Source organism: Parus major, chromosome 6 (genome assembly GCF_001522545.3).
Source record: "Parus major isolate Abel chromosome 6, Parus_major1.1, whole genome shotgun sequence".
Taxonomy (NCBI): Eukaryota; Metazoa; Chordata; class Aves; order Passeriformes; family Paridae; genus Parus; species Parus major.
This window is the reverse complement of record NC_031775.1, coordinates 28,543,949-28,615,481: the sequence shown is the minus strand read 5'-3', so window position 1 is coordinate 28,615,481 and position 71,533 is coordinate 28,543,949. Positions and strand designations below refer to the sequence as shown.

General features: G+C 41.1%; 1 protein-coding gene across 3 annotated transcripts; it reads left to right on the top strand.

Moving 5' to 3' along the window:
- Positions 1 to 16,074: 16,074 nt before the first annotated feature.
- Positions 16,075 to 57,976, top strand: CACUL1 (CDK2 associated cullin domain 1). 3 transcript variants are annotated; one of them, XM_015633484.3, is made up of 9 exons: positions 16,077 to 16,440; positions 22,515 to 22,641; positions 25,707 to 25,809; positions 34,594 to 34,689; positions 39,075 to 39,177; positions 49,795 to 49,884; positions 51,701 to 51,839; positions 53,938 to 53,981; positions 54,486 to 57,976. In XM_015633484.3, exons 1-9 carry the CDS (start codon positions 16,182 to 16,184, stop codon positions 54,524 to 54,526), a joined length of 1,002 nt encoding a protein of 333 aa, XP_015488970.1. In that variant the 5' UTR covers positions 16,077 to 16,181; the 3' UTR covers positions 54,527 to 57,976. The 3 variants fall into 3 exon arrangements, with proteins under 3 accessions (XP_033371442.1, XP_033371441.1, XP_015488970.1); XM_033515550.1 differs by lacking the exon at positions 53,938 to 53,981 and having other exon boundaries at positions 16,076 to 16,440; XM_033515551.1 differs by lacking the exons at positions 34,594 to 34,689; positions 53,938 to 53,981 and having other exon boundaries at positions 16,075 to 16,440.
- The last annotated feature ends 13,557 nt before the right edge of the window (positions 57,977 to 71,533 follow it).

Here is a 71,533-nt window from a genome sequence, read left to right as displayed (position 1 = left end):
ATATTCCTGGCTCTCTGCTATCTCATCAGTATTGTCCTCCCTTGTTATGCAGAATCAAATTGTGTGCCTGCAGAATTTGATAAACTCGAGCACTTCCCACATCTGCAACAGGCTAACTTGATTACAACACTTTAATTCTTCTTGGTATCAATGAACTCCATGCACAGTAAGATTAATTATTGCTGTCACTTTGTCAGCTCTGTAATAAGAAAATATAGATTCTGAATGACAGATGCAAATTTGTTGGGAAGAGCCAGTTTGCCTCACCTGCTCCCCAGGGAGGGAGAAAACCTGCAAAAGGTGAGCTGACCTGGGAAGGGATGTGCAGGCTGGAGCTGGGATTATCACCTGCTCTTAGATGTGCCTGGTAGTATCTAAACCAATCCCTATCAGCCTACCAGAGCATCTCACAATTACATCTGCCCAGACAGCCTGATTTTATTTTCAAGTATGTGATGGTGAGGATGGAAACGAGGTGCTGCCAAATGTTTGTCTTCAGGAGACTGTGCTATGTATTTGCCTCTCTTTATAGTGATCTTCTCTGGTCAGAGTGGGTGTAAAATGCCACCAGATCAGAGCAGCAATGACTTCCACCTGCTCTGTGCTGCTATAAATGAGTACCCAGGAAAGCTGGACTGAAAAGCTGCCTGCTGCTGCAGAGGTGACAGACATTGCTGTTATTTTTGTTTTGTTATTGTGTGCTGCCACTCTCCTGCAGGAGCTATGTTGAGTTATAGATTGGTATTTAATACTCCATGTTCACACTGCTAGGAAGGACTTCAGTTCTCTTACTGAAAGGGTAATGCTGGAGCATCCAAAAGCTGCTCCAAGCAGTCCAGTGTGTGGAAGGCTCAGAATTAGGGAGTGGTGGCCACCTCTTTACTCTCCCAGCTTCATCCTTGGAAAAGGGAATGGAGCAGAGCTTGGAGTAGGGGAGAAGTTGTACTCATTCTATGGGGTGAGTTTGGTGAAGTGAATCTTCTGGGAGTACAGCTGGGAAAACACAGCCTGGTATTTCATGAGCTGAAGTGTGGTTTTCTGAATGGATCTGGGCTTTCTGGCTTAGTGCCTCCTTGTTTGCTGGGTCTGCTGCACCTGCACAGATTTGGACCAGATGATCATTGTAGGTCCCTTTCACCTGAAATGTTCTGTTCTGTTCCATATTAATGAAGCACTCAGGACCCTGTTTTATCTTGAAGCAACAGGGTGCTGCAGTCTTCCCTGCCCAATGACAGCAGCAGGAGAAATGATGCATTGTGCATAATTCCTGTTTCATTTCCTTAATACACACTGCATCTATCACTGTGGTGGCAGCTGGGCCATTAAGGACTACCCAAGAGCTGCCTCCAATATATCACATACATGAAAGGATGATATTATGAGGACTTTAATGTCATATGATGATCCCTGAAATTGTTTGTCAGACTCCTGTTTTGGATTGGTCTGAGGCTAAAGCCCTGCTGCTGATGGCTGTACCTGCCTTACAATGTAATTCACATTGTCCTTCTCTTCAGAGTTTACTACCTGAAGTCATGCATTTAGGGAAAGTGAATGATGATAAACTACAGGAATATATTTAACCTTAACTGTTATTAAATGATAGCTCTTCTCACTGCTTCAGCTGTCAGTGATCAAATAGATACTTGCTAATGACTTCTGCTTTTAAATTATGTGTTGAAACTTCTGAAATTCGTCAGAGGCAGTCATGCTAACATTTTTATAGCAGTAAAAAAGGACAGCTAGGGTTGGAGGAGGGGAATAGGCACTTGCAAGTCACTTAGCAGAACAACTCACTAAAACCCCACATTCCTGCCCAAGAACTGTGCCTTGGGCCATGAACCCCAGAGCTCAAGGAGGGGTTTTAGTGAGCTGTGCCATTAGAATGAGCAGGAAGGACTGTCCTGTCACAAGATCAGTGCCAGCCAGTGTAACCTGAGGTCAGCACAAGCAGTTCTTTCAGTTTACAAGGGCTTTTTTCTCTTCCTGTACCTATGCAGCCTTTGAGCAGGGCACAGGGACTGGGTCAGCAGTGTCTCTCTGCTGCCTTCACTTTGAAGACAAATTGTCTTGTGTGGGGGACAGGCAAGACTGAACTGGCAGCATTGCTCTGCTGGAGACACCAGGGCATTAGGTATGCTGAAGGACAGGGGTTAAAGCTTTCCTGGCATTCTTCAAATGCTTCATTGTATTTTGGCACTGATGACTCTCTTACAATCCAGTTTGTCTGCAAGCCCCAAAGCAAGTTGTCCATCCCTGGAGCTGGTATAGGAGAGCAGGAGATGCCTCTTCTGCTGGGAGCTGACAATCCTGTGCAGTTGAGACCCTTACACAGGGTTTTTTGAAAGCTCACAGCCCTCAGACATTACCTGAACTTTGGCCTCCCTCTTACTCATTCATAAACCAGGAGCTAACAAACACCACTTGCACATTATTTTTCCTGTGCTTTTATGGTTAGGTGGAAAGAAATGTCCTTCTGAGGGTGGTGTTTATTCAAAAAATAGCATAATATTTTTGTTTCAAATAATTTGAATTATGAAAATCTACAAGCTGCCCTGTCCTTTGCTAAAATTGACAGCAGCTGATTTTGCAATGGGAATGTCTATCAGATGTAAACCCAGTAGAGAAAACCCTCATCTCATTTCTCCAAAGCTACAGAAGACTCATTTTCACTTTTGATTCAGGCTGGATTTGAATAGGTGACCTGTCTGAATGGGAAGGACTTTTCCAGTTGCTTCAATTGCTCACTTTACAGTCATTTTGATCTTGCTTCCTTTGATGTGTTTCTACTGCTAACCTTTTTTTTAATGGCACATAATTCAGTGTTTTTCTCAAATGCCTTGCCTTTGCTGAGAAGCACCTTGATACAAATCAGCCATTGTTGTATTAGGGAGAGGTTCAAAGCTATGCTTGATACTGCAGGGCAAGCTAATGGCTCAAAACCAGAATCACTACAAAGTGTAGGTGTCTTTTCTTTTTCATCCTTTTTTTTCCCCTCTCTGCTCAAAAAAATGGCACAAAATGTATTCTCAGTAGTCAAGCGTGCAGGAGGGGGAGGAGGTATTTATCACAGCAGCTTGAGTGCTGGAAAGGGACCATTTCAAAAGGACAGAGGATAAAAAGCCATGAATCAATATTGCTATGCGCCTTCTGCTGCTGTTTATTTGAATCCATTTGTTTTGCTGACATATTTCCCATGTGGCTGGAAATGCTATTTCCTTTGATAGCATCAGCAATTGATGTGTTGCGTTTGCTGTACAGCGAGGTGCATCACAGGCAAAGGGATGTCACTCTGCCTCTGCTTTCAGAATAAAGGGCATGTTTCACCTTTATCTCCCAGCCCTGCCGCCCTGCCTGACGGGCTCTGGCTTCTTGCAGGGAATGAGCTGACAGACAGAGAACAAATTGCTGTTGACCAAGGGCACACCATTATTTTTGTTGCATGAGAGCTCTGGGATTCCGTGTGATACAAGTTCTCTTGCGATGAAGGTCTGGCAGGTCTGCTGCTGACACTGGGCACCAGGCAGTGGAGGGGAGATGATCACTGGAGAGAACTTCTGTGGTTTTAAAGCTGGAATGGACAACTGCATCAGAAGCCAGGGTGCTTTGCTGGGTGGTGATGCTTGTAAGAGCTTCCTTCATGGCCACATTTCCTCCTGTTCCTTCCTCCCTTCCTATTGAAACACACCCCTTAAACCTAATATAGCTTTCCATTTGCTGGTTGCAGTGGTGTAACAAATGGTGTATGTTTATTCAAAAGTTGTCTAAATCTATAAACTTAGAATGCAAAGAACTATAGAAGATGAAATATTTCACTAGGAACGGACTTGGTCACACTTTAAATAACATAGAATTAATTTACCAGTATCAGCTTTGGGCTGGTGTTTTAACAAACCCACAGCCCCTATGAGAACATGCAGACAGGTTTTGTTAAGCTGCAAACCAGTTTGATGTGTTGTGCAAAAGTAAGAGGAGAAAACTCCTATTTATCTGACTTCCTTTCAATGCATGTTCTGAGAAGATGACACTTCTGCTGAAAACTTCCCACTCAGGCAGTAGTAATTTTAATGAATGACATACCATTTTATGTCAAAAAGGCATCTTGGTCCCTGTCATCGTTACTGGTGTATGGAAAAAACAATTATATTCTCTTTCAAATTCAGCAAGGGAAGAGCAGCTTTGCAATGAATCACAGAACTATTTATGTTTGCAGGGTGCACAGTGGAGAGTGGAGTGGCAGTAGAAAACACTTTCTGTTTTGCCTGATTTCAGTGACCTAGAAAAAGTGGGTTTTTTTAGCCTCTCCATACTTATCAGAATATCCATTTTTCTTTTTTTTTTTGTTTTGTTTTGTTTTGTTCTCAAAGCCTGGCACCTGCAGGAGATGATTTCTGAGCTCTTTGAGCATTGGCTCAGTAAATGGGGAAGAGCACATCCTCTCTTTGTAAAAATGTGCAGTCTCCTATAGTTTTTCCTATTCAGGAGCTGCTCAAAGGGACATACCTTTCAAACATAATTCCTGCTATTCAAGAGGTGGTGCTGAACAAAGCTGAGGTTGGATACTGACCTCTTAAAGGGAATTCTTCCCTGTCCAACACAAAGCTGGTTGCAATCCAGCTCAGACTGGCTGCTGCTTCTGCTTTGTGAAAGATGAAGAAGCAGACACCAGCATAAAGGGACTTGAACTGCCATGAGCCATTTGCCATTTACCTGAGTCTTACTGTGCACATTCATGCAGGAATTGTGAATCTCTGTTTCCAGAGCAGTGAGGGTGTAGAAACACACAAATAACCTGGCACAGTGAGGTTCAGCTTCAGGAGACTTCTCCTGTTGTTCAGATTGTTCTTTTTTTATCCTGTCCAGCATCTGCTCAGTAAATTGTGCAGAGCAGAGATTTGCTGTCAGATTACTCCCTTCTCTGGTGCTTGGTACAGCAGAACCCTGGGACTGGGCATGTGTTTCCAAAAGTCTCCTACAACAGATGATAAATGGCCTGAGTGTTGTGGTCCCTTCTACCAGTGTTGTTCCTGCTGGGTCAGGCTAAATTCCACTAGGGCAGTGTGGAAAGTCAGAGAGACTTTCTGGCAAGTTGCAGAGAAGGAAGAGCTTGTTGTGCACAGCAGCCTGGGTACACTGGGATCTTGTAATAAGCTTTCCTGAAAGGAAGGATGGGCTGGATGGTAAACAAAAGCTCTACATCCTTCTCCTGGCTGCCCAGCACTGCCACCTGCCCAAAGTGCCTTTGCTTCGGATCTGTGCAGCCAAGTCTTACTTCTGGTAAAAGCAGAATAACGAGGGCAAGATGGAGAGGGAAAAAGGGCTTGTCATGCCTGAGCTTTATCTCCACAGAGCCAGCACGTGTAGGGCTTTCACACCCTGACCTGTGAACCAAGAAAAGTTCCAGGAGCTCCTTACTTATCTGAGCTAAATGTCCCAGTCTGCTTGCAATGCAGGCTGTTTGGGAAAAGAACACGGAAGCTTTCAGCATTTATTTAGGTGGAAATTTTGAATGTTTGAGTCTGAGGCAGCTTCTAATTTTATAAATTTATAAATCACCAGCTGACTTGGCATCCAACCCATAGGTTAGTAGCTTTAGTTCATTGCAGTGAGTTGAAGTTCTGCAAGCTTTTCAAGAGAGTTCACAAACACACCGAATTCTAAGCTCTGAGTTCTGTGGATGTAGCATTTCTTAGCAGTATCTGAAGCGTGTTCTCCTAAACCATATTTGACAGGTGAATGCAAGAGAGAAAATGTGGTTCCAGTGTGAATATTGAAAGCAGATGCAGCAAACTGAGTTCAGTGGCTCAGAAGGGGGTAGCTGCTGCAAAGCTTGACATAGAAGATAAATTATGAGGTGCTATTTCTGGCCTCCGGCAAAAAGGAAGGTGGGTGATGGAAGATTGACTTGAAAACAATCACTTTAAATGATTTTGGAATTGTATGAGCTGGAGATGTGCTGCGTTTCACTGATGAATGAGTTCAGAAGCTGACCTAATTCCCTTTATTATTGTCATATGGACTTTTCTTTCCCTGTTTCACTTACAGAAGAAACATTTAAAGAGAACTTAAAGTAATTTCTGTCTCTGAAAGTACCACATATGACAGGCTGTTTGTAACCTTTTATATTCAAGTTAGTTATTTAAGATTTCTAACTATTTAATTTGCTTTGTCTAATCCTGGTAGTTCCTCTACTGTGATTTATTTATTTTGTTTTTTGTGGGTTTTCTTTTGTTTGTTTTGTTTGTTTTTTTCCACATAGATGTTTACTTCTTCCATTAAGCAGCAGATAAATGCTCACCTATAATATGGTAATTCTCATTGTACCTCATCAGAGAATGCATGAAGGAAAAGTCTATGAATGGTGGTTAGATTCAGCTGAGATTTTTCTGTAACAGTAGAGTAGCCCCTTCTCTGCTTTTATTAATTATACACTGCAGCAGTGAGTTTTGCAGTGAAATTTCCACATGCCTTAAGCCACACTCATGAATACACACAAAGAGAAGTAATATTATTGTTCCCCATCCCTTTTATTTACTGTAAATAAAGCTTACTTTGTTTCTATTTCCTCCTGCACTTTTTTTCTATTCACTGTGTTGTTCTGTAGCACCTCCACAAAGATTTTGATCCTGCATGACATTTTCAGCTGATATATATCAAATAAATTGCAGCAATGAATTAAGCTATTTAAAAGCTTAGTCCCTCTGTTCTAGACTTAAGCATATGTCAGATGGTGGTGTTTGGAATTAGGAATGCTATAGTGGCTCTGCTGCCACTGTAATTCTGCCAGCAAAAGTTGTCCTGGTAAAGATTTATGACTTAGAAATTGTCTAACAGCAAAACAGAATGGTTTTGACCACATGAATATAAAAGAGCATTTTCCTTGAATTCTACCTGCTTTCACTTCAAGAGAGACATCTATGAAGCCCAGTGGATAGGTCTCTGATTTAAGAATAAAAACAGTGCTGGTGAATCAGTCTTGGAGCAGGGAAGGAGCAGTTTGCAAGAGGGTGTGGCAAGAGCAGAGAAACTGATCGACCTGAAGCATGAGCTGCTAATGCTACTTATTACCGTGGAAAAACCAAAAAAACAGGACAGGATTAAATATTTTTTGTAACATCAGAAGATGGCATTTAAAAGGTGCTTTAGTCCCAGACTCCTTAAAAAAAACCTTCTTCCTGTATTCTCGTTTCCTGACAAGTTCTACCCGTTCTACAAATGGTTGATAGAGGTAAAAGTGTGAATTTAAAACATGGCACGTATAAAAAACCTCATAGGAATGCTTTTACCTTTTTTTATCACTTTTCTGCTGATATGCTGACATGAACTCCACTTTTATTTTTTCTTTCATTCTGGCATGAAGTCAGAATTAGTCTTCAATAATGCTCATCTATGCTCTTGCTAGTTCATTGGTTCCTTCTATTATGCAGTGTTATATGTGTCATTTGCATCTAAATTCCTGCAGTCTGTGGTGTACCTGGGACAAATCTGCTATTAGAAATAGAAAAATTGAAGCATAATTTTGATGGTAAAAGGCTGTGGATTGATTTACTCCCCTACAGTTGTACTACAGCAGCTGGTCAGGGATCAAGAGCTCACTGTGGTGGGGGCTGTGGAAGAGAAAGGCGATGTCTGTCCTTCCCAGAGCTCACTATCAGACAATTAATGAATGGATATAGACAGGGAGGGAGGCAGAAGGACACATGAGCCACTCTGAGTCAGAGGGCTGCAGCAAACCCACAGTCTAACACTTAAGGATGTTATTGACGTAATGTCACAGGAGAATTATAAGGATAATGAGGATAGTTTCACAGATACTTATAGCTGCCTGGGAAAAAGCACAAAGGTGCCTAAGTGAGTGTTTTAACAAGTGGGAGATAAGGGCTTTTATCCTGAATGGATTAGAGGACAGAGTTGGTTTCCTGACACTTAATGAAAGACAAGAACTGGATCATAAAGAACCTTGAAAGTGAAGCTTCTCTTTGATGCAATGGGAGAAGAGGGTCCAGAAACCCAAGAGGGGTCTGAGATGGTTTAGTAACATGGGGGGTTTGATGGATAAGGGGGGAACATAACCACCTCTGTTGAGGAGAAGTGAAAAAAAAATAGGCCACTGTAACAGAGGGAAGAACCTGCTCGGGAGACCTGCACCTTCGGGGGATTAAGAGAGGGTGGGTGCCAAAATGCCACCTGCAGCAGTTTTCAAGAAAGCCCAGGCCAGGGCAGCAGCCAGGTGGGGTGATGGGACTGTGCCCAGGGAAAAGGAGGGAAGGAGATAAGGCTGTGAGTCTGGAGAGAGAGTTAAAGATGCCTTTGAGGTTTTTGATATGCTAAGGTTGTATTGCTGCCAGAAAGGAAGGGAGGAGAGAAAGTTAAGCCAGGGACACAAACACAGCATGGGCGGGGGAGGAGAGGCTGAAGGGAAGAAATAACTGAAGAAGTAGGAAGAAAATTAGAGAGTACTGAGCAAAGAAGCCAGACAAGACGAGATTGTGGGTGGTGAATGATGCCAGAGCTCTGGGCAGACTGAAGAGGATGAGGCTGAAGCGCTGATAGAAGAGTTTGATTAAGATAAGGTCGCTTGCTGTGCTAGGAAGAGCAGTAATCACCAGGGCTAGAGGCTGGTGTGCCTTTGATCCTTGAATAGCAACACATAAAAATCCCTTGCATTTGTTATTTCTGTGTTTAACTTTGTCTCCAAAACCTCTTGCATGTGTGTAATTCCTTTCACCCTAAAGTATTTTACAGAGGGGACATTAGTTTGGCCAGCAGAGATTTTGGAGTGAACCAGAGAAGGTGTCAGTTCTGGACAATGCAGAATGGAAACTGGGAAGCTGCAGCAGGTCCCACAGAATACATGGGTGGACCTTCCTTTGAGAGCATTAAATTGAAAGCAGATGAAAAAACCTCATTAAAAAAATTAAAAATGAAAAGTAATTATCTTTAAAACCTTCCCCACTGTGACAGCTTGGGGAAAAAGTTTTAATGGACCAGTATAGCCCTGGAAATAAAACTGTCTGATTTTAAACTGAAGGTATGATGAATTCATGCATTATCTTCCAGCAGGAGGAACTATGGGTGCTATTTTTCCATTTCCTGAGAAAATAAAAGTAACAAAGAAGTGGATATCCAGTATCTGATAAAAAACAAAGACTGGGCACCCACTCTTTTGTTGCTGCTCTTTTGATGGCAGCTTACGCCAGCCCAGATAAGTGCTGTGCAAATTATTTTCCAGAATGCCTTAGATGTGAAAGCCAGTGAAAGATGTGATGAAGAAAGCTTTCCTGCTATCTGATTAAACAGTCCTAGAAAGGCCTGTTTTGGAACTAGCGAGAGAACTGCTGCTTGACACCTAAAAACTGTGCAAAGCAGTAATCAATAGCAGGGCTTTGCATGGTAGGGCAGCAAAACATTGCTCTGTGAGGAAGGTGCTACTTGATCTCTCCTCCTTTATGTATGGTTTTCATTTGTGCAGAGATTCCTTCTCCCCACCCCAGGCTCCCTTCCCACATTTTCCCCTGAGAAATTCCATTGTGGCTATCAAAACTATATTCTAAACCTTCCAGTAATCTGCTGCTCACTACTGCTGAGGATGTATCACACCCACAGAGCCATTATTCAAGCAAATCCCTGACTTACATTCTTACTATTTCTCAGTTTTCCTGCATTATTGCTCAGAAAACGTCTGCTCCTCTGTGTTCAGCCCTGCAGATGTCTGGCTCCACCTCTAGGCCAATTACAGCTGGCTCTACAGGGTGAGAGCTGTTTATGCTCAGGTTTTTATTTTCATTTAGGAGAAATCAGACCAGAATGTTTTGTTACATAGATGGCTCTCAGTTACAGGCACATTTCTGTTGTTAAATTTACTTGCTTAAAGTCTAGGAGGAAGGAAAGTTTTCACTCTATTCACTTCTACAATGAAAAACTCCCAAATATTTCCTAAACTTCATACATAAATATGTTAATAATGTCCCTTTAAAAAAAAAGGTTTCTTACTACTAAGAGAATCCTATTGATATCAGGTAATATCAAAATATTTTTCAGTTTGTTTTTTTTCTTTTTAAATTACAAAAGTTCTCGTGCTTTTATGCCCAACACATCTTTATATTTGCATTCTCAGCTAAAAAATTGGAAAGGGAAACATGGGTTTAAGACTAAAGCTCAAAAGTCATGGGAGCTTTTCTGAAAATGTCACTTAATGCATATGCTATACCTTATTGTGTACCTTATTTTACTGGAATAAAAGTTTTTGTGGTCTCTCACATACTCTCTGAATACATTCTGAGAAAGAAATTAATGACAAAATAAACAAAATCTGCTCTGGGAAGTCTAGAGTTTGCTTTTTGCTTTTAGTCAAGAAGCACTTATTTGATAAATGGGTCGCTTTTATAGATCTTGCAAGAGATTGCACACCCGAGTGGAGGCAGAGGCTCAGAAGATGATTACTGGGAGATAATGGAGCAAGTAAGATGAGAAAACATGATGAAACAGCAGAAAATTTACATGCTGTTTTGCTTCTTCCTTTTGCATTAATAAAACTGAAGCTTTGGTGTTTATTTCCAAATACTGCCTGTTGCTGGATGTATCCACATGCTGGATGACCTTCCCATTCCTGTGGTCCCAGCTGTGGCAGCTAATGCCAGGCTGGGAATCAGCACTGGTGAAACAGCCTGGGCAGCTCCAGGTGCCAGGTTCTGTAAGAGACTGAGCACATTTTAAGAGAGTCCTTTCTGTTGCTTGCATTGGCCCAGTGTCATCCAGAGAAATGAGGCCCAAAAAACAGCCAAGATGAGGTTGCTACTGAATAGCAGGCAATATATTTTATTATCTAACATGAATGCCCTTTGATATTGCTTTATGGGGCAGAATAGTCTGGTCATGCCTGTAGTTAGAAGGATTAACCAGTATCACATGCCACAAATGAGCTTGCAGTGCAATTGCGCTTAAAGAATTGTGCTTTGTCTTGGTACAAGAGCAAAATATATGTCCTGTTTTATAGGGTGCAAACACCTCCCACCCTGCAGCCCTCAGGGCTGGGCTCAGGACACTGCTTCATGTGCCTGACTGATGTGACAGAGCATCCAGAGTGTGCTCAGGGTGGCTCTGGCCCAGGGAACACGGCTGGGCAGGGCTGTCTTGACTCCTGTTCCCATGGACCAAATACTGAGCTGTTCTCATATGCAGGAACTCGGTGACTGAGACCTTGAGATAATCCTGTTAAATAATTTATGAGGGAGGAACATGTCAGGACTCGGCAGAGAAAGGTGACAGGACATACACAGCATAGGGCAGGTATGGACTGAACCTTAAACTCTGAGCTTAAACAGAGCTTGTGGACAAAAAGGGGCACTGCTTTTATGGGAATCTAGGTGAGGCTGGTCTTGTTAATTATGGCAAATTAGTGCACTCAGGGCCCTCACACCAGGCACAGATGATGCAGGGAATAGGACCACTAGAGGGGAAACTGGAACAATTTCAGTACATGTACTCCTGTAGTCATTTTGCTCTTAATACCTTGTTGGTGAGAGCATTCAGACAGAGGGAGAGGGGTTGGTTTGAAAATACATTTCCATTTTAAACATTTTCACACTCAGTTCTGGGTCCTGTCCTCTTTGTAAGGCTGAGAAGTAGCAATACAGCCTTGCTGAAGGACAAAAGCAGAGACACACTTGAGCCTTATGTAAAACTATTCCATGCAGCCAAAGGGCAAATAATCAAGCTGAGGTTTTGCATATGCACCCAAAGGTGCCCGGAACAGACCATGGTGTGACTCTTTAGTTTGTTTCAGGAGAAAATGATCTGATTTGATTCTGTATTTTTGTTCTGCCCTGCAAAGCAGCCATGTGGGACAGTACAGGGATAGGGTAGACCTCCCTGGAGTACCCATGTTCAGCTTTGATCAGAGCTCACACCTACCCTGCTATTCCCTGGCTTTCCCTGGCTGTGTGCTTCTCTTCTCCACCAAAGGCACTCTGCTGGCACCTGGCAAGAGCATGTTCCTGCTCTGTTGGTGGGGATTAGCTGGAATTTCCTCTGTTCACAATAGAGCTTCTGCCTGTGGAAGATGGCAAGGATCATTTATTCCTCTTAAGGCAGGTGATTTCTGCTTGTGCTCTGACACCTTCTATTGAACTCAGAAATTGATAGTGATGGTAAAACATGTTAATAGCCTTTATTTCCCACAGAATTATCACATAAGCTGTGTTTTTCTGTTTATTTTCCTCCTTGGGCAGGGACCAACTGAGACAATGTGATATAATAAGACGAGCTGTATATAGGCACTGCTCACAAATTATATGTAGTCAAGAGACACTAAGGATGGTCTCTCCACCCCATAACTGGCACATTTTCAAGAGAACTTCACACTGATCAAACTTCACTGATTGCCCAAAGTGGGAGCTGCTATTGAAAGAGGTGTGTCACAAATTGCCAGTCTGCAACAGGACTATCAGTTCCCTGTGCCTGAGCAAATCATCAATTGTCAAAATATGTCCCAGAAATAACAAGCACCTAAACCTCCTGTTAGGTTTATCTGCTCTCTGCCAGCACTCAGCAAGGGGCTGTCTTATCAAGCATTGAAAGAACTCTGTTGCACACTCCTCCTGACACACTGCTATTTAAGGCTCTGCCTAGCATTAAGTTTTTCTTTCTTGTTGGCATTATTTTCTTTTTTTTATTTGGTTTTTAGAACTGGAGCTATAAATCTAAAAAGTATTTTACGTGCTGTGTTAGGGCTTGATTGAAATCCCATTGAAATCAATCAAAGCTTTCCTACTGACTGCAGTGGAATTGGTGCTTGGGAAATCAGGAAGAAATGTCCTTTAAAATAAAAATTGTATCCATGTCATATTTATTACCAATAGCAAGAAATACACCAAGATACGCATGTCTTTTCCCAACATGCCTCATATGTCTTTTAACTGCTACCTCTATACACCCAGCTGGGACACAGAGTGCAGAAACATCTCTTCTGGGCTACCTAATATTCTGCTTTATAAACACAAATTGATGAGAAAAACAAAATTCCCTTATCTGATTGATACAAATGTTCATATAAAATTGAAATTACACAAGAGGAAACATCCAACAGGTGTCTGCTTCTGAGAACCTGGAAGGAAAAGCTTCCTTGTAGAGTCATTTCTGCAGAGTTCTGTGTAGAAAATATTTCTTTAATGCCTCACACTTTCCATGGATGGGTACTGTTAGGAAAACTTGATCTTCCCTTTTAATTTGTAGCAAAGCTTGTGGCTGTGACCTGGTTATCAAAAGTTGTGAGCCAAAAAAAAAAAAAAAAAAGAGAAAGGAGAAAAAAAAAATATTATGAAGATGTAACAAACGCTTGCCATACTTGTCTGGGTAATTACATACAGATCCAGGAGACTGAAATGAAAGTGTGACATCTGCATGTTACTTTGTCATCGAAATTGCTGCAGTCTACTGATGAGCTAGTTACAATAGAGACAAGCCTTGAGTCTCCAGGGATGTTACAGAGACGTGAGGATCCTCAGGTCTTGTCAGAATTGCATTTTCATGTGGTATTCTCAGCTAACAGCGAAAATAATTATAGTTGTGGTATTTCAAAATGCAACTTTGCCAAGAAAGTATTTAAAGCCTGAGTCAAAATTTCACATGCTGACAAGGAAAAAAGGAAACGTTGCAGAGAAGTCTTCATGCAAAAACAAGTGCTGCTGCAGTGATGAACCATTTGATAGTGCCTTTATCAGCGTGCAGGCGTGTTTTGAATAGCGTGAGCCACGGATGACTGTTGCAGCTTGTAATTTGCCTTATGGGAGGCATGAAAGGGCTCCTTGTTTGATTGGTAAGATGAGCTGCCTCGTTGCACAAGGCAATGGAGGAGAAATGCTTGGTGAAGTATTTCCTAAGCTTTCTTGGATTCCTGCCACAGGGAAGTGCAGGGAGTGTAGTTACAGTGAATGGAAGGTTGTGAAAAGGAATTACAAGGGAATGTACCTTTAAAGATTGAGGCAAAACCCCCCCAACCACCAAAGCAAAGCAAAGCCCCAGCTGTTCAGTGAATTACAGAGATGGCAACAGAAATAGGTGTGGGCAGCAAGAGAGTATGAAAGAGAAAAGAAGACATTTTAGAACTGAAAATGACAAGCAGAAATTCTATAACTGAAAAATGCCAGGTTTGTCTTACTTTTCCACTGCTCCTAGATGTTAACATAAGCTCTTTTGAAATTAGTAAAACAAAGATAAAACTCTGCTGATAAGAGAAAGTTTCTGATTCCTCCTTAGGTCACGTTGTTGTTAAATACTGGCAAACAATCTGAGACCCACTCCTGAGATCAGCAAGAGCAGATGAGTGGGAGGCTATGGTGGAGTAGCTCTGAGGGTTGAGAACACAAACATACCTTCCTTGAAGCAGTGAAGATATGCAAACTCCATTTACTTTTCTTTGTGGTTATCAGAGAATCACAACACTTGCCTAAGCTGAAAATGGTTTGCTGCTTTAGCTTTCCAGCTCTAACATCCATTATAAATGACTCTACTGATACTTGCATTACACTGCACATGCAAATCACTAAACACAGATTGCAGCAGAGTGAACAAAAATGTCCTGTCTGTTCTCTTTCCAGATGTGGCAAAGGTGTAGACAGAAACAAATCAGCAGCCAAAGCAGGCCTGTGAATTTGCTGAACCTGTAATCTGTGATCTATGCATGATGTGCCAAATCAGCTTTTGGACTCTGAGACCAAATTGTGACTTCTTGGTGTTTACCAAGATGGAAAATGGAAATGTCTGTTGGTTTGAGTGGAGCGTTGATGCTCAAGGTGTGATTTTACATCTAAGGAAGACACTCTTAGTCCAAAAATGTACAAAGCTCCCCCATGCAACAGGGACAAACTGTTTTCATCAGTCACCTTTCCCAAAGCAACTTGAGATGGTTCCACAGTGCTGTGAAATCAGTGGCTTTTATAAAACTGAACAATTTTGTTTCATCTGAAGATAAAACCTGATGTTTCTACTCAGAAAAAAATTACATGTTTTTCACTTTTATGAGACATTTTGGAAAGAAAGCAAGGCACCTTTGATTTTATCTGCATTTTTCACTTTATTTGTTCTGTTTTCCAAGCAAGATCAAAAACCCACACAGTGGGAATCTATTTTCAGTAAAAACCCACTACTCATTTCCACTCTTCCATCACAGTACCCAAGTGAAAATGAAAATAAAACTTAAAGCAAGTGTACTTGAAGGCAACTAGCAAGTATTATCAGAATCACGGAATGTGAAGGGCTTGGAAGGGAGCTTAAGGACCATCTAGTCCTCACTGCCATGGACAGGGACATCTTCCACTAGACCAGGTTGCTCAAGGCTCATCCAAAACATCCCTCAACACTGCCAGGGATGGGGAATCCACAACTGCCATGGGCAACCCCTTCCAGCATCTCACCACACTCACAGTGAAGTATTTCTTCCTAACACCTGACCTAAATTTCCCCTCTTTCAATTTGTATCCATTACTCTTCGTCCTATAACTACAGTTCTTGATGAAGAGCATATTAAAAAATACTTTTTAATTGTTACATTGTTAATTGCAAGGTTTATCATTGTTTGCACAGGTAATTCCCGCTGTGAGCAGGAGAATGCAAGGGAGCAGCGTTGTGCAGGCACCTCACAGCCCCGGAGCAGGTTGGGCTGGAAGGGACCCTAAGAATGCTTTGTTTCCAAAGTTTCGCCTTGCAGTGTCCCGGGCTGGTGTGGAAGAGAGGGGACAGGTTGTGACAGGCGACATCCCGATCCACGCCGCCTCCCTGTCCCTGAGGGCGCTCCCTTCCCGGCCGCCGCGCTCCCGCCAGGGGGCGCTGTGGGCACGGGGCCCGCTCCCCGCTCGGGCCCTTCCGGAGTCTCCCCGCTCCAGAGAAAAGCTCCCTGGCATGGGAGAACCGGGAATTGCCAACCCCGGGCGCGGTCGGGCACGGGCCCCGCGCCTCTTTCCGCGCCCCGCCAGTCGCTCCGCCCCGCAGGACTACATTCCCCAGCATGCCCCTCGGCGGTGCCGCGCGGCGCGGCTGTCGCGTTCCGCCCGGCGCGAAGTGTCGCGCGGCGCGGCCGGAGCTGGGCTGGGGCCCGGGCCGAGCCCGCCGAGCCCCGCCGGGCCTGAGGCGGCGGCGATGGGCGGCGGGCGCTGATCCCGCCCCGCTCCCGCAGCCAGGTGCCCGCCATGGAGGAGGAGAGCATGGAGGAGGAGGGCGGCGGCGAGGCCATGATGGACGACCAGAACCACAACAACTGGGGCGCGGGCGGCTACGGGCGGCACCTGCTCGGGGAGCGGCTGCTGCCTCCAGCCGGGCCGCCGCTCCCGGGGCCCGAGCACAACGGCGCGGGGCTGCGGGGCTGCGAGCCGGGGGCTGCCACCGGCAGGGCGGGGGCGGCCGGGGCCATCGCCGCCATCAACATCAGCGCCTCGACCTCCAAGTTCCGTGAGTGACCCGGGCCCGGGCGCGGGGGGCCTCGCCTGCTGCAATGAACCCTCTGCCCCCTTCCCTTCTGGGGCCGGGCTCGGCTGTCTCCTACCCCGACGTGGCTCTCGCCTCGAGAGGCTTCTCGAAGCGAAGTCAAACGGGTTAAGGCGCTTTGGAAAGCGAAAATAACCTTTCCTCGCACAGCGCCCCAACTTCTGCTTTGCTGTCAGGGTGGATGTGGCTGTAGACCTGGGAGAGTGAGCGTGGGCAGGGATCTCGCTGCTGCTTTTTCTGAAGCCTTTTAGCTCAGGTCGTACTTTTCTATAGACTTTGTCTCTCAGGCTGAAAAACGTAGAGATGAATTGGAGAAAATCCTCTGTTTGGGATTGCTGGTGGCAGCTCTGGGCAGAGCCCTTGGAAGGGACGTTCTGTCCCGGAAGAGACAAGTGTCTGCAAAGGTCTGGTGGGAGTGACAAAGGATTAATTTACCCAAGTTAGCACCAAAAATAGAATCACCACAGAGTGGTTTGGGTTAGAAGGGACCTTAAAGACCATATTGTTCCAGGCCCCCTCCTTGAGCAGGGACACCTTCCTCCAGATCAGGTTATTCAGAGCTCCATCCATCCTGGCATTGGGGGTTCCAAAATGGCTTTTGTGTGTAGCTTCTAACAAAAATGACATTTTTTCCCTATTTTTTCCTGAGCTAGGATCGAGGGAAGGAAAGACTTTTTGCCGTACATTCCAGCTCTGCTTTATTTTCTAAAAGTCACCCTCTGGGCAAAATAGACCTTTTTTTCTTGTGTACCGTCAGAAAACTTGGATTTGGGTAGTTAAAATCATTCCTGGGAGTGCAACTGTGTGATTGCCATGATAAAATTTTAATGGAAAATGCACTTTGTGTGTCCTCCTTGCTTTCCCCAGTGCTCTCTCACCTGTCCATGTCCAGAGGTGATCAAAAGCTCAAAGTTCAGGCTTCTGGATTTCTGTTTCTCGGGTAAGCCTGGGTTTTGTGGCACATGGCCACGGCTGGCTGCTTTGAAGTTAAGACTCCCAGGCACTGTGAGCTCCCTGGCACTTTGCCTGCCTCGCTTGTCAGGGCTCCAGGTACCTTGGGGTGGCTTCTAAACCCTCGAGACAGTTGAAATGAGATGTCGTTCAACCTTGCTAAACTAGACTCTTGAAGTCCTAGTCCAGACTTTCAGAATCTTAGTTTTTCCTTCTGTTTCAGAATGAAAATGGTTTTCAAGCTGGATCTCTAGCAAGTGGGAAGGTGACTTTCCAGTTAATCCACAATTTGTATCTGAGGGGAAGAAGCAGCAGCAGCAGAGCATGATTTTGCTTAGGGTGGAGTTTTGGGGTTCTTGTTTTCACTTCTCCAGTGCTGGTATCCCAACATAATATCTTACTGGTTTTTGTTGTTTTTTAAAAAAATTATTTTCCTTCAAAAAAGGAAATTCATTAGAACTTTTCCACATCTTTGTGTTAGGGATAGTGGTACATGTAAGTAGACAGAACAATTCCACTTGTTGGACTTGACTGAGAACCTAAAGGAGCTGAGTTGGGGTCCTGCTTGTTCTTATCCTGGCTCTTAATCACCTTTGTTTAATTTTCACACATAGGAAAAGGGAGAAAGGTTGCTTTGGATATAAATGTTCCTTAAGAGGGAATTAGGGTGTGCTGGATCCCTCCTGCCTGCTCTGTCCCAGTAATGGCAGGGAATGTGTGGAGACGTTTGCCAGTCCCAGGTTTAGTAGAAAAGTTGTCTGTTCTCTGCTGCATTAGGCAGTTCTGCAGTTGAATGTTGCCTTGCTTCATGATGCAGAGGCTGCCCTGGACAGAGTATCCTTCCTGTCTTTCAAAGGTGCTAAATCCAGTTTTCCTTCCTTGAGATTTTGGTAAGACTGAGAGCTAAAATTAGAGTAATGCATAGTTCATTTAATAGTTCTTCTTTAATAGATTTTCTTCTACTTAAAGAAACTCAAGAAAAACTTTTATGTTGTAGTAAACTTAAGACTAAATATTTATGGCTGATCACCTTCAGTCATAGCTGTGGATTTATAAAGCAGTAGTGTTGTGAAAAGTGTTTTTCAAAGCTCATGAGAGAAAAGAAGACAAAGAACTTCTAGTACTTGAAGAAAAACTCTTCCATAATAGTATTTGCAGCATAACTTGATTGTGGTGAGCAATGAAGAGTTTCCATTTTGTTTCTTTCTGTTCAGGAAAGGGTGGTTATAAATGTTGTTGATGCCAGTGCCATTGGGACAGGCAACATGTGGCTGTGTGCATTGGCAATATCCATTAAATCTGCTGCCTTCCCTGTTGCATAACATTGTTCAGTGCAGTGTGTGTGCATTGCTGCGTGGGCAAATGCTCTGATGAAGAGAAAGTTACTTTTACTAACCAGCCTTAATGCAGGCTGAGAAACAGGTTATAAAAATAGAATAGAATTGGAAGCAACCACGGGGCAAACTCATAAACTTGCTAATGTATGCTGGGATGTGTCAGGCAGGGGGGCAGAGCAAAATCTATTGTGAAAACAGGCACATGGGGCCTGAGAAAAAGGAAAGCACAGGACCACAGACTGTGGATGACTCTTGGACAGCTGCCTGAAGAGTTTGTACACTCTAGCAATATTGAGGATTGTAGGGTGCACTGCTAGTTGAGCAGTAAAGTTTTGTGTATCTCACTTGGTGAGATGAAATACAGCTTCTGAAAGATATTTAGTTGCTTTCTTTCGGTTTTTTTGCCAGAATAAAAGATAATTGTCAGACTGATGTCTGCCTACTTGGCAGTAGGTTGGATCAGCCACCCTGGTCTCTCTCTTGCTTTTTAGCTACAGATTTGAAAAAGTGAGTGTAAGGTTTTATTACCAGTTCCATGAGGGATGTATACCTACTCTTGGTGGGTTGTGGGTTTTTTGGTTTGGATTTTTTTTTTCCCAATATTTTAGTGTGTTTTGCTATTCTTTTCATTGAAGTTGATGTCAAAGAATTTGGTAGCTTGAAGCAGACTCTGTTTCCATTATGACTCTAATACTGATACATCTAGGTTATGGTAGCTCATGCATATTCTTTTTTTCCTGAAATGGTTTCACTGCTGCATTTCACTCAAAGTTTTCCTTTTGAACTTTTTTTGTGTATGGAAAAGCAGCAGTTGTAGCTCAAGCTTTACTTGTGAAGTCTTTAATAATTTTCTGGAAAATGCTGAATTCTGTGGAAAATACTGACTTCTTTCAATTCTGTCAGACTGATTTCTCTCCCAGCCCCACCTCCCCAACCTTGCTGGAGTTGGATAAAATCCTGCATTCTAGCATGTTTTCTTACAAAATATCAGTGTCACTTCCCAGAAACCAACTGAATTGCAGTTTGGGAGTGGAAGCTTTTGGGAAAATCCTTTTAAATCTTGAACACCTAATGAAGGGATAAGCATTTAAGTATGACATCCTAAAAAGAGGGAGAAATAAAAAATTAAAGGGCAGTCTGTCTTTCCTTGCTAAGGATCTGTGTGATTCCTTCCTTGCTGGTCTCAACCTTGTTCTTGAAATTTGTAGATGGAGGGTCTTTAGGCCACCCTTCACTTCTGTGTATGTAAGCACTGCCAGGAGAAAAAAGGATGTTACTAACTTGTGATAGTTAATAAAATTTTAAAGTACTTTGTTTTCTGTATTAGAAGAATAAAAACAGTGATTGTTCAGTTTGTAGTCTTGGACTTTTAGCTATGTAAATATTGTGGTTGGCTTAGTTTCAGAACTGAAGTGTGGAAATCAAATTACACAGTACTTGTGAGAGACTTGAATGAGAATTAAGCTTTTCTAGAATGTTACTGTGAATTTATCAGTAAATTTTCTATGCTGACTTTTCTATGTGAGTCTCACAGGGCTTTTTGTAAAAGTGTTTTGTCCTTTACCTGTGCAGCATGTCTAATGGGCTGACTTTCCTGTTTGCTGCTGCTTTTTTTTTCCCCATATTGTAAAAAAAATTAAAAATTAACGTCTCAACAGCATGTTAAAATGATTTTGCAGTGTTCGCAATTCTTACTTGACTATTTTCTTTCAAATTAATTTGGCTCATTTAATGTGTTACACCAGATGTGGGTGTGATTATACATTGAAATCTTAAAGCAAGACTTGGTCTAATGTTTATGCTGACTTCAGCTTAATATTTTCTGTGGAACACAGAGTGGTTCTGTGCAGGCCCATCTTTTTTTGGGTAACAAACTACAAAACAAAAGCTCAGGTTTTGCTGCGGAGTGTAAGCAGGAATTGTAAAGGTGCTATGTGGAGCTGCTCCTGAGAAGATGTGCCTGGACTGTGGTCTCTGTGAGGGATTAGAACTCAAACAAGGCATTGCAAGGCAAGGAGTAAGGGCTGAGCTTACTGCAAGGGAGGTGCTGTGCTGTTGAATGGGTGCTTTTACATGGGGAAGCTGACTTCTTACCTGAAATCCTGGTGGTTGTGTAGCCAGCCCTGTGACCTTCACTCTCTTGTTAGCAAACAGTGATGTCCTTTCAGATTGCCTGCTGGGCTCTTGGGGCAGTGTTCTGCAGCACTTGGGGGGACCTGGTCATTGCTCAGACATTTTCAGGTTAACTAGATCTGATTCTGTAAAAGCTGTGAGGCAAGAAGGCACCAATGGCTGCAGCTGGATGAAGGATGCACTAGCATCCTCCTCTAAGCAAAGCTTCTGGCTGAAATACCCTAACATTACACACACAAAGAAATCTGTAATACTTGCTCGTGCAGGTGGAGTTCCAGCATTTCCTTGTCTCACACCTCTCTCTATTCCATGTTCTCTTTACAATCTTTTTTTTTTTTTCCTCATGATACTCCTAACTGTTTTGCCAATTTCCTTAGAATTGTTCTTTATAATGCTGCCAAAAGTGACTCACCCAGCTCATTTCAACCCCTCATGAAAATACCTTTCAAAAATATTGCTTCTCAGAACCATCAATGAATCTTCATATAAATGTATATTTAAAATTCATCCCTAGCCAAAATATTTCTTTCCAGTGTTGTGTCTAAACTGGTCTGTGTGGGGTGAGAAGTATCTTTATTCTCTGTTCCATTTAGGCCAGACCCACATGTGGAGCTCAAATGAAGAAACTTCTATATTTCCAAGGCTAGATAGTTTTGATCCTTTTTTGTTTTGATTAATTTGATTTGATTTCATTGCTTGAATTCAAATAATAGATTTGATTGAGGTGCTGTTGGTTGCTGAGGGCTTTTTTGAGTGGGTGCTGTGAAGCTGTGATGGTGTTACAAGGCAACGAGGTAGTGCTGTGGCTACAGCCCTGAAGGGAGGGTGTGAACCTGTTGGAGCTGAGCCAAGAGTGGTTGGTTCAGAAATCCTCCCTGAAAAGAGAGAGATCCAAATCCTTCCGTGTCTGTGAAGGCACCCTGAGTCACTGGTGCAAGAGGGTGCAGTTGGGAAGCTCAGGAGGAAGATCAGGGAGCAGTGGGGAACGCTAATTTAAACACCTCCTATTCTTCCCTGTGGTGATCTTTATCTAGAAAAGGAGTGTAATTGTCCCTGCTAGAGGGGAACTGTAATACAGATTCAAAAAAGTTGCCTGGAAGCCTAACTACAGTTGTAGGCAGAGGGAATTGCATCATCTTTTAGACCAAGGAAGCTGCTGGTCCCACCTGAGACTTATGGAATTAATCCATGTGCTGGGAAAGAATATTCAAAAACCTACTGGTCTTGGCCAGAGCTTGTTCTCCTGAATGTGAAGATGCCATGTTAATAATTGATTCTGAACTGCCACAGTTACATAATTTATTAGTCTGAACTAATATTTTTATAAATTTTTATTATTCTAATTTCATGTTAGAACTCACAGGAGTTTGCTTTTCCATGTTACTTAGGCCCCAGAGAAATACTGAATCACTGATTTGGCAGGTTTTCTCATTTGCTTTTTGTAAATACAAAGGTACAAGCTCAGTCTGGGCTTTAGTTTCAGATGAGGTTCTTTTAGTGGAAGTGAGCTGTTCCCAGCTGGCCTGGTTATTGGTGTGATCTGAAATCACAGAGCATTCACTTGTTTCTGGTATTTTAGGTGAAGTTACTAAATCTATTCTTGTCTTTTTCTTGCAGTAATGAATGTTATAACAATTGAAGACTATAAGAGCACATATTGGCCAAAGTTGGACAGTGCCATAGATCAGCTTTTAACTCAGAGTCCTGGTGACTACATCCCTATCTCCTATGAACAAATATACAGGTAAGGAAATACTATAAATGCTACATAACTTACTTTCTTTTTTTCATTTCATTTATAAGGAAATGTTTATTTGATCTTGCTGTTTATGCGTATGTCATATTTTGTACCTTTGAGGAGACAAATGGGAAAGTTATGTGAAATACAGTACTGTTTAAATGGCTAGAGGGAATAATAGGTTCATATCTTGACATACCATGTTAACAGGAATAAATGCTAAAGAATTAAAATGCAGAAGTGCTGAAAACACTAACATTAAAATAAACCCCATCACAGTTGCTTATTGTAATGTACTAGGAAATGTATTAAAGACTCAACATCCTTTTCTCCAAAGAGATTGGCATGGTAGGCAGTTGATTTAATGTGTCAAAAGGCTTCTTTATGATATCTAATAGGAACCAATTTGGTGTGGTTAATGTGCAGAAGGAAATAGAAGCACCTGGTGCCAAGGTCCTTTGATGTAAATTGTCATTTGTGTTTTGCCTCAGGTGTTTTGGTGTGTTCTCCCCTTGGCCAGTTCCAGACAGTTCGAAGGACACTCCTTTGTATCTCCATTCTTGTCTGGAGAAAGCTTGGGCTGTGCCTTAGAGCTGCAGTTTGGTTTGAAAGGGATCCAGTCACGAAACAGAACTGCCCTTCAGGCTAAACTAGTGCTCAGAGTTTGCTTCCCCATCACACTACTGCTCCAAACCAAGAGACCTGGCAGTTTCTTAAGAGATGAACTAAAATGGAGATTCTTGGTCTGTAGATGGGGCAGGTATTCAGGGTGTTGGTGAATAGGATGGAAAGTGGGTGACTCCTGCTGGATTTACTGGCCAAGATTCCATAAAAACGCCTGTAGGTGTTTACTTCCGAGGGATGAGATCTGGGAGACAACTTCCAAGGTGTGTATGCAGATGTTTACCATGGACAGTTTATCTGTAAGGTATCAAAGTGTCATTAGTGCCTGTTTTCAACTGCCAGTCCAAATCCTGCCTGTGCATAGTCACTTCCAGTTATAAAAGGGTTGGATAAATTGGCAAGAGGTGTGAAGGAAGGTTTGAGATGAGGAAAACATGAGCAGCTAAGTTGTACTTCTGGCAGTCTCCATTGCCTCCTAGGTATAGTTTTCTGTTCCTCAGGACAACTTAGAGAGCTTGGATATTCATCCACTGCTTACCCTTTTAATGTCCTTTTTGGGATTTCCTGTTCCTAAGGTGTTTGGTTATATTAAAGAACTAACAAGCTTGTGACTTCTTTTGGGTAATATCAGGGCAATGATGATTCACAGAATTAGCTCACAATCAGGAACTGAAAACAGGATCTCAAAATGGGGAAGGAACATCTAAATAGAAGTGTTCAAATAAAATGTAAACACACCCAATGTGTACATGGGAAAACTGGTGTTTGACTACAGAGCGTGTTGCAGAAATAGTGTCAGCAATAGTATGTGTAACACTAAAGAGAAGTGTACTTTAAAATTCAGTTTAGTTGCATACAAATAAGGCAGTCAGGTGTGGAAGTGTCTGTGTACTGGTTAGCTGTGGAGCAAACAAATGTGTGGGAGCAAACAAATGTGTGGCCATTTGCTGTGGTTACCCAGCTGGCTGATTTTGTAAGAGATCACAAAAATCAGTCTCCCTTTTCTTAGCAGTGTTTCTCTGTTTGGTCCAAACCAAGCTGATATGTTTTCTCTTAGCAAAGAGCATTGTACCAAAATATTTTTTGCAGTTGCTTATTTTAATATAGGATCTGCTATTGGTAGACTTGATATGAAAAAAAATTACCTTGATTGCTAGTATTTAAATAATATCAAACTACAGATACTCAATTATTTTTAAAAGACAATAATATTAGAGGTGGGTGTAGGGTGTCTTTTAGTTTTAAGAAATGACATGGTTCACCAAATAAGCAGACTTTTGCCATCTTTGTAGTTTGCCTGTTTTTGTACCATCTTCTCAGTAGAAAATTGGAAAGTGATAGTTCCCCTACAGAGATACAGTGTTGCTGTCCCATAGCTTTGGGCTTTTGGGGCCATTTAAAGCCTTCAGAATTCAGGGCTGGGATCTGGATCTCCCTGGAAATCGGTTGTTTGCTCATGTCCTAAGAGCAGTCTCTGGCTTAAATTGCTTGCTGTCACAGTTCTTGGTACAGAGGAGTGGAGAGGGGAGCAGAACAGAGATGTGACTTGCCCAAGATACCAGGTGAAGTCTCCCTGGTAGACCCCTCCCTGAGGCCTCTTGGATTTGGCAGCTAAATTTCAAAATGCTGACTGAGGACTAAAAGTTGCTTGGTACAGATGAATGTTGGTGTTAGTCCTGACAGTGATGGTTACTTGAATAACATCTTGCTGAAAGTAATCCATGTATTTGTTTTACAACTGCTGTAAATATGTCTTCAATGAGTAGCCTTGTTTTTGGATGTTATATTGCAGTATGAGAGCGATAAAGTGTTCTTGAGAATCAAAGATTTTACTGAAGACCAGAGTTAACACAGCAAAGCTACAGAATGCATAATTAGTTTTATTGCTCTTTTTCTGCATCTTTCCTTACTATGAAAGTGCAGAATTTTCTTAGAATTAAAGTAACAAAGAATGGAGAAGCATGCTTGGGTCTGTAATTTTAGAACTTTTGCCATTTCTTTTTAATGCTGCCATGGTTTTGATGCAACTTCAATGATACTTGTCAGCATTCCCCTTCTTGTAGTAAGGGTTTTGCCTTAGAATATTCATAGAATTGTTAAACCTGCTTATTTTAATGGAGACTTCATTCACGTAGGAGAGACAAAAGCCAGAAGTAGGAATGTACTGTTAACAGAACTGTCCTGGCTGTTTTGAAGTGCACTGTTAAGAGAACTCATTGTAAGTTAAAATGAAGTTGGGGAGGGGGAATGGGATTGACACCCTGGAGCCTCCAGGGGAACCTGCTGGAGCTCATTCCAAGCTTAGGACTGTATTTAAAAGTTCAACAATCATTCACTCAACTCTATTATCCTCTGAATTGAAACTTGAACAAAATGTTTTGAAGTCTGTTACTGTTCATTGCAAACTGTTGTAAGTTCATTGTTTGTTCCTATATTTGTTTCTGCAGTTGTGTGTATAAGTGTGTATGCCAGCAGCATTCGGAACAGATGTATAGTGACCTAATAAAAAAGATAACTAACCACTTAGAGAGAGTCTCAAAGGAGCTGCAGGTAAGAAGCTGCACAATCTAATTCTCTCTTTCCTGGGATCTGTGATTATATCAGAGCAGTATGTAGGTGGCCCATGGAGGGGATTACTATTAAGACTGATTTACATTAACTTAGAAAATTGTCAACTACTTCACTCACTAATGGGCTGTCAGACAGAAAACCAACTACGAGATCCAAAGGTTTGGCACTGCCAGACCTTGAAGATCTCAACCACGTGGAGAGCAGTGGCTAAACCTGAACATATGGTACAGAATGAAAGAATGGAGAATGGGAAATCTTAAGTATAATCTGGGATGTAAATACCTCAGATTGTGATCTGAGCACGTGAAATAAATGTCTGCCTTTCCTGTGTAAGTGTATAAACTGTTTATAGTTCTTGTGCACAACAAGCAACACAAAAGGGAAAATCTAAAGAAAAAATTTAAGTGAATTAAATATATATTGTGAAGTATAAGTGAAGAATTACTGCATAGGGAGTTCTGTTACACCTTATTCTGCATTTTTCTTGCCTAGCTGTAGATGTCAGTGGTTTACAGCAGTCCTAATATGTAGAGTTTGTATATCCCTATCCTTCTCTGCATCTTACTTGTGCATCCATGATTGTTTTCATGTGTGTTCCTTGTTGAACATTCCTTTTAGACTAGAAACTCCAGATATGTTCTTGAAATTGTCATGGTTGTAGCAGCAACACTGCTTGATTTTTCCCTGCAGCTTTTTTCACTTCTGTAACTGATGTTTGAGTTCTGTACTGATTTGCAGTGTATGAAGTAGAGGAGACAGACACAAAGAAACCCTAAAATGCAGCAGCTTCTTCAGTGCTTCTAACACATTGATAACTAATTTCTGTCAGCCCAAAACAGTCTTAATGCTTTAACTGCATCAGGTGTTTCTGGCTAAATGTGCATTCCCAAAATATATAGCACCGTGATCTCTCTGATGTCCTTTTTTGTTGCACTGTTTTCCTCTTGTGGCTTTCCTTATAAAGAAAAATAACCACCCAGCATTTAATAGGCATGGTATTTGCTAGGTTCTTTCTTCTTTTCTCTTTTATGTTCTCTTTATTCCTCATGGAGTGACAGCCTCAGTGTTCTGTAAAAATTGCTTGGAGTTGGTGAACTAGTATTTAAAATAAAGCCTTCCCTTGGTTCTGCTGAGCTGGTGCAGCCTGAACTTTTTTCTTCTGTGTGAGAACTATGAATAATTTTAGCTATACAGGTTTGGCCAGTTCTTCTGATATATCCCATGGTAATACACTGCTTTAGTTTGATTTGAATTTGGGAATAACCTAAGTTCTTTACTCCATGCTAATTTTTGAGTCTTTTCTCTTAAGTCCCAAAACTGAGGCAGCTGATTTTAAAGTTTGCTTTAGCACATATGAGCCTAAATACTTTTGCCTAAAAACAGGGCTGCCTTCTGAACATCAGCCTGTTGAAAGAATAATTGAGACAATTATTTAATGCAATCTTTGCCTTGCAAAAGCTTCCTTATGTAGGTTAGACACACCTGTAATATAACACGATAGCATCTTTGAGTGCATTATGTGAGTTTTGTCTGACGTGTGAACATGACTTGGCTTTTGGATGACAAATGCATCTTTTTGAGCTGCTGGAAGTAAAACTCTCACGTGCCTCAAAAAATTGTTCTATAAAGAAACTGTTTTAGCTGTGGATTGTGAAATTTATTCTTAAGAAATTACTACAATATCTTTAATTATCTTGATACTTCTTTGATCTTTATGCATTTTGATGACATTCAGTTATTCGGGATTTATGTTGAAAATGCAGTTTTAGATCTTTACCCTAGCAACAATAGCAAATTACTTTGTAAATGTTGGTTGCTTGGAAGTTTCTGGTTCCCACAGGCAAACAATGAAAAAACCTATATAGGTGAATTCTTTTAATGCACAGTTTGTGGTGTTTTGCTTTCTGACATAATCTCATTCACCTGCCAACAACATTTAAGAGTTCTGTTTATTTGGCAAGCTATGACTTGATGCAAGTTGTTGGTTTTTAGTAATAAAAGTAGCCTAGTAGAAGCAGGAATGTTGGTATATGTAAGGAAACAGATGGTTGTGGAGACTGAAATGGCAGACAAATGCAATGTCTTTCTCTGGACAGGCCAGCACCTTCTTTGCATAGCAGTGTAACAGTTAAATGGCAAGTGGGCTGCAGAATGTCTGCATGTAACTAACATGCCAGAGCAAGCTGTCTCCTACAGGAACCACTCATCAACAGCCAAACCAGTAAAACCCAGATACCAAAAAGTAAAAGTGGGAGCACCTCAGGGGACTAGTCAGACTTGCTCTTGCCTGGATTTAGTCTTAATGGAGTTTGGTTTCTCTCTTTGGGGCATTCACTGTAGAAACTCCCTATATATATTTATTTCCCCCATCCCTGTGTGTGTAGCCCTGTGCTTGCCTGAGCAGCTGGCCACAGCTGGAGTCAGCAGAGTGATGGACACTCCTGTGTCCTGAGCTGGACACTGTGCTGGGACACTCAGAATAAACCCTGGTCATTCTATGTAACTTCTGCTTTTCCAGACTGCAGGACAGCTTGTGTGGTGTTGGTGTTTGTTGCCCTGTGCATTCCCAAAGGTTTGTTTCAGCTTTTTAGCTAAGAGAGCTACTTTCAGTGGTGACAGAGGCCACAGGAAAATGTGTCTGGGCTGGTGTATTTCTGCATGTTGGACATTGGGTGCAAAGCAGTGAGCCCTGCTTGCTGGGTAATGGTGTGTTTAGATGAGATGAAATGCTTGTCATCTGGCTGATATGGGGCCTCCTGTATGCCAAGCCATTTCCAGCTCCCTCATTACTGTAGCTGTCATTTAATGATCCTCTCTTCAGACTGCTTTGGAGAGACTCACTGCAAGGATTGCTTTCCTTTCCTGCAGCTCATGTCTGACCAGCTTCTCTGCATTGTTTAAGACAGTTTTGCCATGCAGACTTTTGGTAATTGAGAATTCAGTGTCCCTAATTCCTGAGTTGATTGGAATTTTGGATTTTGTCAGCTTAAAAAAAATAAAGTGCTGCTGCAGAAAACACACATTAACTTTTTTCCTGTTGTCTTGAGGTCTGTGAAGCCTGTAGCATGCAGATGATTTTTCTAAGATGTTTTGTTTGGAAACATTTCGCTGGTAATGGACATGGTTCATTATGTTGTGGTTTAAAATAATGTCAGCTGTTTTTGTGGGTAATTGCTGAGTCATTCAGATGTGTGAGGTAGGGTGGATACACAAACATATGCTTTCAAATTAAATACATCTCTTTAAAATGAGTGAACCTATATTTGCATTGGGCACTAGTGTTTCTGGCTTAATTTATTATTATTCACTCTGATAAAGTAATTAAAAATCAAGCACTTTACTCATTGCATATCTCTATAGCAAAAAATGCTGGAAAATACTCAAAGCATCAAAGGTCAGAATGTGTTGTGGCTTTGAGCTGGCTTGTTACAAATGTAGCTTTTTTGTGCAGGTGCAGTGCAATATTTTCCTTTCAGTTAGAATAAACTCAGTGCTTCCTTTGTGAACTGATCGAGAGCTGAAAACCATTTATTTGTCATGTTGCACCTTTTTTTTATCTAGAGGAGAGAGAAAAATGGATCTGTTGTTTTCTGTTTGTGGTGGGGTTTTTTATGATGATGAATTATATTTTTTATAATGAACATGACTGCACTGAGGAGTCACTGGTGTTGGTGGATAATTTGCATGTCTGCTGTTTGGCCTCCAGGACCTGCAGGTTTATGTAGTCTTTGTTGTGCAATGCCAGAAAGGTTTCCTGCCTGATATTAATCGTTACAACTTCTCAGCCTTTTGTCTTGTCAGCTCTCAAACCAGTCAGTGCAGTGTATGAAAGTATTGTCCCACTTGCTGTGTCCTTGGGAGAATGTGTATGGGAGCCAGGTGTCCTGAATGAGGGCTTTAAGGTGCTCAAAGAACCCCTGGCAAAGGTATCAGCAAAGCAGCTTTAATATTAAAGTGGATTTATTGCTGTGAATTCCACTGAACTCAATCAGATCCTATGGATGATTTGAACTCAGATGGTAGAAACCAGAAATGTTATAAATGTTTGTATCTTTGTGTGTGGACATTAAAAAGATGGCTTTGGACTTGAAGTAGTAGGGTGACCATATTGCCTGAATTGCCATTAAAAATGACACAGCCATCTGCAAGTTAAGCTGATAGGAGCATTCTTGCCTGCAGCTTGTTGGAAAGGCTTGAAGTCCTGGAGCTCTGCAGACTTTGTTGCAGTTATAGAAAGATACAAGTAAATACAGCACAAATTATTATGTATTTAATAGATAGAAAAGCTTCTGAAGATTTCTCACTGCTACACGGTTTTGATGGTCTTTAGATACAATGTCTTACTGTTTTTACAAGCCTGTAGAATGGGAATGAAACATAGCCTACACTTGCTAACCTGCTGTAAGACAGTTACATGAGAAAATGTCATGAGGCTTTGAACAGGTTGGAGTGCAGGCTTGACAAGGAAGACACAGCCTTTGAATCAGTTATGCTTTGGCTTGATGTCTGTTTTTGTAAAATGTTTTAATAATACCAGTGTCTAGTGAGGTAGACCTGGGCATCACATACATTGCAAGGCAAGGTAAATAAATTATGTTTTCTTGAGAAAGAACAAAGAGTGGTTTAGAAGATTCAGACCTCTTACATGAATAACAGGTTAATTTGTGTAGTCATAGCCATTCTCCCTTTTCACTTGGCAGGTGTGGGAGGGATGCTGCAGCATATGTGCTGGCATTTTGGCAGGGAGCATATTCCCAGGATAATGGAGCTGCCCATTCACCATAGGAATATAAGCTCCACTACACATACTGCTGGTTGTGCCAAATGACTCTTCATAAACAGATTAACTTTGTGTTCCTCAAGCACAAAACTGTTGTCTCTGTTTCTTTCTTATGAGCCCTTTCTGAGTCGTTTTGGGCCAGCATCTGCCTTCTGATATCATATGTTCAGTTTAAAAATGATATTGAGACTGGTTTTCAAGCAGAAAAAAACCTAGATCTTTCTCAGATAAATAGTTTCTTGTCCACAAGTGTGTTGAAATGCTTAGATATTAGATTTCAAATAAGGGAAGGGTAAGTTAGTATGCAGGATCTCCAGCTGCTTGTTTTGACTGTGTCTTGCGTGTCATCCTTTTTCAAATGTGTTTTCTTGTTACTTCTCATTTCTGTTGATGCTGAGATGACCACTGTGTAAGGAGACAAAATTGTGTCTTTTTAACATCAGCTTTTAAACAGCACCCATGGGATTTTATTCTAAGAAGCAGTTGACTCACAGCCAAGCTGAAGATGTTAAGCAAATGCAACTGCATCAGAGTTTGGGAAATCCAGTCAGACATTCAATGCTCCTGTGGACAGACACACAATACAATTGTTGCTGGAAAACTGTTCTTAACCCTACAAGTGGTAGATAAGAGTGAATGTAGGAGAGGATTTAAACTGTCTGCCTGTGTTGGGTGCTTTAAAAAAATTCAAACAATCCAAAAAACCAATAAACTTACATAAAAACTATCCCTAACCCCCTGAATTGCCAATATGATAGAATTCAGGATGAGAAGTGAAGGAATGAGGGATCCTCTTCTTTCCTGGAAAACCTTAGGCTAGGAGTGTGTATTTTGTATTTCTGAGTAGTTTCTGTAATACACCCCTCAGGTAAGATAGGAGTGGATTTAAAAACTTTTAATAGTTGCTGGGGAATTGTAAGAAGTAAATGTCATGCTTAATTCTGCCCCTCCCCTTGTAAATTAAACAGCAGAATATATATGTTCTTTTTCTAGACTAGGACCAGGAGTAAAAAGTGTCATCCAAAACAGTTTTTTGGGTTTTTTCTTTTAATAGCTGCTTCTGAATAAGTATAGATTTTAAATGCAAGTTGGACTCTATTGATGGCCACTTAATATAAAAATTTTAGCAGCTTCTGTTCACTCATGAGTTTGTTGCAATGTGCTGCTTTTTAGCTTACAAAATTCAAGGTGTTATATAAAACTATTCCAGCTCTAGTTACTGTCCTGTAAATGTGAATATAGGGATGTGGAGAAGAGTCCTGTGCTGAAGCAAATGATTGATTTCAGTCTGCCAGTTTGGAGCAGCCACACAGTAACACTGTGATGAACAGAAAACAGATGGTTCTGTTTTCCCCACACAGATTACAGTAATTCATAGATGAGCTGTGAAAATACTATTGTTGATTTCTCTTTGGCTTGGTAACTTACTACTTGGTAGTTTACAAGTCAAGCTTTAGTTGAGCAGAGTTTGATTGTCAAACTTGCTCTTTTTTTTTTAGTTGTCTATCACTATTAATGTCTTGGCTGCTGAGGCTTGACATGAAATGCTATCAGGAGAATAAAATTGAAAAGTGACATTTCATGTTGATAAAGCAGACAACACCATAATTTCTTCATTGCAGAAGTTAAAACCAAGGCTTGATTTTTGCCTGACACTAGTGAGGCACTTCCTCTGAAGCCATCAGGACCTCTCTTAGAATTCTTTGTCTTTATCCAGATCAGTTGTTTTCCACTTGATAGCAAGGCCAGGCGGTGGTTGACAGCTCCCTGGTATCCTTCCATTAAAGGGCTCTTGAGGTCACTCTCAGGAGCCAGCTGGGTGTGCAGATGTTGTGCCCTCAGAAACAGCCTCCCTTACTGTGACAGGCTTTGGGAGCTGAGCTAGCAGAGTTCTCATCTGCAGCAGGGAAAAAAGACATCAGTGCTTATATCCCCTGTCAAAAGTGTGGCAGACTGGCTACATGCATTGCCTGGGATTAAATCTCCACTGCCCAGACAGCTTCTGTCTGTGTTTTTTCTTGTTGGCTTTATTGTTGTTGTTTTGGACTTTTAATAAAAATTGCAATTTATCAATGGGAGAAGAGTGGTGCCCTGTGTTAGGCTATGCTCTCCTTTTGTCTGACATGTTCTTTCATGTAGAATTTTCCTTTTTCTTTAATCTTAGAAGCTGTATTCAAATCAGAGGGTATAACCATATTTAAAGTTGAGGTTGAAAAGGAGTGAAGCAGGAATACATACTGCTTAGAATGCAGATTTCATTGCATGTTATTTGCAACAAATTGTATATGTAGCTATATATGAAAGGGAGTCCTTGGAGCTCATTGCCACTTTTATACGTTGTTGGCATTTTGAACTGAAATTTGTTTGGCCACCCCTGAGAGCTGCATTTGCAATAAGATGAAAACCTTATGATCAAAATGAGGAATAACCATATATAGCCTTTGGCAACTGCATATGGAATAACACTCTTTCTTCCTTTGCCAGTATTGCTTTCCTTTCTGAACTGTCTGCTCTGTATTGGTGTTTGCTGTGAAAATTACCCACGTGTTCATGAAGAGTATTAAGAAGGGAAGCAAAAAAATCTATTTTAAAGGAGAAAAAAAAGGTCATAAATTTAGAATACTTAATAGAGCAAAATAGCAACATAAAATTTAACTTTTCTCTTAGGGCTGCTGGTGAATGCCCATCAAAGGCTGAAAAATGTTTGTGAAGATAACTAAGTGTTCATAAGGTGGTTGAGGTGCAGCTAAGCATTGAGTGTTTCTCATGCCACAGATGCTTTGGCTTTAGGAAAATCTTTGAACTTGTTTTCTTGCAAGGTCCCAGTTATTGCTGTATTCTCCATCTTTTGGCTTGGTGCTGTCAGAGGGGAAAACAGTGCAGGGGAAGAGAAGTTTTGCTTCTCATTAGCAAGCAACACTTTGCCCTTGGGTTTATATAGGTGTATCTATATATGTGAGCAGTAGCAACTCAGGCAGCCACCCACCCCTCTGGAGAGACCAAAGCAGGGGTTGGGCCGGAGGTAGGGCAGTGAAAGGGGGAGGATTTGGGTAGAGAAGTGGATAGTGGGGGAAGACATTGCTGTAGCTCCTCTTTAAGCTGTGGGTGTCTAAGTGAATGCTTCTGTGCAGCTCCCCTGCAGCCCTCCAAATGGATATTGTAACAGAAACAGTGCTCAGTGCTTCCCATTCCTCTGGTTCTCTTCTCCATTTAACTTCACCTGCTGCTGAACAGATCTTTTAAGCTTCCTTATCCCCTTCTTTGGGAAATAGGGTATTGTAGCCAGAAAATAGCACATTTGGGTTTTGTGTAGCCAAGTTTAGGCTGGGGCTGCAGGGGGGTGCCATGAGCTGGAGCACAGCTGGAGATTTCCACAGGCCAGACCTGGAGCATAAGACCTGAATGCAGAACTCTCTCTGAAGATGTTGCTTCTTTGTGAAGCTGAACCCCCTGACCACTTGCCTTGCCTGAGGTGACCCAGCAGTAACTTAGAAAGGTTTTCTGTGGAGGATAGTGTTTCCTGGAGCTGGAACGTGTGCCACTCACCAGCTCAGCTGCAAAGCAGCAGCTTTATGCCACCCTGCCCTGGTGGAGTGAAAGCTCAGGGGGGTGGGAGCACACACTGCAGCACTTGTGCAGATTTGGTTATGGATTCTAGGCATGACAGCTGGTGCTTTCAAAACAAACCTCTGGTCTTTAAAAGGTGTTTTTATTTGCATATGCTAAATGTCAGCTTGTTATAGGCTCACTGTATTTCTGACTGAATGGACCTTGTGCTGGGCACTGATGTGTAGTTCTAGGCAAAACCTTGTTACTGAAGGGAGATAGAGCAGAAACTCTGGAATGATGTGTGGCTTGCTTTGTGTGGACCTAGTGCATCAAATCCTTTGTAGTTGTTTGAGTTTGCTATGAAAGCATAGCCCATGCTGTTCCAGATCTTTCTCTTGTTCAAATTACAACCTGACTTTTACGGTTTCTTGCAGGCCAGCCCTCCAGATCTCTATATTGAAAGATTTAACGTAGCTCTTGGACAGTATATGGGAGCATTGCAGAGCATTGTGCCTCTTTTCATATATATGGTAAGTTTTAGAAAATTATTTTCAAATAAATATGTCCATACACAAGATGCTGACTGAAAGTGAAAAGAATAAAATGCAGCTATAATGATTTCTGACATGTAAAACTTACGATTCATGCCTAGTTTTGGTGCCTGCCTAACAATACTAATCAAATTGTATGGGGAGAGGAAGGGGCAGCCATGCTTCTTAAATGCAGAGTTTTGCAGTTGCTGCCCTAATACTTCTTTCCTGGGAGTGGGGAGAATGGTTTTGATTTTAAAAGGAAAATGGCCATCTCAAATAGTTCATTATTTATGTCTTTTTGAACAGAGATAATTTATTGACTTGTTAAGTTTTGGCTTCTTAGTTTGGGCAGGTTGTGGACATGATTATTTTTTGCTTTCAAATAGTACAGATTCAGAAAAGACAGGAAGAAATTTGTCTTGGAAATGTCTTTATCATTTAATAAAGCAAGTCAGAGTGTTGGATGGATGAAAGAAAAATAATGTTCATAGCACTGTCAGGTGTACTCGGAGTGCTTCAGAAACCAATAATTTGCATATTTTTTGTTGAAGTACCAAAACTTGCACTGCTTTTTTTTTTTTGCTGATAATGAATAACTTAAGCTTGAAATTTGTCCATCTCAGAGAACCTGTACTTGTTTTGGCATCACTTAGGAATGAAAAAAAATGAATAACAAAAGCATTAAATAAGCCTCAAACTCTGAAGAGATTTTCACATTGATAGTTTCAGAGTTTGGGAAGCAGTAGCCTTTAGGAGGCTCTTCTGTGACTCAGTGAATTTAGGTAACTTACTACCATATTTTGGCATTATGTTACCATACAGATTTGTTGATTAAAGAGGAATTTGCCTTTCTTGAATGTGGTATCTTCTAATCTGCCTTTTTACCTGGTTCTATTACCTGTTAGTTCCTCTTGCTGCCAAAAGCGATGCTGACTTGGCTCAGCTGTACAGCTGGTTTATAAGGCTAATGGCAAATTAGCTGTCATACTTTTTCACTGAAATAATTTCTGTGTTGTGCATGATGTGGGAATTATGTATAGAGAAGTCAGGGTGAAAAAATGTGTTTCTTAGTTTTTTCTGTATGCATTTGGAAGTATTTCTGTGTACAGATACTCTTACAATTTTACATTATAGTTTCTAATCAAATTTTCTCATACGGCAGCAACAGTTTCCTCTGTTTGGTCCAAAAGTACAATAGAAAAACAACTGCAAGAGGTGAAAGCCTAATTACAGTCTAAATTACAGCTTTGCAGTTACTTTAATAGGTACTTTTCAAAGCATTTTGAAGTGGTCAAAGTTGTTAAACTCTGCCTTTATGTCAGGGGTGATGAGGCTTTCCGTTTCAGTGATTGCTTTAATCAGGGGTTTCCAAGGCTGTTGAGTTGCTCTTGAGGACTTTGTTCTGAAAGGATAATTATATTGCTGCGTAGGAAAACTTTTAATAAGCATTTAAATATTTTTAAAAATCAATGAAGCTGAGGAAAAACTAAAACTTTTATGTAGAACTGGAATATGGCATAATATTTTGTCTTTGTCTTAGTCCTGCGTGTCTTAAAAGCAGCAGCAGCACTTTTCTTTCCTGGTATATACCGAAGCAGGAAAGGTGATTTCTTACCCTCTGTGTGTTTGCAAGCTTATCAGGAGGGGTGGCTGAGAGGACTGACCCTGCAACTGAGGGAGTTTTCTTTTTCCTCCTTTTGCTGGGAGCATTTTGTTTTTCCACAGTGATGGATTTATTCAGTCTTAGGCTGCTGCAGCAGATTTGTCAGAAAAGTGTGGAGGCCAAAAGACCCTCTGAGGTTACCTGGATTTAGGCTTCTTCAGAAGTTCAGGGATATAACTGAAGGTAAAGGAAATTAAACTGGAAGTCAGCTTCATACACAGTGCTTTGTTCCTAGCAGAAAGCTATTTTGTAAATTTAAGTGAGATTATTCTGTGTGCTTATAGATTGTACATATCACAGTGTGCTACACACATGAATGAAAAAATATTTCCATTTTAATAAAAAATAAAATTTGGATAATATATTTTTCTTATAGAAGCTCATTTTTTTCATTTTACTTTGAGATATAACTGAAAATCTGTTGTTTTATCACATTATATGAGCCTAACATTTGTGAGCACTGTGGTTTTGGGATAGTTGAAGTTTTTTCATTGCCTCCAAAATATTGTTATCCCTACTGGGTAGGGATTGTATTGCACTTTGTTTCTTATCAGCTAGAGGGCATTTTGTGTGTGTCTGTGTACACAAATATATGTCTGATGTGATAAGTGAACCTGTATACTGTGTTTTCTTCTTTCAAGTACTTATTGATCTCCTCTTAATATTAACTGATTTTTATCTTTTAATATTTGTCAGATTGCTTTATTGTAAGGTTTGTAGAATTAATGTTTTTATCATATCTGACTTTCTCAGTTATTCACATCTGCTTACCTTTTACGTGTCAGTTAGGCCTTTATGTGACTTGAGACATTTTTCAAGAAATACTGGCACAGCCTAGGTAGTGACAAGTTATACAGAAAATCTTCCTGATGTGCCCCTAACAAGAATGGGGGTGACAGCTCTTCTGCTTCTTCCAGCACTGTGGATTGGAAATAAAGTGCTACAGTTAGATGATTTTTCATTGTCTATTTAAGCTCACACATCATTTTGGAAATATGTTTCCAAGTGAGCAAATGTGAAGAGTATTTTGCAGTTCTTCTGTATTTGTACTGTGTTGTAACTGCTGGGGGATTTTGTTGCTTTTCTAGTAGTGAAATTACTGGAATTAAAAGTTTAGGCTTTCCAGCCCCTGAGCAAAACGAGGCATCATAATTTGCACATCTTGTGCAAGCTGGTTTGGGAAAATGTTCTGGTGCAAGGCTGTAGTGTGGTGTGTAGTTTTACAATTCCTCAGAGTGTATCTTTAGTTGCTGTGGGTTTCTGTTGCAATGGCAGTTCACCATTGACCAAAACCATTACCAATAAGTTAGTCTGTTTCTAATTAGGGTATCCCTGTGCAGAGCCTTTCCCTCAATTTCTGTTTCACAGGCCCAGGTGGGGGAAACAACTGAGTCCTAGTCCTTGATAAAATCTCTACAAACAGGATAAATTCAGGGTATCAGAGAGAACCACCAGCAGCAAGTTTAGCAAATTAAAAAAAAAATAAATACCTTCTTAAGGCTGCTGTCCAACACTGCAGCAAACTCCAGGTATACTAGGGGCATACCTCAGATTGCCTTTTTTCTATCAGGTTCAATCTTTATTAAAGGGAAGTAACTGCTGGTGAATATTCTCTCAAAAGTTTGAGGGGTTTCTGTCTGGACAGATTGTTATGGTGTGTTTGTAGTTTTGATAATGGCCAAGAGAATGGGTTTCATATAAAAACATGAGGATTGCTCTGTATTCTGAATTGTTCTGGTTTTGTTAAATGCTTTAAAGAATAGGAGAAAAACTTGCTTTAAAGTGTGGAAAAACCTTTCTCCCTTAAGATATCCATTCTTCTAGTAAATCTCTCAGATAAGTGTTCCTGTGGATTATTTTTTGTTAGATTATCTGTTTAACTCTTCTGCACCATTTGTCCAAATTAGTTAATTCAGCTGTTCTACTTCCAAATTAGCTTTTTAAATGTAGGAGATTTATCTTGAAGCAATTTTTTCCCCCACAGCTTTTAAAACACTTCTATGAGTAAGACACAGAAAGGAAATCTTGCTGTTAATTGCAGGAAATTGAGCATTGGTACCAAATAGGACATTGGGTATTGGGCCTTCAAGGAAGTCATGAATAGAATTATCTTTGAATTTCCTTCAAAGAGATGAGTTCTTTATTAATGCTGAATTGGTCAAAGTAATGGAATCCTAAAAATTTTAATGTTGCTCGTTTTTGTGTAGTTTTGTATATATCTTATTTCCACAACTGATTCATTGTGAGTAGCTGTCTCCTGAGACTGTCAATGAACCACAGAAGTGGATAGTTGTGCTGATGATTTATTGTTATATCCCATCTATTTTAATGGCTTAATTGCTTTTAGTCATTGGAAAAAATACATTCTTTCATTACAAAGATGATGTCCAGCTGTATTTTAGTATTAAGAGAACTTAAAAATTTTCTAGGAGTTCTTAAATGAAGTGTTTTCTATACAAGCTCTCCAGTCTGGATTGTTATGGAGGTACAGCTGTACACAGAGAAAACAAAATAAATATATATGGCTGTATGTAAGTTGGTTTGTCATCTATGTATTTTTGTTGTATAGGAATGTTCTGTATAGTTTAAATGCAGTCACCAAGGTGAAATATTCTACAGCTTCAATATTCTGCACCGTTTTTATTCAGGGAGAAAAAATAAGTTTACTTTATTTGCTATTATGAGAAACAAACTTGAAAACTTCTGTCTTATTTTCCAGAATAAATTTTACATAGAAACCAAGCTAAACAGAGACTTAAAAGATGACCTTATAAAGCTGTTTACGGAACATGTTGCAGAAAAGCACATTTACAACCTAATGCGTAAGTAAAGCCGTTGAATTTTTCTTATAATGGAAGCCTGGAGAGCTTTCAGATGCTGTGGAAATCCACAGCAAACTGAGATAAAATGCCAAATATTAGTGAACTTCAGTACAAATTCCTTTGAGGCATGAGGAAATGTGACACGCTTCAGCTTAATTTTTTCAGAAATCTGACTTTGTATGAAGTAATGCTTTGCTTGAGATCAGGGGGAACCAATATTTATTTTCCCTTGTGATTATGGCAGAATGAATGTTTCATTGTTCTGTTGTTTATGTTGTTACTTTTCAATTTCATTATCAAAATATTGACAGGTGTCATTAAGAACGTGGTGTGGTCAGAGAGCTGTGATACCTCTGGGATTATTGTCATGATGTGCTCGAGTTCTGCTGTAGGTGGTGAACTGCAGAATGCTGGCAGCACTGTCTCTCTTAGGTTAATGGGTTAATGCAAATATAATGTGCTTCAAGTGATACCCACAGGAGCACTGAACGGGAAGTGTGACTCCTGTGGTGAACCACAGTGTCTGTGTGAAACCAGCCAGCTCTGAGAGTGTTTGTGTGAGCACAGGGACCTCGCTGCTGGCCCCTCAGAAGGGCAGCTCACAAAGCATTAGAGCAGTGGGAGTGGAGTTCATTGCTCCTTTAGTCTTTGCTTGGGTAGCAATGCACTGCTCTTTGCAGGCAAGGGCTGGGGAAAGCAGCTTTGCTGTTGCTTCAGGCTCCCTGAGAGGTGGCTTCCTGGGAGAGGGGTGGGTAAAACAGTGACTGCAAGCTCAGGGAGCCTGGTACACTACAGGGATGGGAGATCATCAGCTCTGATGAAGTTCTTGCCATCTGGACTAGCGTCACTAAGAGCAGATCACATCACCTTTAAAACAGTAACAATGAGAAATACCCAATCATGGACCTGATGTTTTATTTTATGCCAAAGAAAGTTACTGGTATGAAACCTGGTAAGATGATTACTGCAACAAGATCATGGAAAATTTGGCTGATATTGCCTTAAAATGTTTGCATTTTTCAGGCAAAGATTTTTTTTTTTTTCCAGTGGCAGAGCAAAGGTTTAACAATGACTAAACCTCTGATATAAGCGATGTCAGATGTGTTGTTGCTAAGTAATTAACTTTCTGCAGTGATAATAGCAGCTTCAAATAGAAATGGCAGATGAACTGTAGAAAAGAAAAGACCTGTGGCACTGTGTATGTGTGTGGAATCAGAAATACTTTCCCCTGGCTCTGTTAATTGCAGAAGTAAAATAAAAAGAAATGAAATAAATAAAGGTAAGCCATATGTGTTGCTGTGTATGAAGTCTCTTGTGTAATGAGCAAGAGGTTCATTTCCTTGTGTTCATTTCAGTCTGACCATCAGTTTATTAAAGCTAACTTATTTGGGTTTTATCTCCCTTCTGAGTAAGATGATAAATACTGACAAGCATTAACTCCTAACTGTGATCTGATTTAATTAAATCTTTGATAAGAGGATCTATAAATTGAGTTAAAGTATGCCTAAGTAAAATTTTAAACTTACTAACAGGTTTTTGGGAAAGAATTGAAGATGCGTAGCACATGATGTAGTATCACAGATGTGCTGAAAAACTTCTATTGTATTTTTTTCTGCCTTTCTCAGCTGTTTTTTCTAGCTTCCTGAAATTTAAACCAAAACAGATGAGTAGAACCTTCCTTTTGGGAAGTGTAAGGGCTCTATGAAAATAGAATGCAATTGTGTTTATTTACTCTGCTTTCCAATGTACCAGTGTATGGTGCTCTGTGCTGATATTTGATACAGAGTTGGTATATTGTGAGGGGAAAAAAGTACAGATATGAATGGGGGTACTTTGGAAATTAAAGTCAAGGAAGTTGTGATTTGTATGAAAAATGGAGTCCTGGGGCTGTTTTTGTTAAAGAGATGCTGCAACTGCCACTTCAGTGAAAGGAAGCATGCCTTTACTCTGGAAAAAAAAACAAAACAAGTTACAAAACAGATTTAATCCATTTGTGATCTAGACTTGGATGGTCAGAGTAACATTGCTCTCACTCCTGAAATTTGTTGCTATGTTTGTACAAAGTGGGTTTTGTTTATAGTACCTTGTCATTGTCTCAGAGCCTGGAAGCTCTGAGAGCTCACATTTCTGTTTGAAGCAGTGCTCAGGAAGGACTGTAAGTACATTTCTGGTTCATTTGATTTTTGAACAAGTTCCTGCTCCACTTCAGAAAGACAGAGGGAGAGAAGCCAGAAGAACAGTCCAGGCCTGATCTCTTCCTTGGCATTTGATCTTGCTCAGGCTCCCCCAGTCTGAGTCCCCTCATTCCTTTCTGGCTGCTGGGAGACAGGAAGGTGCAAGATCATCGCTTGTCTTTGTGGTGGGAGCACTTCCCTGAGCACTTGGTTGCAAAAATTTGACTGATCAAGGTGTCAATTCATTATTTACAGAGGAAATATTGCCTAAGTGAACATTTCTTGGACATTTTTTTCCTGTACTAATGCCAGTTTGGTTCCAATTTGGATTTCATAGATTAATTAATTTTTTTTTTTTTTTGAAAAGCACTTCACTATCTGGAGCACTTCTCATTAGTTAAAGTAAATACATAATAAAAACCCACAATACACAGACACATGAACACAGCTGTTTGTGAAACACTTTTGCACTCACACATTTATCAAGTCAGTGTGATTCAAATTAGAGTGGGTACATTTGAACTAAGAGACTATAACCTGCTTATTTTCCTTACAAAGCCAGAGCTGGCTCTTGCTGATAAGACTGGTGCATTCAACGGCTTGGGAGAAGTTACTGTGGGCAGAACTGCTTAACTGAATGTTACAAGCAAAGATATAGCATCTTATTTACAGGCAGATTCAGAAATGAGAGTGGGAGGGGGAGAAGATACAGATAATATCCCCATGTCACTAGGGAAGGGTGGTGGAGAATGTTATCTTTGTTCCTGCTACAGTCCTCCATGAGGTGACTTGTAAGCAGAAAAACTCAGGAATAAGTTTATTTTCTTCTTATGCAGCCGCTGTCTCTTCTGATAGTCCTGCAGTGCAATCTCCATGCCTGTGTATTCTCATCTAGAAAAATGGCAATTACTGCGTGGAAGTGAATAGCAGCTCCTGAAACTCTCTATTTCTGGGACCTGCAGTTGGTAAAATTAAGTGGCAGAGTATTTGCAAGTAACTGCCACTCTTCTCATTTGGGATACTGGATATTACTGTTTTGTGTTCAAGAAGTGTTTTTCACTCTTGAAAGAGCAATCTGCTGGTACAGATCATTCAGTACAAGTTGGTTCTTCCCAATAAAACATCAGGCCGCACTTTTGTGCAGTTGTTACTCAACTGGGAAGTCAGGTGAACTTAATCAGAGGAAAAACAGCTTTGTGCAGCACTTCTGATTTTGTTCTTGGAGTAATTGCAGAAGTAGCCACTGAAGCCTCAGCACACAGTGGTTACTGTGTGTGGTTTCTAAAGGCATGCAGGCAGTTGTTAAATGTAAGTCTTTATGTCAGTGCCTGTCTGAGTTCAGAGCTAAAACCCAGTGTAAAAATATATCAAATATGTTTGCCAAAGTAGAAGTTTTTCTCACGGTTTCCAAGAAAAAGCTCTTTGAAAAAAGTCAGGAGGAGGGAGACCACTCACAGCCTAATTCATTATGTTTTCAGTTTCTAGTTAGTTACAGAGGAAATATTTTCTCTGAAGGTTTTTACATATGACAGGTTTGGATCAAGGTCACTTGGATTCAGATGAGGGGAAGAGATCTTGTTGTTCCATTTTCTTTATTTTTTTGTTGGAAGTGTATTAAAGTTCAATAGAAGGGCTGTTTATGTTGGAAAAGGTTTTTCCTTTATAAAGACAGGAAAGATATTTCCAATGCATTGCTGCTTTCTAAAAAGTACCAGAAAAGCTAACTGGAACATTGGAAAAGGTTACTAACAGCTCTTTAACAATGAGGTTGTCCAGCTTTTTGATTCAGCAGGTAGAAATGTAATGCAAAATTGTAGAGAATGAATCTATTTCTATGTGTTAGAGGTTGATGAATGTAGCAGGGAGGATGTTCCCTGTGCAGGGATTGTCCTGTTGTGCAGTGCCTCAGCAGGAGTGTTTGTTGCTCTGCGGGCACCCAGCCCTGTGTATTTAGCAGCTGTGTTTTGCTGTGCTGACCTCCCAAAGCCTGTTGATGTCAGTGAAGCAAGGGACACCCCTCATCTCTTTGGCTGTGTGCTGCTTTGACAAAATGCCTTTCACTAATAAATGCCATATCCAGCTTTTGTTTGTGAATACAGAACTCTGTTTGAGAGGAGCACTGCAAAAGGCTGAGGGAAGGAGTGTGATTGATGCCAAGTTCATGGCCTGACTCTACAGCTACAACAGAGACCACAGGGGTCTGTTTTGATGTGTGTTGGGTTTTTTTATTCACTCCCCATGTCTCACCCTTTGGCACAGATAGACAAGAAAAAGATAGATTGAATTGACATACACCCTGTTTGAGGTGGTGTTTCTTCCCTCCCCCTCAATTTTGACATCTGTCTCTAACAATCTGCACATGAGAAGCTGCCTGTTACTGCCTTGATGCACCAACTGCAGAGAAAATACCCAGACAAGGGGAGAAAACAATCTCATGGTTTCTCAGCTTCTTGCAGAGAGCATTGCCCACAGCCTTTCTGTATGCTGCTGACACTGAAGAAATTGTTCTTTGTGCTTCTCATTTCCATGTCACATCTAATGACTGTGTTTCGTAAAGAAAATGATATTGTCCTTGTGTGTCTGTCCTGAGTTGGTTTTGTCATTTATAAGTTTGGTGCAGCAGAACCACAGGCTTTTATCTGAAAGCTTTGGGCCCTGTAGGAAGAGCTGAGGGTCTCATTGCATAGTTCAGGCTATGTCTGCATTAATAAGTGGGGTGGTGTAAAGGGAGCAGAATATGAAACGCCTCCATGTTGGTGTTGAGAACCCAGTGCTGACCTTCCCCTGCTTTTGGAGAGTTTTAGTTCCCACTTGTTCTTGTCTGCTCCTTGGACAAAGTGCCAGGAGTAGCAGTTTGAGCACATTTGGTTTAATCTAGTCCAAAGGAATTAAAGTAATATGCTCCAAGGCAGCTCTGTCATACCAGCCTAGGAGCAGCAGAGTGGGGATGATCAGTGAATTTGCTTCAAAATCACATTTCTAATCTGAACTAAAGCTTTACTATAGGAACTGCCCTCAAGAGTTCAAAATCATTATTCTTTTTGGTTTGGGATCCAGAGTGACTACTGTGATGACAGAAGCAGTGTGCTTTAAGAATGTCTTTTTTGATTACTGAGGCCCTTTCCTTCTGTAATACATTGGATGTTACTCAGCCTCTAGACACTGCTTTGCTTCCTCCTAAAACTGAGAAGTTAGAATGAGAAGAAAATCTGCACAACTCTACTCTGCCACATTCATTAACTATCTTGCTTTTTAAGTTTAAGAATGAGACAGAAAAAAGGGGAGATTTCTTTAAAAAAGAAGTATTAAGAAAGGCAGAATTACTGGTCTGCTGAGTGACTCTGTCCTTAGATTTAGCATATGTGTCAGGATAGGTAACATGAAATGAGATTTCTTCCTCAGGGCCTTAAAAATGAAGGTAGTAGAGCACTAGGAGAAAATACCAGTTAATTCCAGTGTGTTTGTGCCAGACTAAACCATGATGTTTTCTGTTGGAGTTCCTCAGAAATAAAAAACTAATGTAGTCTTTTCCCCAGATATAAAGCTGTTGAGGTTCCAGCTTTTGACAGTAATTGATTTGGGGGGGTGGGGCAAGAGGACTCTGTAGCATAAAAAAGTCCTTTTTTTGAGATGTAGGGAAGGGATACAGCTATTCTAAAGTTCTTCATTAAAAATAATTCTAAAATATTTTTATGCATCTACAGGATTATGAATTTCAGTATTTAATTTCTAGTTTATTTTATGTTGGCAAGTAGTTGAATCACTTTAAGTTTCCAATTCTGACCTTCTGAACAAAGTTCTCATTCCTCTCCTTCCTTCTTTCTTTCCAAATATTGATAGACACAGATAACTGATAGTGAAAATCAACTGCAGTATTGTTCCACTTCTTTTCCAGCCCATGGAGAGTGTGCTGGGATGCTACTATTGCAGGAAAGTCAACCATTCCTTCAAAACTCTTGTCACATTAATCTCACCCTTTTCTTAGACCTCAGCAGACACCTTTATTCTCTCCAGGTCTAACTAAGAGATATTTTGTAGCTGTTTAATGTTTCTCTGCAGATCTGATGGAATAATCAATATTTACATGTTCAGCGGTTTAAGGGGGCTAATAATATATCACTAATCAATAATATCACTAATATTGAAGTCACAGCTGTAATTTGACAGCTAAGGACTAAGTAATTGTGTTGTAACAATACTGGAAGCAGTCTGGGTTGTTACCAAGTATTGTAGAACATGTTCAAATTCTTTAAATAACAATTTATATGTAAATTTTGTCTCTGAACTAAACCTTTCATGAAAGAACTCCAGGCCATTTTAAAAAGTTGCAGTTACCTTTCTTATTTTCCTTGTTTCATGTTGATTAAGTTGCAGCACCTCAAATTAAATTGGAAAATGCAGTCTCAGGTAATGACCACCATGGTTAATCTGGCTCCTTGGCAAAGAAATAGGAATAATAGTCCAATTTCAATAAGACCTCATAAAATTTTAAATGTGAAAATACCACCCTGTTTTCCAATTATACTAATCCAGAAGCATATATCTCTACATTTATAGCTTTGTTTTTCATATTTATTCTTTTTGCAGCACTGAATATTTTCCATGTGATTAAGACTCAGAATTTTTATTTTGTAGCATTTTTACTATGTACTTAATAAAGCTTTTGGTCTGTGTAATGAATATTTTAAGAGTATGCTGGGGCTTTATTAAATGCCTAGTGGGAAATGCATAATAAAAAAAATGTATTTTTTTTTTCTGATCTACATTTTAATTCATTGCAAACTTGTAAAGAATTTAAGTTAAGGTAAAATTTTATTTTTAAAGGAAGACAAAGCCCCAGAATCATGAGGAGTTTGATATAACTGCAAATGTGAGGGTTAAGCCAAAGAGAAAGTCAATTTTCATTCAAAAGCTTTTGAAGTTCTAGATCAGTAATTAACATGGAGGAACTGTAGTGAAGAGTAAAGAAGTAAAGAGGTAATACATGATCAGACTTCATCAGACAATTTAATAATAAAATACATAGCAGGTAAAAACCCAACAAACCAAAATTGCCAAACAAGAACACTAAAAAACAAACACAAAAACCTGACCAAGGTACAGAAAACCACAACCCAAAATGGCAACAACAAAAACTTCCAGCTGCATTTTGGCTGCCAGCTGTGGCAATTCCCTCCCTGTTTAATTGCTGTTGGCATCGGGGTTCAGTCCAGTGCTTTGCATGGACTGGGATAAAGGAACCATCTTACCATCTTCAAGGTGATCAGGATTTTATCACAGTGAAATGGAAAGGTTTGTGTGGTCAGATGGACCCAGAATAATTTGGCTGAGGGAAAGGTAATTTATCCCACTGCAGATTTGATTCCATGGGATCTGCAGATCCTCCCCAGGGGCAGAAATGCTGTGCACTTATGTAAGGGCTCAATTCCCTGGAAGTATTGAAGTTGCAACTCTGCACAATAATACAGACATTGCATACATAATGGAATTAAGTCCTAAAAAGCACAGTTTGTACAGCAGGACAAAGATCTCCAGTATCTGTTTTATGTTAAGCAATGGGTTCTGCTGCCATTGGAGACTGAATTGCAGCAGCTGACTAATGCCTTGGTGTGGAAGCTCTTGGGGTTGCTTTTAGTGGGAATATGGTTTCTAATTTTTTTAAGGTGTATTGCAGAGTAGTTACAACTTTGAACACATCTGCCTAAGTCATACTTAGGTATGATTTGTTAAATTAGCTTACTTTGTAATTCCGTTAAATTACTCCAGAGGGGAAAAAAAGCCCTTGTACTAACTTGCAAAAGTTTTACTGTTGTGCCAGAAAAGTAACATTTTCACTAAGTAAGATCTATTTCCAAATGAATGTTGAAGGATAGAAAAAGCTTTTTAGAACAGCTAAACCCTAGGTTTTGCAAATCAGTCTTGAGTTATGAACAAGTGAATTTGAACTTGTTAAGATATCATCTGCTACTCGTGGAATTACTGGGCTCCTGGATCTTGTCCAAAGTGTCCCACTGTAATTAGGAAATAGCTTAAATGTTCATCCAGAGGCAGGGTTCTCCTTGCACAGTGCTACTGTGCAGTATTGGGGTAGCTTGATTACTGCAGAGTATATGAAGTTGCAGGTTCATACCTCACTTACTCCAATAGTGTTCATTCCCTGTTCCTCAAAATTCCTTGAGGCCATTTTGGGTGTTGTGTTCAAGAATATTTCAAAGCGTTTTCTATCTCTCTGCATGTAATACTTTTCATCATGAGAACCCACACTTCTTTTCTTTGATTCTGCCAGGAGTTATTTTCAGGACTCTTTACAGGTTAATTAACTTGTTCTCATGTTAGTTGCTTAGTCTGTAGAACGTGGTGTTAATTCATGAGCACTGTGGAGGTGGTCAGATGGTGTCATGGTGTCATTACCACTCATTCAGCTGAGGTTCAGTTTTATTTTGCCTCTCCCTCCTTTATCTTTGTAAATGCTGCAGGTGCAGTTCTGGGAGTGGGTAGAAGGAGTCTGTATAATTTCTGTGTTGTAGACTCTCACTAATTATTCTAATAAAGCAAGAGTCAAAGCCATAGTATTTGTTACTCTTTTGTAAGATTATAAAATAACAACAGAGATAATTTCAGCATGTCTTACAGAGCTGTTTCTATTTGAGCCTCTCAAGAAGTAATACAGGATTGAATGAATGTCTTTGTTTGATTGCACAACTGAAGATGAATTTGTGTGTGAAGAGGTTTTTACATCTTAGTTTCCAGCTTTGTTTTTAAATTTACATGGACATCTTTTGGTTCTATCAAGAGAGGAGTCTTGTTTGCTGTTAGGGAAATTGTTCTGAAAACACAAATCCTACAGCAGTGCTGTTCAGTTTTCAAGGCTTGATGTCCAGCTTTTGGACAAGCTGGGTTAGTTCATACTGTATGGTTTATTGAACAGGATATTCTTTAATTTTCTTTATTGAGAATCAGGAAATATACACCATTACTTTGTTATCTTGTTGAACATAATACTGTCATGCTTGTATTTATTGGCTGTAAATCAGGAGTGAGTGATTTAAATGTGCATTGTAGCAGGTGATGTGTGCATTTGCAGAAAGCAAGATAAGAAATATTACTTTCTGAAGCTGCAATAAAGTAATGAAGATTTTTTGTTTTAAGTAATTTTTTTGTGTAACTTCATGTCTAGAAGAACAAATTCACTGTTCTTTGGATACTTTGCAAATCTCTTGGTGATGCTTAGGCTGAAGTGGCCACAGTAATTAAAGATATAAATATTTGTATATGCACACACATTGTTTGGATTTTTCATTACTGTCACATTATAAAGCACTATGACCATTTTAATTCTAGGATTTCCAACTTTCCTGGCTGCCAAGAGGCTCTTTGACAAATCTTTAGGAAGGGGGCTGTAAAAATGTCATTACAGGACAAATCACAGTCTCTCACACTCTCAAGGCTTCAGCTGCAATGAGCAAGCACTTTTAAGATGGCTCTTTCCAAAACAAATTCATCTACAGCAATTAAATATAACAACTTTGATTACTTGAAGGTTACAAGAAAGTACTTTGTTTTAATTTCCCTGTGATATAGCTTCAGAAAGAGAAGACAAAACATACTACTGAAGATTTTTCTTTCTATTTAAGTATTCTAGTGGAGATGCTCTGAAGCTTAAAAAAGCTGAGCTCCAATGTAAGGCCAAGAGATGTGTAGTAGAGGTAGAATTATAAGAAACATTTCTCCTCCTGTGGTGGGCATAGAAGGATGCTCAACTTCTTGGTAGAGAAATTAAAATCAAGAGTCAGCAGTTGGTTCACACCTTCTTAATTTCTTTTTTTTGTCGGTGTGTGTTTCTGTAATTCAGATGTATGTGCCAAGCTCATGTAAATACAAATAAGGATTAAAACCTTACATCACAACATAAACAGTAAATGTGCTATTGGCCAGTTTTTCCTCAAGAAGAAGGTGCAAGTATTAACTTGTGTTTAAAGGAACAACTTTTATTCTTCGGGCTTTACAATTTTTGCACTACACCTGCGTAGACTTTCAGTCCATCCTTAGTTTTGTGTGCAGGATTCTAAATGCTGTAAAGTAAGATTTGTGGATCTTCAGGTGTTTAACACACTTGGCATGAACTTGCTTCAGTTCTATGTCTGAATACTTAAAGCCATCACCTGAGTGGTTTTGCCGAACATCTGCTACCTCCAATCAATGAGAAATAAGTTATTACACATTCTCACTATACATAATTTGAGCAGGATACTTCTGTCTAAAGGTGATGTTTTATTACTCTTGAGAATAAGTTGAAATCAGATATGTGGCTGCTTTTTTGGGGGACATCAGGTGACAAAAAAAGCACAATTACTGTATTTTTTTGATTTTAAAAAAAAATCTATGTATAAGAGCCTGTATTTCTTGGATGGAAAAGTTGCTGATTGTGTTAATTTTATTTCAGCTTTACTTTTGGAAGCTCAGTCAACACCGTTTCAAATAACTCCTTCAACCATGGCAAATATTGTGAAAGGCCTGTATACACTACGACCAGGTAAAAAGGAAAAAATGTTTCTACTGATCTCATCTTGTGCTTTTCATTTTTTTTGCCAGAATGTGTCTACTCTCTAGCTAATGCCCAGTTAACAATCAAAGTGTGTTGTGTTTGTGCCTTGTACTGCTCAGTTCCACCCTGGGTCTTGTTGCCTGTCACCTGAGCAAGGTACCATGTGAACACCAAATACTTCGTATAAAAACAGCAACCCAGTCCTCTGTTCTGGAGGCAAGGAGGAGATCCATTCCTTCTCTGCAGAAATAAGAAGGATGTTAATGAGTCAATCATGGTAGAAATTTGGAAGTACTGAAATGGTAAAAGTTGTATTGAGAGTCACTTGTCAAACAACAGGTCTTTGGCCTGAGGTGAATGATAGTTTCTTTATGAAGCCATTGTTTTGTTGGTATTATTTCGTGGAAGAGTTTAATTTAACTTGTGAATGTGACATCTTATGCAACAACAGTTATATTAAAGGAAAATGGTGTTGCAGATTTTAATCAATTTTGTATCTAAGTTTTGGGATCTTCTAAGTTTTGGAGAACTGAGGAGAGCCTTACCCTGTGCTTGAGAACTTCTTAGAAACAAGAAGTGTTCAAAATATCCATAAATAAATGGTACCTGTTCCCCTTCCTTTTACAGTCCTGACAGTTTCTTACTGTGGTGTGCCTGAGAGAAGGATTGTGCCTGAGCTTCAGTCTGTTTTTTCAATTCCCATTTATGGAAATAGAAATGAGAATGGGAATCCTTTACAAAAAGCTTTAGTGCAATATTTAGCAAGTGTACAAACCAGGAGTGTAGCGGACTCTACATGTACAAAATGCACTTTCTGTAAGCAAAGATTATATTTACATCAGCAAAATTAACATACTTCTATCAATTATAAGGCAATGCTAATTTCAGTTCTAGAAAGTGTTCGGGACCAAAGATAGGAAGGATGTATACATAAGTATAAAAGTATTATTGTTTTGAAAGCAATTCAGGGTGGTTGTTCCTTGACCACACTTCATACTGTAGGTGATAGACTTGTGATTTCACAGTTCTCCATTTCAGATGATCCCTGCCTTGCTGTCCACAGCACAGACACTGCTTTGGGTTGCTACCATGGCACTAACCAGATTTTGAGTCCTACAGCTGTCAGACTTCCAAATGTTGCCAGAGAAGAAAGACTCTTTTAATCCTAGCTCAGTACTGGGGCCAGTCCTTTTAAAGAGCTCTCTCACTGATCTGGATGAGGGGGTCGTGTGCTCCCTCAGTCAGTTTGGAGGACTAATGAACATTAAAGAAGCATATGTCTAAGCTTTGGAAGACCAGTGAGAGAAATGAATGAATTCTTTTGAAATGGGGATGGAGGAGCAGGGTTGGATGATGATACTACATTGATGATGTTTTTTACAAGTAAGGCTCAGGGGAGAGAAGGGTACATTTTGGGGATAAATTTCCTGGAGTAAAATGTTACAGTCATTATCTGATTATCCAAGTGAGTTTGCTGATCATTAGTTGCCTGTCCTTAGGAGTGTCCAGGGACTCAACAGGTCCTGTGAGATGTAGCAAGAACTGAATTTCAATTTGATGATGAGGTTGAGAAAAATAGTAATTTTTCTATCTCCACGTAAATATCTGATTTCAAAAGTCTCATTATTTGTTCCACTTTAAGGCACGGATTCTGTGGATTTGGAAATTATCCTTTTTCCTTTATTTTTTTTTTTAATTTAAGATCCTATAATGTATTAAAAATAAAGTTACATTTGTCAAACAGTAACATTTTCACAAAATATCTCTTTGATATATTTTGTTATTGCTTTCTGTCTTCTTACAGAATGGGTACAGATGGCACCAGCTTTATTTTCTAAATTCATCCCAAATATTCTACCCCCTGCTGTGGAATCTGAGCTTCAGGAATATGCTGCTCAAGACCAGAAACTTCAGAGAGAACTTATTCAGAATGGATTTACTAGGTAATAATTATTAATCTTTAGTAGTGATTGTGCAGGACAGTGCTGAAATGGTAAAAATGGATGCACCTAAAAAAACTGAAGAAATAATTTAAGAATTAATTAAGAACCTTCACAATTCAGTATTTGAAATATGGCCTTATTTTCAATGTCTTTTGAGCACTAACAGCCCTGCAGATGGTACCCAAACAGTAGATGATTGTAAGGCTGGAAATGTTTTGAACAGGGTGCTTGCAGTTCATGCATCTCTGGGTTTTGGTTGTGCTTCTACTGCATGATCATGCTCCTGTTCAACTTCAACCTTTACTTTGGCTGTTTATTTTCTATAAGCTCTCTTTTACTCGTGGTGCTTCTGAAAATGTCAGTTTTCTCCTTACTCCACTTTCAAAGCTATTTATACAAGCAAAGTGTTTATTTTAAATAGATGTTTCCCATCTGAATATTAAATTGAGGAGAGGGAAAAGGAAGAGGAACAAACAGTAAAAGACACAGGAGAAAATGTTCATACTGTAACTTGTTGCCTCTGGGCAGTGCCTTTTCCTCTGTGCTGTTCTATTTTTTCTGCCAGTCAAAGGCACAGCACTTTTCACCATTTCTGCACTACTCTGACAAGCTAAGATCAGGCTGGGGAACTGCTCTACTCTCAAGAGGTTCATTTCTTCATAAAGAGAAAACATCTTCATTTTTCCTGTTACCTGTGCAGTGCTGAGAGTCTGGCCCTGTAGTTTGAACACCCACTAGATGTGGGTATGTTTAGTGTTGGGTGCATTTCTAGGTTTCATGACCTGTGGTTTTCCTCAAAGGTCATCTTTCAAAGCTTGGTAAATTATTTAGCTTCAGAGCTCTGCTGTTGACCCAAATGTAAATGATGTGGTGCAGACTCTTCCTTGTAAAGGCTGTCTGTTGAGGAAAAGAATTTTTTGAGAGATAAGCATAAAAATAAAACCATAAGAGCCTGGGCTGAGAAAAGCAATGCATTTGGCTCAAGAAATGAAAGTGTGAGACTTTGTAACTGAGTAGGCATATTATGCTGACAAAAGAATGTAATGTACAGAACAAAACAAAAAAGGGAACAATTTGGTGTTGTCAAACTTTCAATCTTACTAATTCTGTAGGTGGCTGATAATAGTTCTGCTTAAAGTGCATTTCACCAGTTTCACACTGCTTGGAGAACTTAACATTACATTTCAAGTACTAATGATTATATCCACAAAACCAACTGGCTTATTGAGATGCACTTTGCCTTGCAATGGTCAGTGTCCCTCCCCAGCCTTTCATAGTCTGTCCTCCTTACAGAACCAGCCAAAGAACTTCACAGCCAGGTCTCTCATTTTCAGGTAACTAAAGAAAACCATCTTTCCAACCAGTTGGTTTTGTGGATATAGACTGTTAGTACTTGAAACGTCACATTTAGTTCTCTAAGCAGTGTGAAACTGGTGAAATGCACTTGTAAGCAGAACTATTATCAGCCACCTACAGAATTAGTAAGATTGAAAGCAATAACCATGAAGAACACAGCACAGTGAGGTGTATTCAGCAGCAGTAATTGCACATCAGCTTCTAGTTGAAGAACAACAGCTTATCAACACCATTAAGTGCTAAAATCTTTTGCTTAAAGAGCAAATGCTGTCAGCTCAGATTTACTTAGAGTCTGTAAGATTCAGGAGCATCTTTCCAGACTGACAGATGCAGAGATTTTTTACATAGTTCTAGAAAGTTTGGTTGAGGAATTCAAAGTGAGGAAAACAATGCATGTTTTGTGCTCTAACTGCATGTGAGCATTTTTCCTCATCTTCATTTTGTAAAAGATTATCCTATGAGATCAAGCCTACTGTCTGTAGCAAAAGGATGAGGTAATTAAATCTGTGAAATACAGCTTATACTTTTGGTAAATTGAGGTTCCTGCAGTAGTAGTATTATTTCTATGTTTGTATTTTTTGCCTGAATTTCTAGAAGCTGCTGATTGTGCTGAGGTATTTCAGTGTTGTTTTGAAGATCACAAAATGGTTTGGGTTGGTAGGGACCTTTGGAGTTCCAGAGGAGCAGGGACATCTTTAATTGAGGTTATCATGAAAACACTTTTCTTTGCCTTTTCCTGCAGAGGTGACCAGTCACGCAAGAGAGCTGGAGAAGAGTTAACTTACAGTAAGTACAGATCCAGCCCTGCCCTCCAGCAGGCTCCAGCCCCTCACAGCTTGGGCATTCAGGTCCTGGTGGACTTCTGGGTTCTCTGGGTGGGGAGGTCTCAGGAGCATCTCCACATGTAGCAGATGTCTGCAATGTAGTCTTTACTGTGCCAAGAAATAATACAAACTGCTTAGATGTAGAGCTGTTGGGGAATGGTGTCTGTTCTGGTACTGTTGTGAACTTCTGCTCATTTTATGATTTTATGGCCCTTTTCCCACCAAGTTTCCTCATGTGCTTTCAGCTGAGTATGCTCACTTTATTGCCTACCATAAAATGTTACACAGTTTTATGATGAACTCTTATTACAGGCTGAAATGACTGAATGGACATTTATGTGGTGCATCAGCTTCTGTTTACACGGAGAATGTTTTGCAGACACTGCTGTGTTTTGGGGGAACGGTGGCAAGGGACATCATATGGAAGTTTAATAAGAGGATTTCTTAACTTTTTCTATAATTTCAGATGGCTCATCAGCTTGTGCAAGCTCCAGGGGATACAGATAGTGAATATACTGGATCAGCTTCTGTTCCTAGCCAGAACAGACACTGGAGGAGCACAGGTATTATCTGGAGCCTCCTTTGGCAACTGCTGATACTCAAGCTCTGACACAAACTATGCCTCAAAGAAGAGTTTTGGACTTTCTTCTTTATATATTAAAATGTCAGTTGCTGCTACAGTTGAGATGACTTTGAAAGACACAATTCCTTGGTCTAGCCTATCAACAAGTTCTTCTGCAACCTTTGTGAGGAATGCACCTTGAAAAACAATCCTTTCAAAGTGGAAACGGGCAGCCGAAATCAGCAGCTTCCTAAAGCGTTAGAATGGAAGAATCCTTTTTGCACTCTTTTCTTATTATTAAGGACATTCTTAAAACTAGCTAACACGTCAGTGTATTAGATTTTAAACTTCAAGTTATTTTCTGGAGCTTCTACTCAAATAATAAGAATAAAGTTTCATTATTTTGCAGTATTTGTTTGTTAGTTTAAAACCTGTCACCTTTCAAGAGTTGGTCCCATATAAATGTATCTTCTGTCAGGGAGTTTTGAATTCCAGATTTTTCTTTTATCTTCTTTTTTTTTTTTAAACTTGATACTTTGAAATCTGTTTTCTTATGTGTTTGTACTCTGTGCCTTCAGCTTGTGCACTTTGCGACTTTATAGACCATATTTTGTTACTGCAAAATGTGTTCTTGAGGAAAAACTTGATGTGAACAAACATGCTGCAAAGTTGCACTTTTCTCTTGCATTAATGGGAAGTGAAAATAAGGAGGAAGGAAGAAAAGTTGAACCTATCATGATCACTAATAGTGATTTAGAAGTTTGTCCCCATTTATTTTTCCCATGTATTCATGTTTAATGCAGGGACCAACTCTTGTAGAATCCCCCTCACTGACTTTTTCATTGGCCTCAGGAGTTGGACGGGATGACCCTTGTCCTTTCCAACTCAGACTGTTCTGTGATTCTATGATTCCATAATTGTGATAGATGGAGATGAGAATTCCAGACTGAACAAAATACCAGGATGTGGTTTATGTTGTGCTCTGTAAAAACATGGGCAAAACTCTCCAGTCTGGTAGCTCTGCAAAGTGCATCTCCATCAGCACGAGATTTGCACTGGGCTGAACAACGGTACCTGTCCAGCATCACTCTGGGGCTCCTGTGCCATTTCTCCTGCTGGGGGATGCCATGGGGCTGTGTGACAGTAGACAGAGTCAGAATCAGGGATTTCAGGAGTGATATAAAGTGTGCCTGTGCCCATCTGCCTCCTGCCTCCAGTCCTGTGTCCTGGAGATCCAGCTGAGCCCATTGCCACAGGATCTGGGGCTAGGGGCTGAGTCTGCTCATTGTGTGTGGGTTAATCAGCAGTATGGCTAATCCAGCTCTTTCATGAGGGGAGAAGCATACTTGAAAAAGCAGTTTGATTACAGGGTTTGGGTTTTTTTTCATTACCATGGATTTATTTTTTATCGCCTTTAGTTATGAAGAGAAATAGGTTGGTAATATAAAAGAAAAATCTTTCTGAAGTGAAATAGAAGTTTGTTCAGTTTTGATTGGCACAACTGTTATGCCTGTTTTAAAAAAACAACACAAAATACCAACACAACTCCTTTTATGCTTGTATGGGTTCATTACAAAATGCAAGAAAAAAAATAATAAAAAAAAAATAGATGCGGCAGGGACAAAGTTTCTTTTGTTTTGTATCCAGGCTTTATGTCAGTGGATTTAATTCCATCAGTGTCTCATCAGCCACTTTAGCAATGTGGTTTGGTTGGAAGGTAGGGGAGGAAGAATGAATTTGACACTGCTGGGATTGACAGATTCAAATATGATTTCCCTATGTCTTTCTTTGCATCTTTGCAAAGCCTGTTTAATTTTGAGGAATTGTTTCTTTTTAAATTAAGACCTAAAGCTTCAGTGTTTTGTGTTTGATGCAGAGCGATGCCAGCAGTCTGAACTCATCCCCAGCAGTGTAAACCAAGCCACTCTGAGAGGGAATTTTCAGGTGTTGGTAGTGTCTGCTTCAACTTTGCTACCAGTTACTTAAATTGGAGCAGAATTAGATAAAATCAGGGGGTTTAAAAATTTTGTTGAAATGTGCTGTGGAGAATTAATGAAGGCTAATAGGGAACAAAAATAATTTGCCAGCTTCCAAGTTTTTAAAGTTTTGGCTTTAAACAAAAAATAAAACCTCTGATAGTGTCCTTAGCTTTAAATATCACTGTCTGCTGAAATGGCAATATTCTTGAGTTAAGAATAGATGCATTAACCGAATTTGGTTAAAGTTTGTTTACAATTTCATTACCATCCTGGTTCACACAGTACAGTAACCAAGCTCTGTCATCTTTGTCAAGTGATCACAGTTTTTCTCTGTTCTTAAAGTGGTTTTACTGGTTCAGGTTTGTAAATAACATGTAGTGCTTCATGTCTGAGGCAAGGGTTTAACATTCCTTTTCCATTGCATTATGTTTGGGACACAAACTCCCAGAGAGACAATTCCATCAAAAGGTAAAGCATTCCTGTCAGTGTGGTTCACTGTGTATGCACTGAGTAGGGCTTGGGTGCTTCTAGTCCTGTGTAGCATTGTCACCACTGGCCCCCATGCCTGAGGAATCTGTTTGTTAAGCACTGTATTATGTTGTAAATTTGGCATTACAATTCCTGTATGTTTTGGCATTATTTACATAATGCTGAAATGTTGTTTATCTGTCGAAGACATCATTGTGACTGAGCATGGAACAAAATACAGGATACTATACTAAATTATTTTGTTTCTCTGTAAACTTGCATTTTACTTACAGTCAAACTAACTCAGCCAACTTGAGCATTGGTACTGTAAAACCACAATTACCAACAGCATGATCCTAACTTCAGTATTTAATTTAACCAAATAACTTGTGGTGAATCTGTTGCATCTGTAGCTTACTCTGTTAAGCAGTAAAGTTGGTTATACAATGGGTGTCCTCTTTATGTTGCACTGGTTCTATAGCCAAGCTTGCTACATTAAAATATTTTTAGATTAATTTCATTTCTTTATTTGAGAAGTTGAAATATTGAAATTCAGCATGCTGACTAATGGTTGGCAGTTGTTAATACATGGTTCAGATGGTCTTTGGCACAAATGATGGGGTGGGGGGGTCTAACCAAGTAAGTACCCAACTCTTCTTCAGCTGCATCTCCTTCCCGCAGTTGTTGGGGAAATGTTTACAGATTAATGCATTGAAGAAGGTTTTGCCTCCTGTAATTTGACAGAAATATGATCAGCCAGGCTCATCCCTTTTAATTTGTCCCTGACATGATTATTTACTTTCTGAAAATTAAGAAAACCAAACAAAACCCCCAAGAACTACAAAGGGCATGTTTTGAGTGACTGAAAAATGTTTCTCATGTGCACTGTGACAACCCTAGTGAAAGGAGTGTTCTGTAGAACTATAGAATAAAAAACAACCGCTTGAATTTGACTCCTGTCATCAACCCAGCTCCAGCAAGAGAAAAAACAAAGAACTTTGTGGGTTTTTTTGATTTATTTGTTTGGGTTTTGGTTGGTTTGTTGAGGTTTTTTTGTACGTGTGATGCATTGACATGCACAAGGTATCCAGAGGGCGCCTAGTTCAGCTCACAGGGGGTAGGATCAGTTGACTGCAACCATCCTGGATTTTATCTGGGATAAACGAGGATCTTTTTGGTAGCTTGCAAACTTCAGGTATTGGTAATTATGGCAAGCATCAACCAGGTGTGGACTTACTCTGCTAGGTGTTATTCCAGTAGCTACAAGCCATGGGAATTTACTTTGTAAATTTAGTACAAGTCAGTCTGGTACTGGCCTAACAAGATATTTTTATGTCCCTAATGCCTGTTAAGAGGAAAAGGCTGGAAAAAGGTTGGAAAATCTAAATTTCATCCTTGTAGCACTGAAATAGTGTGGCTTTGAATGGGGACCAGAGTCACCTGTGAGGGGAAGTTGTCCCCTGTCTATTAGGAGAGAAAATCAGCATTACTGCATGAGCAGAACAGGACAAACTTGCTGATTTGGCCTTAGCTGAAAACTCCTTGACAAAGCACTTTGTGCTTTGCTAGAGAGAGTGAGGGAAAGGATTAAACCAATGTATCTTGATCTAACTGGTTTGACTTGTTAAGGGGATTCCAAAATTCCATAGGCAATGAGTACTCAGAAATCCCTTCTGGCTGTCTCTGGAATGCTCCAGATACACTTGGTTAATGTTCTTCTTTCTGAGCTTCTGCTCTCTGACCTAATTAGCACAGACCAGCAATGTTGACTCGCCTAATGATGACAACAGAATGGATTTAGTAATAGCACTTATTGCCTCATTAGTATTGTTTTTCAATTAGTCCTTCCTTAAGAAAAACTACTCCAGTTTCTGTGATGACCTGGGTCAGCACTGGATTCTGTTTGAGAGCAGCAGGTAATTTATTTGTTATTACTCATGGTTTGGGAGTGTTTGCCATCTGTCAGCGAACTGGATGGTTTTGTACAGAGAAGAGTTCATAAATTAATATCTCAGGATGGTTGGTAGGTGCTGCCCTGTGAATGAGGTGCATTGCCAGGATGAGAGCTCCTGGTCAAGGAGGGATAGGTGGGGGTCTGCAGGCTCTGCTGAGGTGGTCCCTGGGGTAAGGGTGACACTGCTGTCCTGTGGGAACATCCAGTGATCATGGAGTGAATTGCACTGCCAGCAAACATCCCAAACGCCTCCACAGTCACTGTGGGAGAGCTCTGTGTCACTGTAAACTCACCTCTTACCTCCAGAGTTGCCTGCTCCTGTGGCAGGTTGGCTGAACAGTGACATTCAGCCTGTTTGAAACAGGGCAGGGCTCGAAAACTAAGGATTATCCCCAACTCAAATTCCCTGTGTGCTCAATGTGAAACAAATGATTTCTCCAGCAGGTACCACACATCAGTACATGGATGTGCTTCCAGATTTCTGGTTTGGGGTCTCAGTTATTGGCCATGGGCTGCTGGTATTTGAACCCACCTCGTGGAAGGAGCTGGAAGCAGAACTTGGCAAACCAGACCAGTCCTACGTGTGCAAGAGCAGAAGGGAAACAGGCCTGTTTGGTTCTTTCTCTTCATTGCTTCTGTGCTAAGTCTTTATTGAGCAGGCACCTGCTGTTCCCACTTGCTTGGACAGCCTCAGTTGTTTCAGGTCCACAGTTTGGATGTCTGTTGGAATTCAATTGAATTCTGAGGCAGAATTCCATCCAAGCTGTAGAATAATCATTTCCCTTAAAATGCAGAGATGCGTCATACCTGGTGATTATCTACTTGTTTTGGAAATAATCTCATTATCCTGTTCCCTCAGTTACAACTTCTGAATGCACATTCAAGTGAAATGTGCTTTCCAGTTGTGGCTCCAATCTTCTGCAGAGAATGCCATGGTTACTGGTGTGCAGGGCAGAGACACCCATAAAGTGAAATCCTGCTTCCATACTTCTGTTTCCTCTTTCCCTCTGGGAATGTGACCTGGAATGAAAAACTGCATCTTCAGTTCATTTGTGTTCTGGCATAATTATGTTTTTTCATTTATTTTTTAATAATTCCCAGCATTGAATTTGTCTTTTCTTACTAACTGCTGTGTATCAAGCTAACCCTTAGAGCTGTCTTTCAGAGTGCCAAGATGCCATCTGTGGGTTTTAGCAGCTCCTTCTTGTGAAAGCAGAATTAGGATCACGTTTTCCCAGAGCATCACTTTGTAAGTCACTGCAATCAGATGTGGTCTGGAGCTCTCACCCCCTTGCTGAGTGAAATGAAGTCCTGTAGCTCTTCAAAGCCAATATTCTGCACTTCTCTGGGTGATTCCATGTGAGCTTCACATTTCACTGTTCACCTCCTTGTCAGATTATTGTGAGCACAGCAATGAGCTGGACCCCAGTGCTGTGGGCATGTGGTGGTGACCTCTTTCTGTTAGCAGCACAGTCAGCCCCTGCTGTGGCAATTTCTTCATGTGGAAAAGCTCCTGCATTGTAGGAATTGCTGGGCAGGCCTAAGGGTCTGAACTCTCACATCGCAGGTGACAAAAGTTCAGGTGGAAATTTGTGGTGTCATGCTCTGACCCTGCTGGTGAATTGGGTAAAAGGAAACAAGTCAAATTTTAGCATAATATTTCATCTACTCTATTTAGCAAAGAGTTTCTCCAAATCTGCTGCAGACTCTCTGAACTTGGACAGAAAAGCTTATAACTTGCCAGGTCCTCTTGTCATCTTGCCAGCACAGCTGCTCATCCTGAGAGAATCTCTGGGCACCTGAAGGTCCAGACTGAGCAGAGGAGAGTGAGCAGAGCAGCCTCAGCAGGTCTGGCTGAGGTTTCACATCCCCAGCTGCTGCTGTTTCATCTACAGGGCACTTCAGTGCCTCATCATCACATTTGCTTCTCTGATTGTTACTTTAAAATAAGCCACAGTCAGTGATCTGCAGATGTGAGGAGTCACCTTTGAGGCGCATTTACCAAAGCCACCGTGCTCCTCCTGAGCTATATCATCTCTGGGCTCTTGTCAGTCCAAATCCTGCCTTCCTGGGCAAATCCTTCCAAATCCTGGGTGGGATGGGCATGGAAGGGCTGTGTTCAGCTGTGCAGGGGCTGGCTGCAGTGGTCCCCAAGTCCTCAGGCCTGCAGACAGGTTTTTAATTACAGGGTAATGACAGTGTGTGTAGCCCAGGGCTAACCTTCAGGGGTGGGAGGTGGTTTGCCTAATAAATGGAGAAACAAAAGATTATCCTTTGCTCTGCATTTATGTGAGCAGATAAAAAGGGCTTTAACAGAGTAGGTTAGATATTAAAAAGAAATTATTTACTCAGGGTAGCAAAGCACTGGCATAGGGTGACCAGCCAAGCTGTGGCTGCCCCTGGATCCCTGGAAGTGTGCAAGGCTGGGTTGGACAGAGCTGGGAGCACCTGGGACAGGGGAAGGTGTCCCTGCCATGGCAGGGGTGGCACTGGATGAGCTTTCAGGTCCCTCCCAACCCAAAGCAGGCTGTGATTCTATGAAAACACCACTCGGCCTTTGGGGAAGAAATGAGGAGAAAGCTGAACCAGGCTGGGCAAACTACAGAACCATTGTCCTGCCAGGGCAGCAGTGACTGCTCCTGGCTGGTCGGGGGCATTTTTCCACGTGTTCCAAAGTTTAGAGCTATGTGCTGATAAAAGTGTTCCAAGGAGAGCAGGATTGCTCAGCCTGGCTGGGAGCTGAGGGGGGCAGGATGTCCTTGTGCCACCAAATGGTGCTTGTGCTTCCTTTTGGCCATTCCCAGGGTAGGAAAAACCACCCTTAAACGGATTTAGCTGCTTTGCAGCCAATCGTTGGTTGTATACAAAGTATTTCAAGAGCTCTATTGATTTTTAAAAGCATCCTGAAAACATCATACATTTGAAGTTAGTTCCTAGGGGAGCTAATTTAACTTTCTGCTGGTTTGCATCCTCAGAGTGACTTTGTTCAAGATTGCTTTAGTCTGATGAATTCTTCTTCTGCTGAGCAAAACAAATGCTTTGACAATTATTATATTATTCTCTTTGTTTGTGGGCTAAATATGCACAGGAAAAAGCCCAACATGTCTGGCTGCTTTTAATTGAACCATTATTTGATTTTTCATCAATCAAATTAAGACTAATAAACTGAATTTAAAAAGAAGGATATTCATACAGAAGAAATAATTATTCTCTTGGCTAGATAAATTTCAAACAACAGGCTTGGCCCTCAATATTAATCTCTGAGAATTTTCAGAACCATAAAGGGCTAACAAAAAAAAGTCCTGGGTCATGACAACTCAGCAGAATGGTGGGAGCACTTCACCACTTGGAGGAGCTTATCTTTGACCACAAACTGAGACTGTGCAAAGCTTGTGTGTGCCCCAATAGGCACAATTTCAGTATTTTTTATCTTCTGCAGTGTGTTGCCCGAGTTGTGTCAGAAATTTGTAACTTTTCATGTGGTTTTCAAATGTTGTCTCTATTTCAGCTATCCAGTGTCTGCTGGCTGGGTGATGCTGGACACCTTCAAATCCTCATGTTCCCCCCAGCCCAGGGCACAGTCTGGACTGCTCAGTGTCTCTAAGAGCAGATGCTTGGAGGAGAAAGGCTGGGACAGGACAGGACTGCTTAGTTAAGGAAGAACAGCAGCACACCTCGACAGTCTCTTTGTCTCTTTCTGAGGAGAAACATCATGACCTGAATCCCTCCTGGTTTAGTAACCCTGATCTGTGCTTCTGGCTGTCCAAATGTGCTCTGGAGAGCCTTTACACCATCATAGAGCTGTCTGCATCCTTTCCCCTCCGAGCTCCTGTGCTGGAGTGCTGCTCTGGAGTGAGCTGCTGCAGCTGGGTGAGGCTGCAGCTGTCAAGGCAGCTTTAATCTCTCTCCTGTGTGGATGATGTACTGGCAATCCTTGAGCAATGTTGCATTTTAATTCCCCATAATGGTTATTTGCAAAATGGATGAAAATATTGACAGCTTGATATTTCAAAACAGATTGAAATCTTAGGTACTTCTAGCATCAACATAATTGCTTTCTCGGGAATGGGGGAATTAATTTAAATATATTTAAATTTTCTACCAGCAGTTCTAGTCTGTTATTCTCTAGGTGTTGCTCTGCTGTCAGTCAGGTTCTCCTGATTTGTAGGTTCCAACATTGGATCATTTTCTTTTGCTGTCACTTTTTTGCAGCCTGCTTCAATATGTATGAAGTTGCAGATGTGTTCTCTCTGGTTTTATTCTCAAGTCATACAAACCTGTCACTTTTTCTGCCTTTGACTCAGAGCTGTCAGAAAGGCTTATTCCCACTTGGTGGAAAATTCCTGGAAGTTGACGAGATAAAAACACCCAACTTTCAGTAATCTGCCTGATCAATGAAAGACACCTAGGGGGGCTCTCTGGGGACATCTATGTGCTGAAGATGGGTGTGTCTGGTCAGCTGGCAGTGCTGGCCATTGCTTCAGCGTGTCACGGGTTTGTTTCACCTCAGAGTAACCTCTTGTCCATGTTTTAATAAGAAAATATGCTTTAAGTTCCTCTAAACCATAAAACAAAACTGTCACCACAAAACAAAGCAGTGGTTGTAAGGAAAACAGTGAAATGAGGTGACAAAAACCAGTGGTGAGGGATGCCAGGGGTGCAGACACAGACTGAAGTTCTGCCCCTGCTGAACTCGGCAGGGACTTCCCTGCAAAATACCAAACACTGTGGTTTTGAGCTGAGATGTTTGTGCGGGGAAGTGCTCAGACATGTGGCTGCATCCAGTCTTGCACCAGGAAGGAAACAGCACTCAGCTGTTCTTTAGATTATACCCAAACCAAACAGGGATGTTGTGTCAACTGGGACATGTGAAGGATCCACACAGAGTCTGGTTAGACAATAAATTACACAATTTATTAGTCTGCTGAGATCTGTGATCTCAGAGAGTTCACTGCAGATAATTTCCTTCCCCAAGAAACGGTAATGTGATGTGCTGTGGACTCAGTTTGCCTGCAGTGTTTTCTGAGCCTCGGTGGTGGAAGGGTAGAAAGGCTTTCCTTGAGAAATGGCTCTGCTCACAGCTCTTGAGGGATGGCAGTGCCAAACCAGCTAAAGAAAATACACCTGTGATGTCTGCCAGACACAGATTGCCTGGTGCTCCTTGAGCCATTCCTCAGCCTCCCCTAGCCAATGTGGGGCTGCTGAGGAGTACCTGAGGTAAATGTCCAATTGCTTTGGGCAGAAGAGGTAAAATTCATCCCATCTTGTCCAGTCTGTAAGTGGATAGATAGATAGATAGATAGATAGATAGATAGATAGATAGATAGATAGATAGATAGATCTCTCCACCAGATAACAGAGCTGCCTGGCCTCTGGGTAAATATAGGGAAAACTGTGGGTTCCAGTAGCAACACAGTGTTACAGAAAACACCACTAGAAAGACCAGGACTTCCCTACTCGATTATTCCAGAAGGATTTTTTTGCAAGGGACTGTCAGAGCAGTAACTTGTGTGAGGAAAAGCAGGTATAGTTATTTGGGTTCCTTTCAAAGTTGTAATTATGTCCTAATTGTAAGTGCTGAATGCTTTTTTGAATTGTTCACAAATTGCATTACCCTAGCATTAACATTAATTTTGATGTTAGTGAATAACTGTGCTTTGTGGAGGTCATCGAGTTACACCAGGAGAAATCTCATTTTAAGGGAAGGGAACCTTGTGGCTGGAACAAAAAGGATTCTTATGATAATGCCATAAAGTTACATATCAGGACTCATTGGGGGTTTCCCCACAGAGGAAAACTGCATTTCCTGATGCTGGAAGACACAAAACCAGGCAAGGGAGAGGATTTTGCTGTGTGCCCTCCCTGAACCAGCTTCCTGCAGGATTGTGTGGACACCAGCTTGTGGCTCTTGGAAGTATCAGTGCTGATATCAGTGGTAAAGAAGACCCCTTAATGGCTTAAAAAAATCTCATTTTCAGGCTCCTGAGGGGTTCCTCCATTTTTGGTGGCCATGACCACGGTTACCCTTCTGAACAGGGAGGTAACAGCTGAGTGATGCCAGGGACAGCCCATGGGGTGGCTGCTGCTCCAAGGCCTCTGTGCAAATGCATCCTCTGCCATCCCAAATTACTCACAAGGGTAAGAGCAGAGTTTTATCTCTGTGGTAGGTCAAGGTATTTTATGTCTGAAAGGCAGCAGCCTATATAAAGATTTGTTCTGCAGGCATCTTTTCACAAAAAAACCCCCAAAACGTTAATCCTTCAATTCCCTCCTGTATAAGATTTTTTTTTCCATGTGTCTGCCTTGGTAACCACTCACAGGAACTTGAAAACTTTCTAGTTGGATGGTTAGAAATTAAGGTCAGAAATTCATTTTAGAGAATTTAGAGATTTGATTTTCAGGAAGCCACTTTTAATGTGGCTATTTTTTTTTTAATGTGGATATTTATTTTCAATTTTATTTTTAATGACTCGATTATTTTGAATTCGTTTTACCAACTCTCACGACATGTTGCTCTCTTGAGATGAAAAGGTGGTGTAAAATGACTTGCTGCAAAATCCTGGCCTCAGTGAACTTAATGTTCTTGATTGGAAAAAATCAAAACCAGAGCAACAGAGCCTAAAGGCTTTTTCATTTGCATTCAGAAGTTCTTGATTGATTGGTTTCTAGGGGATTACCCAGCATGAGATGGCATCTGTGCTCCAGTTTTGTTCATGAAATGGTGCAGTTTTTATCTAAATTCCTGAAACCAAAGGTGTTTATAAAACACATAGCATTTCTGTTATTGATAAATGCACTGATTTAGACCTTTAGCTGTGATCTTGCACGAGCAGAGGCAGATGAGAGTCAGCAGACAGACATTTGTTTGATCAAAGACCCTCTGAGCACCGCAGCGAAAACGCAGCGTGATTTCACCTGCTATTGAGCAGTGCCCAAGTGTGTACCTGGAGTGACAGCTTCACTAAACACAGCCAGGAACCAAGGGCCATGGAGTTCTTTGAGATTCAGAAACCTGTTGGTCTCCTTTAGAGATTTTACCCTGAGCAGTCATTAGGAATTTCCATGGACTGTCTTTGGGGCAAGCATTGTTCCAGTTCGGTGTTCCTTATTTTGTAGTGCTGACTACGAATTCTTCCTTTTTATTTTGGGCATTTATTTAGTATTAACAAACTTCCTGGTCCCATGCCTCTCACTAAAGATGTTCTTTAAAAGAGTGACACAAATTACTGTTGGTTTCCCATTGGCCGTGAATTCACTTTTCATTAGGAAATGCCTCAAAAGCAGCGCTTGCTTTAATCAGCTCTTGTCTGGTTGTTTGGAAAGGCTTGCAAGGTTGACTGGCTTTCTCAACTTGATCTGTGCTCACACTAATGAGGTATCAGGCTAATGAGACCACTGCCATTACAATTACCAGCTTATTAAATCCTAATTAGGGAGCCAATGCTGCCGGGTGCTGAGCGCTGGCTGTAAGCAGCTGGATGTTTTCCTGTGCCCATTTTTGATCTCCAGTTGAAAGCAGCACTTGAGGAGCATTGAGGCTCCCTGCTCACGTATCAGCTCTGTTTCAGTGCTAACAGGGTAATTGACTCTAATGATGCTGGCTGGTGTGTAATGGTCAGAGCTGCCTTTCCCTCCCCCGAGCAGCTCAGCACCCACGGCATTGTTAAATGGGCTGTGATTCACATGGCAGAAGGCTGCAGGATGCCGAAGGACAATATTTCCTATATAATGTTCTGTGGCAGGTTGTTTTCTGCACATTCATGCACCGGTGAAAGGAGTTTGCAACTTTATTGTTCATCAGTGCCAATTAAATGCAAACTCAATGTTATCCAGACATGCTTCCTCCTGAATAAACAACTCAATTCTGTCCTCCCGAGGCTGGAGCATTTTAAATGCACAGTGTCTCTTTTGGAATCTAATTTCCACCTGACCTTCCCCCTGCTCTGAGCTGAGCAGGCAGTGTCAGTACAAGTGCAGGGCACTTTCCAGAAGTGCATTACACAGCATCTCTCTTGCCTGCCAAGGGCTGCCTTTTTGCTGTTGTTTCTGCAAGGGCAAGATTGTATGAGTTCCTCTCGATTTTCATCTCGTGGAGATGGAGTTTTAGGCTCACCTTTGCCAGCCTGTGGAGTTCTGCAAGGCTTTGCAGGATGCCCTTCAGCTCAGTCTGACAGCAGTGGCTGCTCCCAGGTTTGGAGAGATCTGGATTGTGCTCGATTCTCACCCCTCAACCCCCAATTCTGATCTTAGGGAGTGCCTTAAAACTGAAACATGAAGGTACAAATGCAGCTTGCATCACATCCTCTGACTTGAAGCCAGGTGAATTCCTCCAGGTCTGCTAAGACTCCAGACATGTTCTCTGTGGAAACCCCAGATGGCACAGAACCCACATCCTGCTTTTTGCTGCTGCTTTTAGTGAGTATTGGTCAATTTGTTGTCCTGGGAGGAAAATGCTCACTTACATCTCCATCCCATTTCTCATTAGCAGCCCTGCTAATGAAATCCCAGTAATGATGTGGACTGCTAACCTGGCCTGGAAGGTTTCAGGGATGGTCTCCTGCTGGGCACTTGAGTAAAGGCACCAGGAGAAAAACTGGGCTTTCAGTACTCCAGCTTAGTCCTAATGATCCTGTATGCTTGGCTAAGAGCTTCCCTTTTGTCTGTTCTGGCTTTTGAAGGAGACTGATCCAAAAAGAAGTAATTCTGAATCTGGGATGCCAGCCCCACATGCCAGCCTGTCCTTACCTTGTTCCATGAGGAAAATCACCCTCCCAAAGTAGGAGCCTTTGAGCTGTGAGACATCAGTTGATTAAAAGAGTATTTTCTAGTTTTTCAGGCAGGCAGATGATCAGCAGATGATGTGGGTTTTGTCTGCTTTGCTCCTAAACACCCTTCTCCGAGCACCCTGTGTATGAAATGGGCTGAGCACTACATGAACAAAGTGATTCTGGCAGGACAAGGGCATGAAATTGTGATCAGCTCTGCTTGGGGATGTCACAGCTGTCAGGTCTGCAGCTGCTGTCATAGATGTGATTGATTACCTGGGCAGTGCTGGCTCTGCTCCCCACCAGGAGCTCAGCCCTTCAATTATGTGAAATTTGGCCATTCCTCACACAGCTCCTGCCACCATCCCAACACTTCCTTTCCGTGCTGTCTCTAAGGCTCATCAGCTTCTTACACTCTCATCTGTCACACCCAGCCATTTCTGGTGTCACATCCAGAAGATTTTTTTACATTTTCCCCACTTTCCTTAATCCTGGGCAAGGTTCTCATAGCAGTCACCCAGAGGACACAAAGACACAAGTGTGATGAAGCCTTCTGCTGCCACAAGTGAACAAAACAAGTTCCTTTTCAGTGTAGAGAGAAGCAACACCCCGTCCCTAGAGATTTTCATGGCACCTTTGTGGGTCACTGTGGGAATTTGAACTTCTGCAGGAGAAGCAAAAGTAAAACCTTTAACAAAAAGGCCACAAAAAAAGATTATAATGTTTGTATTCCAAGTGCTGTTGTCCATCCAGGAGTTTTAAAGAAATGTCTGATATCCTCCAATACAGCTCTGGCTTTAGTAATTAGACCCAGAAGAAATGATCAGCTGGATTTTGAAGCCTTCAGCCTCACAGAGACATGTGCTTTTTGTGTTGCTCTGAATCCCAGAGAAAAACTGAGAGTCAGCATTAGGAACTGCACAAACCTCCGGAAGATGTGGATCTGTGATATCAATCTCTTAATTACAGCAGCTAAATTTCCTGAAACCTTTATTCTCAGACATAACTTCATTGAAAGATCCTGGTTGCAATTAACCTTTAAATGCTCAGGCAATTGCAAGGACTGCTGAATCCTTTAATGCATTAAGAGATTAGGGATGCCTTTTGACGGCAGGAATTCAGTTTCTGGGCTGTCTGGGAATGGGTCATTTCCATTGTCTCTGCTCTATTTAGATACTTTTGCTGTACACAGCTCCTTTGTTCTTATTCATTTCCCCCAGTGTCACACCTTCATCTGTGCCCTCGGGCTGCTGCTGCAGCCAAGGTAAAACCATCTAAAATCATTCATACCTGGCTGCTGTTCAGGGCAGGCTTCAGGAAAATCTGTGGGCTATTTGCAGCTTGGCATCTTACACTGGCTTGTTCAGGATTACAGTTCACCAAAATAAATGTTCCTAAAGTTCTGCAATTTTCCAGCAATTTGACTACAGCAGTGTATTTGTGTAATACTGTTTCTTCCTGGCCAGGGTATTCTGCTCAAGCCATAAATTGGAAGCAGGAGTCCTTGGAGGTACCTGTTGCTGTGTGAATGGCAGGCATTGGCTTTTACACCTCTCTGTGCATCTATTCAAGTGGAAAACAATAATTTTCACTATCTTGCACATAAGATATGAAATTTAATTTACCAGCAGAACCACTCTGAAGTGATTGATTCTGGGACCAGGAAAAAATGTGATTTTGCTGCATGTTTAGTAAGTTGGTAGCTCTGATTTACAGATCCTTAACAGGCTCTTTGAATAAAGGAAATTTTTTCATGTTGGTGGTGGAGATGCCTCTGGGATAACAAAGCAGAAAGAGAAAAGAGTAATGAGAACTCGTAGTGATTGATAACTGCAGGAATTTTGATCAGATTAAGGCAATTACTGACGGGATGATGCACTTTGATTCTAATACTGAGATGAATTTCTAGAAAGCAGAGAAGTGTGCTGAGATGAACAGGAACCATTCAGTATTTTTTTTTTTGCTGGTTTTATTTATTTATTTGTTTTTTATTGCTGATCATGATGCAAACTAGATGGCAAAACAAGCTGGCAGATGTGGGGGAGCGAGCAGGGAAGCAGTGTGTGGGAGCAGGAGGGGATGTGGTGCCTGTGGATGCTGCTGTGGGACTCAGGAGAGGCTGAGTGTGGCCAGAATAGAACCAGACACAAGAAAACAGCCTGGCAGCAAGGGCCAAGCAGACCTGCCTGATTGTCTGATGGAAATACTGACATGATTGGAGCAAAGCTAAAGCCTTGGAGGTGATTCTTGGTGTTAAAAGGGCTTTTTTTTTATATAGCAACAGAAGTGAGAGAGAGGGGGGCTGATTAGAAGTGAAGCTGGATGAATTAGGAGCAATTTCTCTTTGTGATATGAACTGCAGGAAGAAGCTGCTGCAGGGGGGGTCACAGGTGACAGATCCAGATGTCTCCAAGTCTGGACTGGCTCATTGTTAAGAATTCCATTTTCTGGCTAGTTGTACCTCAGTCAGCTGCAGATTTTGCTGTTTCCAGCACAGGCAGGCTGGAGCTACACGTGAGGGTGTTTCAGGAACCTCAGTGTGTTCATCCCTGCTCCACCTGGGGTTCTGTGTGACCCTCGTTTATGGGCTGGCCTGGGGAGCACATTTACTGTGTGGCAAACCCAGTCCTTGGGCTTTTAAACATCTGCTTAGAAAAACCTCCCAAATCCCAGTGGGGCAGAGCCAGCTGAGGCAGAAATCACCTACAGCTGAGCTTGGTCTGCCCACAGATCCTACTGAAGAAAAACAGAGAGAAATTAAAAACAAAAGGAGGAGCTAGAGGTGCTTTAGTTAAAAATTCCTGAGAGCCCTTTAAAGCTGGCAAGTTTCAGGTTTCTGCATAGGTTCACATGTGTGGGGAAACTCCTACAGCCATCATGTGCACCCTAATTAATGAGCTGTGTCACACGGGTGAGGCGTCTAAGGCTGGTTTGGAATCAGATCCTTTAAGGAGAACTTCCTGTTACTGATGTGGATGCTGATAATTGTGTTTCTGAGGTAGAGGAGATGAGCCCAGCCCGCTGCAGCTGGCTGGGAATGCAGACTGTGCTGAGGGGGAGGATGAGCTGCACTGACATTTACACTGGCAGTGCCCAGCCTGGATGTGTGCAGACCCAGGATGGTGGCACTGATGAAATCAAGCTCTGGTACCCCTGGCTTCAAGACAAACATCTTGGGGGACAAGTGGCATGTCCCCTGTGAGGCAGAGCTCAGAGCCCCTGTGCTGGCAGTGGGGTAGAAGTGAAGGGTCCTGTGTCCTGGGCAAGGGTCTGTCGTGCCCTGAGGAGCTGCTCTGGGCTGTGGGGCTTGGAGACAGGTTTACCCTCTCAGTTCTTTCAGCAGGAAACCCTCTGCACTCAGTGAAGTCTGCACAGCTTTCCTGAGCTGGAGACTGGGGCTGCTGCCCCTTCCCTGGGTGCAGCCCTGGTGAGATGCTCGGCATCTGGGGGGATGCTGGAACCAGGGTGGGTTCTGCTCGAGCAGATCCAGCAGATTCAGTGTCAGCAGCAAACCTGGAACCAGTGCTTGCCTTGGCCCTGCTGGAAGGGCTGGATTTATTCACCTTCATTTTAGAGGGGGGAGATTCTCAAGGCCACCAAAGAGCAAACATTGGACTCTGGGTGTGGCGGGGAATGACAGACATCAGGTTTGATATTTGTTTGCTTTGTGTTTTCCTTCCAGGCATCTGGTGTAATCTACAGGGGGAAAACAAATGGGCAATGACTGCATCTGCCTGTTTCTCTTGCTCCCATCCAGGCCTGCACTGTTCCAGCGAGCTCTTGAGC

Excerpts from the sequence above, each read along its gene's own strand:
- CACUL1 (XM_033515550.1), top strand. The coding sequence starts at position 16,182 with ATGGAGGAGGAGAGCATGGAGGAGGAGGGCGGCGGCGAGGCCATGATG. Across the intron at positions 16,441-22,514 it reads CGCCTCGACCTCCAAGTTCC|TAATGAATGTTATAACAATT; the intron begins GTGAGTGACCCG and ends TTTTTCTTGCAG. Across the intron at positions 39,178-49,794 it reads GCACATTTACAACCTAATGC|CTTTACTTTTGGAAGCTCAG; the intron begins GTAAGTAAAGCC and ends ATTTTATTTCAG.